Raw genomic sequence first — 67,046 nt, forward strand, 5'->3', positions numbered from 1 at the left:
CCAACAAAATACTTAAAATAGAAAGAAGAAGAAAGAAAACTTTGTTTACAGTAAGATAATAGAAAACAAGAAGAAACATAAAACTTCTGCAATGGTTTTCGTTATATTAAGAAACACAGAGATCTTTCTCTTTTATAACCCAAACATGTCTGTTCAACACGCCCTTTAATATAGTAAAGGCACCTTTTAAGAAAAGAGCCGTTTACACGATGTTAATTATGTGAAGATTCGCATCCCCAACAGTCACAATGTTTAGGAACGACGGCGTTATTCGTAAAATAACGGTGGCGTTATTTACCCAGTAACGACAGCATTCTAGTAAGCCGACTTACGTAGGTAAGGTGGCTTACCTAATAACGTTGGCATTCCGGTAAGCCGACTTACCCAGGTAAGGCGGCTTACCTAATAACGTCGGTGTTATTATTGAAGAACGGCGAAGGTAAAAGTAAGTTTGACAGACAAACACAAAATTTAGGGGAAGGGAAAAACTTCGGTTCACATGCGCGGCCGGCCGAGGTGCGCCAGGCCGGCGGCGCGTGTGTGTGGTATAACCAAAAGCGACCTTCTTGGTGGCTCATGCACATAGACCCCCTTCGCTCCTCTTCTCATTCACAAAGCTAGAGAACTGGAAAGCAATGTATGCACATGAACTTTTCCTTCACTTTCTAGTACGGGACTATTTGCTTTTGTGAAAGAAGTAGGAAAACTCACTGTCTACACCAAAGTGGTTGCTTTTTGTAAACAAAACAAAGTTTATAAAATACCAAAAAAGCCATTTTTGTATTAAAATACCAACAAGCCCCCACTTATTTTAATAGAAACCGTAAAGAATTAATGCTGGGCAATCAGCGAAGCAACATGCATAATAAAGGTGACTGTGTCTTGAACCTTTACTCAGTGTAAGTCTATTCTAACTGTCAAGAATTGAAGTGACTATGTCTTGAACTACAACCCCTGGGAATAGAAAGAAGTGCATCACATGCATGAAGCTAAAGCTTTCTATTGGTTCTTCCAAGCCTGCACATTACGGCCATGTGCCAATCCCAGCGTCCCACTTCCTTGCAAACATGTAGGTGAGTTTGTCAAGGATACTCTTGTAGCCTAGACATCCTACTCATATGAGTTATAGATCTCATTAAGAGTACAATATTCAACCTCACAAAGCTTCATAATATCATGCTTGGTCACACCATAGGGATGTACTTCGAGATAAACTCATATTTAGCATGATTGTCCACCAATTACACTATGACTCATTTTTCCTACTGAAAATCCAGTTCTTGGGATTTCCAGTCCCTAGATTGGGTATCCATCATAGGTAATTACTCATTAATGGGCTTAAGTCCCATCCCCTTCGATTAAAGCAGACTTTTTCCCTTGAGGCCTTAGTTAAGGGATCTGCCAAGTTATCTCCTGACCTTACAAAATCAACGGTGACTGCGCCATTGTATATCAACCTTCTCACAGTACTGTGCTTTCTTCGTATCTGTCGCGACTTGCTCTGTATTCTTCCCATGGTTGTTAATGCTGTCACAATGAATCAAAACTGCAGACACCGTCTATTCCAAACAGGTATGTTAGATAAAAATTTCTTTAACCAAGTAGCTTCTTCCCAAGCATATGATAATGCAATTAGTTCTAATCACATAGTAGATTGAACGATTATAGTTTGTTTCATAGATCTCCAAGATACCGCACCACCACCAATGGTAAATACATAGCCAGTGGTATTTTTGGAATCTTCTAACAAAGTATTCCAAATTGCATCGCTGAATCCTTCTAGAACAGTAGGAAATCTCTGAAAATGAATCCTATTAGTAAGTAATGGTACGTTTAAGATATCTCATAACATGTCATATAGCATTCTAATGTTCTATACTAGGACAACTAATATATTTACATAATAAACTAACAGCATATGCAATATCAAGTCTAGTGCAATCTGTAGTATATTTTAAACTACCAATGATACTACATACTCTTTTTTATTTACACTATTACCATCATTAGTATACAATCTAATACTTGGATCAAAAGGATTACAAACAGGTTTGCAGTCAAAATACTTATACTTTTTAAGTATTTTCTCAATATAATGAGATTGATAAAAAGATATGCCATTTTCAGACCTAGTTATTTTAATTCCCAAATTTACACTTGCTTCACCAAGATTTTTCATATCATAGTTTTGCATAAGCAAGTTTTTTGTTTCATTAACTACTTCTAAGTTAGAACAAAAGATCAAAAGATCATCATCATGTAAGCAAATAATAATACAACATGAATCAAAATACTTATAGTAAATGCATTTATCACTTTCATTAATCTTAAACCCATTTGATATAATAACGTTATCAAAATTTTCATGCCATTGTTTTGGTACTTGTATAAGACCATAAAAGGATTTCAACAATTTACACACTTTTTTTTCTTGACCAAAGGCAACAAAACCATCAGGTTGATCCATATAGATCTCCTCTTCTAAAATACCATTTAGAAAATGCAGTCTTTACATCCATTTGATAGATAACAAAGTTATGGATAAATGCAACTGCAATTAGAATTCTAATAGATGTGATTCTAGTAACTGGAAAATAAATGTCAAAGAAATCTATGTTCTTCTGTTTAAAGCCTTTGGCCACAAGCCTTACTTTAAACTTATCTATGGTTCCATCTGGTTTTAGTTTTCTTCTAAGAACCCACTTACAACCAATAAATTTACATCATGGAGGTAAGTCTACCAATTTTCATGTTTGGTTAGACATCGAAGATTCCATCTCATCATTAATGGTTTTTCTCCAGAAATCCGCATTAGAAGAGGAGAATGCTTCCTCAAAGGAAGATGGATCTCCCTCTAAGGTAAAGGTATAGAAATCAAGGGCCAAAATCTTTGCCTATTCTAGCCCTTTTACTTCGTCTTGGTTCAATCTTCTTGGGAATCTTCTTCTTCGCTAGACATTTTCATGTGAAGAGTCCGGGTGGTCAAGTCTTCGACTTGTCATTGAAGCGTTGTATGTTCGTCTCGTATCTCAATCTCAACCATTGGGACTATACGAGCGCTTGTTCTCTTTGGTGGCATGATCGATGATCGATCCCATCGCCAACCGCAAGAATGACGTAGCTCTGATACCAATCTAGCACAGCCCAAGAACCACAACCATAATTCAAGAAGAAAATCACAAAAGATGAGATGTATAACAAAGAAAATCTCAAGTATCCCCTTTGCAAACTGTGAGACCCACTTTTATTCAACCGTTCCAACTCAATAGTCTCTTTCCAAATCCCTTAGACTTCCTAAAGATAACCAAAAGCAAAAATAGCAATAGCGGAACATAAAACTATGAAAAAAATCTCTCACACATAGAGAAGACAACCTATTATAGAAACTAACCTATAAAGACTTAAAGCCAAATTCGTTTGCTCTATTTAGTTGCCATGTAAAGAGCAAGCTCAAAATGAAATAAATGCATGTCCTTCACGTGCACAGTGAAGACTAGCATTTAAAGCTTATGTTTCCAAAGAGGCAAAGAGCTTGTCCTAATCTTGGTAACACCACCATTCCTCCATGCCGTGTAACTTTCTCCCAAAGATTATACGGTTATTTTGAGGATAGGAAACTCGGCAACTATTACATGTTTATTCACGGAAACATGTGACTTCCGCACTTGCCTGTAACTTTTGGTAATACACATTCGAAATCCCGTGCAAGTTCCTGGATAACATCACATGCTTATCTTTAGGAGGTTTCCATTTGTGTTTAGGAAACCTTTTCCCTTTGTGATTATAATGTTATTTACAGTCCTACATATGCATTAGAAAAGATCTCTCCTACTCACCTTGAGTTGGAGATTTTTTAAAAGAATTTTCAGAAATTGTTCATATGAACATCATACTAAGCTCTAGATTTATAACGGATCGTAACCCGAACGTGCACACAAAATCCGATGGAGTGTCCTAGATCTGAATGAAGGTCACCAATATATGAAAATACCCTTTATATTTATGTTCATTTTAGTCATCCATGAGGGATATTTTGGTACTATTTATATACCTACTGTAATTAAAAATAACATTTATTTTCCCACTGCCTCTCTCTTTTCTTCCCTCCTTTGGGTTAACCATATGCCAGAATTGTGTCCGAGGTAAACATCACATGGTACACTCCAATGGATCGTCCTTTTAAAAATGGAAAGCTACGGATTTGCCTACGCATGGCCTCCCTGAGATAGCACCAACTTTCTGCTCATGGAGAGATGGCCCTGAACCGAGTGGATCCGAACGCCCAGCGTCCACTCCCAAGTGGAAGCTTCCTCACTGCGTGGCTCTGTCTCCCAGAAGAGCCATCACATCATATCCTCCCCTGGAGCCAGGGGCGGAGCCAGGACTTTGCTCTAGAGGGGGCAAAGTCGCAAAGAAGGTTGTTATAGCTTGTTGAGGCCCACCATTCTACACTTCATGTTTGATTGGTAGGGCCCACCATCTCCTCCCTAATCGATGCATAAGGTGGAGCCCACAATTTACACCTCAAATTTTGATGTAGTAGGGCCCACTATGCATTGCCCAAGAATATTGTGATTTAATAAATTCCAAGACCCCCCACCCCAAGAGGATTACTTTCTACTTTGAAAATCCTAATAATATTCGAGATTTTATATTTTGCATGCATGTAAAGTCACGCATTTTTCAAAAAATACTATGGGGCGCACTTCAACTATTGATCCAAACCGTTCATTTATTGGGCCACAACATAAATAGGTTGCATCACATAAGTCATCTCCATATGTAGGATGATCCTAACCATTCAATCTATAGAGGTTTCTATAGCGGGCAATCCCATTATAAATCAGAGGGTTAGGGTTAGGGGTGTAAATGGATATTCGGAAATTCGATTACCGTCCGCATCCGAATCCGTTTAAAGCGAATATTATCCGAATCCGTTTCAAGCGGATATTATCCGAATCCGTTTATGAGATATCCGGCTCTTAGCGGATGCGAATCTGGTAAATGATATATCCGATCCGTTTAACATCCGAATCCGAGAAGTAAATCCTTTTTATTTATTATTAATAATATCATTAATATTTATTTTTAGTAATGACACACTATCTTTTGTTTCTATAAGAAAATTGAATATTATTTTTAGAAAAATAAAAATAAAAACAAAAATAGCCCAAACCCATTCCATCAAAATAACCCAAACCCATTCCATCATATACAATAAAAAAAGGAAAAACAGGAAAAACCCAAAGACCACTACCAACACTATCATCCATCCCCATCGCCTCCCTCTCTCTCTCTCTGCCTTTGTTTTAAAAGGAAGAAGAGGATCTCATATATTTTAGGGTTTGAGAGTTAATTTTGTGAAGAGAATGTCGATGTCTAGTTTTAGGGTTTGAAAAATTCATTCGAGTAAGTAGGAGAAAAAAGATAAAGTGCTGCAATAAAATGTTCAAATTTACCGGATAAACGGATACGGATAATATCCGAATTCGAACAATATCCGACGGATACGAATTCGGTAATAGATATTAAATATCCGTCGAATCCGAATCCGAATCCGAATTCGGATAGTGTATACTGTAATCGAATTCGGATATAGCCATATCCGCTCCGAATTCGATCCGTTTACACCCCTAGTTAGGGTCCTCCTATGGAGATTATTTAAGGGGCTGCAGGCGTGCAACCTACTTATATCGTGCGCAACAAATGAACAGTTTGGATCATCTTATGAATTGGGCTCTACTTTTTAAAAAATATACTTGACTTTACGTGCATAGAACATATAAAATCTCATAATTAACTAGTAGAGAGTTTTCACATGGTGTGCGCCAGTATAGTCCAATATTTTTTAAAAAGTATTGTACGGACCATGCCATAGGATGATCCAAACCGTCCATTTGATTGGCCACAACATTGATAGGTTGTGCCCAAAAATTCATTTACATGGGAAGATCCTAGCCCTCTAATATACAGAGGTGTACATCATATTATGCTCCCACATAAATTGGTGGGATCATACTACGCAAATGAATTTTTGGGCACAACCTATTTTCGTCTTGGCCCATCAAATGGACGGTTTAGGTCATCCTATGGTGCAGCCCACAATACAATTTTTCTAACACGGACTTACACGTTACACCATGTAAAATCTTGTGACTCCCTTAATCAAATGAATGGTTTGGATTGTCTTGTGGTGTACTGTTTTTCAAATACGGGCCTACATCATATACAATCATGCAGATAAGGTGTGATTCCCCTCAGCAAATCAGTCGAAACAGGAGAGAGGGGCATTGATTGATAATGAGAGAGAGAGAGAGAGAGAGAGAGAGAGAGAGAGAGAGAGAGAGAGAGAGAGGGGGTTAATCTAGGTGGAAAAAAGGGCATTAATAGGTGACAAAATCTTATAATATATGGAAGACTCTGGATAGAGTTAATCTTGGTGGAAAAAGGCATTAATTTAGTTGGTAAAATCTTGTAAGATAGGGAAGATTTCGGATTTTCATAGAATAGGGCAACTTTATGAAAAAACCCTTTATCCTATTATCCTATACTTTGGAAATTTTCTGGATTTCAGGGAGGGCAACTGCCCCCCCCTGGACCCCCCTTGGCTCCGTCTCTGCCTGGAGCTGCTGCTACTAGTAGCCCCGCCTCCGCCTCCGCCGTATAAGATTTGATAGCCTGGCAGCCACCAAGATGTCACACTCGAGGGGACATGTAGCAATGAATCCGACGTATCTACCTCTGATTCGTACACGAATGGCCTGTTACTCATGTGCCTCTAGCGATATGCACAGTACCACTCCACTATAACATCGCGCCCAAGATATGGAACCTCAATATTAAGGGGGAACCCCCAGTCAAAAGAGGCAGATCTAAGACACGAATGGACCTTCGGAGGCTTTCCTCTCGCTCTCTCTATCTCCAGTAAACAACACTTCAGGTGCACGCAGTCACCCCTTGTGCACATTGATCCACCGCCCTTTTCCGTTTCAGCTCTCCTTTGCCTGATGCATCGGTCTGACTTGATTCCGAAGGGTTCCCTCGGAGTTCGCACTCCGGGTGGTCCTTAACCTTCTATCTGTGAGCGCAGGTCACAAGTTAGCGACCTCCCTTGCTATCGGAGCCAGACAGAAGGAGGATCCGGATGTCATTCCCACTTGAGTACAGATTTGAACAGCATCAAACTTCAAACACTACATACGATCTTTTTTTTAAATGAAAGACTATGTATGATTTACTCTATGCATTCAGAATTACTCATGACAGCCCTGTTTGTCTTGGATTTTGAGAATCGATTGTGAGTCCAAAACCAATTATTGGACTCACAATTGATTCTAAATATCCAAAACAGAGAGGGCCTATGGACATGTTCTTTAACCATTATCACTCTCTGACTTTCATAGCGGGTGAAATGGGCTGACAAAATCTCCCGAAGCACTTCGAAAAAATTAGTGATTTTCACTGTTTGAAAGTGGAGATTTCTTTTTATTATTATTATTATTTACATAGAAAGAAGCGCAAATACATCACTGAGAAAGATTAAAGAACATGACTTACACTTTGATTTTTGGAGTCCCTTTTATCTTAAGACATGAGACCCAGGTGACCAATTGTCTCATATCCACTCACGAAAACCAAAAATTGATCATTAACATTGATTTGGCAGCCTGATTGCTAACTAGGGTAGCATTTGGGTTCAGACTCAACCCGAACCAGACGGGTTCAACCAGATTTTGGCTCGGGTTGGGTTGGGTTAGGATTGGTAAAAGCTAACCCGATTTAATTTTGAGATGGGTTACCATTGAAGCCTTGGGCATCCCGCCATACCCGAACCTGACCTCCGTCCTCTAATTTTACCATGATTTTAAAAATCTCAAGGTTACATTTGTTTTTATATTTTCTTGTTAATGCCCTAGGCTAACCTGAACCCAACTCGAAGTGATTTGGGAAAAAACGGTTTAGACAGTCAGATCAGGGCTGTGGGATGACCACCCTCGACCCAAGGCTCGGGAGTTGGTTCGGGTTAGGGTTGAAATAATGCTATCTCAGGTTGGCCTCATCCCGACCCAACCCGGCCTGAGTGGCACCCATAATGATAGCACTTACTCTCTCCCATGCCCTTGGCTAAAACACTTGCCACCACACACACTACGGATTGCGAATCCTCTCAATTGCAGTGAATAGAGGTAGGCACTTTTTTTACTTTACTACTGCATTCTCCTACAAGGGTTGGTTTTGTAACTCACTTTTGTTGCTCTACCCGATAATATCCGTATGTACATGATCATTAATCGGAACAGGGCAAGAAATATGTTGCACTGGTGATTGGTTGCTGCTGAAATTTGTAAACAGTGTAGCCATCTTGGCTGCCTAATTCTGCAAACATAGTGTCAAACAAAACACTTCTAGATCACAGACAACAAGCATTGACTAGATTTTTTGGGCACACCCTATCTATGTTAGGACCTATCAAATGAATGCTTTGGATCATCCAAACAGCGTGGGCCCACTGTGTTTTTTTAAAGGGAGGAGTAGATAAGCTTATCTAGGGGAGAGACTAGAGACACTTTCCTCATATATATATATATATATATATATATATATATATATATATATATATATATATATATATACTAAGCATTACAACTGGAAGGGACCAGGAGTTCCCCCCCACAATACAAAGTACGAAAAAGCAATGACTCCAATGCCAAAAGAGAAATAAAAAAATCTTGACTTCTAAGAGCCTACTAAAACCTCCAGTGAGGTACTCAAACACCATCTAAAATTCCTAATATATCCCCCAAAAACCTTCATTATCCATATCCAACCAACCCTGAGTCAAACCAAAGACTCATTAACCATGGCACGACGAAGATTATCAGAGGGACAATTCCCTTTCCTCGAGCAGCGAAGGACCGAGGTCCTTCAGCATACTCAGATAATCCCACCACCGCCCAAAATCCATCAATTAAAACCAAGAGACAGAAATCTGAACAGACAATAAGAAATTGCAACATCCTCCTTCCACAACCCTCCCAACAGCCTCTGAACCCAGGAGCCAGAAACCACTATACCCCCTCCCCGAAGACCAGCCAATCAACCCCAAAAGGCCTGCACCAGAAACTATTTACAAACTGAAAAAAAAAAACCCTCATCTTTTCTTCAAAGCTTTGAGCTCCCTACTTTCTATGCCCAGTGTCTTCCCTTTTTCAGCCGCATCTTGTTTCTCTATGTCAAGGAGCATCTCCTTTGTCTTCTCCACATTATCTTCGAACCCAATGCCCAAAGACCTCTGCCCATTTTTTGACATCTCAACAAATTCCTCCGAGAATGTTTGCTTCTCCTCCTTTGACAACTCCACATCTTCCCACATCGAGACATGCTCAACCCTTTCCCAGCAACCTTTAATCTTTCCACTGAGATCTACATCCATTGAGTCTCTAGAAAAGCCGAACTCTGGAGTAGGCCCCTCACTGGCCTCATCCTTCCAGTCTTCTTCAATTTCTGACTCCTCATCCAGAGCCTTCTTCTCGTCCTCGAAGGCTTTTTTGAAGTGGGGAAGTTCATGAAGTGGAACACATATTTCCTCCAGAATTTTCTTGCCAGTTAAAGCTTCCAACTCATTTTCCCTCCCTTTGGCTTCTTCTTGGAATCTCTTCCACTGGAGTTCTAAATAAGAATGTGCTACCTCCCCTCTTGAGTCTGATTCCTATCGTTTACTCTTTTTACCCTGTCCATATCTTTTGAAAGACTTCTTCTCCTCCACACCCAATCCTTCCTCCCTAGCAGACTTCCTTTTACCTTTATAATCCAATCTCTTTCCTTCATAAGAAGAAGAGGAACCCCTAGCCATATTCAAGTTTTCTAGAAGGTCGAGAAGGATGTAGACGAGTTTCCTTTTTTCCGTTTCTTTTTCATGTCTACTAGTATGCCTTCTCTTCCTCTTTGCATACAAAAATGGACAGACCTCTTTGTCCCTCAATAAAGAAGGCTTCGAGTAATTACTATTCTCGAGCCCATAATCGTGATGCATGTTGGAGGCAATGTTAATACAAAACCCTTTCGTATACTTCTTTATGGGCTTGCAATTCTTCTAGAATGGGGACGCAAAACAAAAGATCTCTGACTCCCTTTTCGAAGCTCCTTATGATGATTATCTTTTACAAGAACAAGGAAATTGACAGCCTTATCTCGCATCGGGACTCGGTGTGCGTTGATGTCGATTTTTCTACCCAGTTTCACCTCCCCTCTTCTTTGGGTATCCATACTTGAGGTGCCAAGTGTAAGCACATTTAATTCAATGCTTAGCCATCTCAGATAGCATACCTTCTCTGGCTCCAGCCTGTCGTGGCCTTAGCATACCATCCAATGAGGTTTCAGTCCCATTAGACCCTATTTCAAACCATAAATTAGGGTCCAACGGTCCTATTTTCTCCACCTGAGAGAGAGGCTTTTTACCTTTTCTAGCCTCATCAACGGTGGCCTTCTCCTCCGACACCGGAGTACCAGAATTATGTATTACCCCTGCAACTAAAATGGGTTCAACCCCAGCTGAATCTTATCATTCTCATACTCATGTTCTCTATTAATAACTTCTCCAACAGGCATAACCCTAACATGAATTAAATAGCTTTTACTCTCCACCTTCAACTTAATAAATGGTACCAAACATTTCCAATCTAAAGTAAGAACCTTAGCAGACGCAAATGCCATGCAAAAATCATGATTCCCTGACAATTGAACTTGAAGAACCTGCCCAAAAATCTTACCTAAGGCTTCGACTGTAGATAGAGCACGCGTGGAGAGGAATGTCGTAGAATCTTAGGCAGATCGTCTTTGCTCCTGTGTGAAGAGCCGGGTTTCAGGTTTGTAGGGAAGCATAGCATCTCCACCTTGTCGAAGGGGGCAGCTTGCTTGCTTCTTCGATTCAAATCTGAATAGAATCTCCGTTGAATTGATAACATAGGGTTTGGGAAGTTGAGGGATTTCCCATGTTTTTCTAGCCCACTGCCAAACCTCCTTAAGCTACCATGAAGTTCCTTTCTTACATCCTACTAAACACTTTTTAAGGGCCTTCTTACACTCCTCTACCTCTTTTCCAGAACTGATGATTTCCGGATATCGCCCATTAAATCCCAATTCTGAACCGTCCTCCACACCCTTCCCTGGCAGTACATGTTTAACCTCTACTCCTTCTATTCCTTCCTCTCTAATCAGCAAGCATTTTCTCCAGCAGCTATGTCTACCAAAGTTATAGTATTCACAGTCTGTACAATTTCAATCTCCAACAAGGGATTGATTTGGGGTCGTGTTTGTTCTTAATCCCTCAAACCATCTTCCTAATACTCTTCTGCGACCAGATAGATTTCTCCGGTCAAGATCTGGCCTCTCCCACTCACTACCCGATCCATAGGCGTACGCGTGGGAGCTCGGCAAAGACCGAGGAGAGGTATTAATACTCTTCCCACTACTGAGAAGTATAAGACTTTCCTACAACAATCTCTTTAAATCTCCAACGATTGAAGAGCTTCAAAGAATGAATAACAAGCCGTTGTGATGTCAAGATACACATCTTTCAATCTCCCTATTTTGTACCCACTGCTACAAGTTCCTTTACCGATGGCACTACCCAGTATGAGCACCCCCAGGGAACTCTCCCGACAGTGACCGAAGAACTCCCGCACCCCTATGGACTCTCGAGTCAAGGCTGGACGCTAAACGCCATCTCTCGCGAGCTCATCCTACCATGATTCATTTCCCCTCCAAACCTGGTGCTTTCCATGTCGTTGGTTTGCATGGCTATGGTTTTAGTTGGTATAGTTGGTTTAAGTAATAGACAAGTTGAGCAAGGGTTGTCTTCCCAAGGCCTCCCATCCCAGCCATAGTTGTCAACCCATGACTCAACTCGTGACTCGATTTCTTAATTTTATGACTCCTGACTCATAAGAGTTTTTGACAAGAACAGAAATTTAGTTGAAAAAAATATAATTATATATCAAAAGATGAAGCATGTAAAAAATATAACCCAATAGCACATAGATAAAACACTAAGCCAAAAATATAAATAACTATATATGCTTGTAACTTGCATCCCCAAAAATAATTAAGTTCTAGTTGGAACTTAATCATGGGAGAAAACCCTTCCTTGCTTTAGATTTGTATCCGCCCATGATTTATGGTATGGTTGGAAGGAGATTTTTGGTGGTTCAGGCCAAGAACCCAAGATTGTCCAAGACTGGGAACTTCCCGCACATGATTTTTTGAAGCTAAACTTTGACGGGTCTAGTCTTGAGGGATGAATTTTGAGCTATGAAATGAGCTTTTGCAGGTCACATTGGAGTCGCAGACACTAATGAAGCTGTTAAAGTATAATAAATAAATAACGTCTTTCTCCAAAAGCTTAAGCTTTTGGAGAAGTTGGTAAGTTGACATGGTATCAGAGCCAAATGTCTCGAGTTCAAACCTCCCAGATAACAAAAATCCACATGCGATGGTCCCCAAAGTGGGACCACATGTGCCACGTAAAACGCCAAGTGGGCCACACGTGCAGGGGAGTGTTAAAGTATAAAAGATAAATAACGCCTTTCTCCAACAGCTTAAGCTTTCGGAGAAGTTGGTAAGTTAACATAAGCTAAAGTCTATACTATCTAATACCAAGGAATAAGATATCTTGAGAATGAAAATTTGAATAAGGTAGCGGTAGAAGAAGACTCGCTCAATGAATAAGGTGGCTTAGTGGCTCTCATTCCTTCCCTTGAGATTTGCCTCTTTCTTCAACGAGATCCAAGACAGGGTGGGAGATGCATCGATTTCTTTCCATCATGTTAGGCAGTCAGCTAATGGGGTGGCCGATAGTTTAGCGAGAAATGCTATCTCTAGGGAGAGAGTTGAGCTATTTGACTCCGTTCCTCCTTATCCCTTGCAGTGGGGCTTGTTCGAGTCTTTCTTTTTCTATCTCTTTATTTGTATATATCTCCTCAGTTTTTTTTCGCATTTAATGCAATTGCCTAACTTTCAAAATAATAATAATTAGGTTCTACATTCCAACTTCCAAGTTTTCAACCATAAAAACAAGAAAGCCCAGGCCCAGCGACTCGACTAGAGTCTTAGTTTTTTCGACTCGACTTGTAGTGACTCGTAAGAGTCACCAGACGACTCGTAAGAGTCTTAAACAAAGGTGAGTCACCCATGCAACTCGACTCGAAAGCCCAACGCGACTCGACTTGAGAGTTGACTCGTAAGAGTTTGACAACTATGATCCCAACTATAACAATAACAGAAACACCCTTGTCAGTGGATTCAAGTGGTACCAGATATTCTGTTAACCTTTTTTTATCATCATCTCTACGAAAAACATGTGAATCGATTAGAGAGCTAGTCTGACGTCGCAGTTGAATTTCAGAACGCCTCCCTCCATTTCCCTCTCCGAGATGGAGGGTGTGGCGTTCCTTTGCGATATCATCTGATCTATCCCTCATCTCCTTTACCTTATCTGCGATGTCTTGTTCAAATGAAACTAGATTTGAACCAAGGAAAGATAAGGCAAAGTTGTTTACCGGATTCCAGGACTTACTCTTTCGAGTATGAGTCTCACCTTCCACTTTCAGTCGTAGTCCTTCTGCTGCGAACTCGTCCAGTACATCATCGGCGTCCTAAGCCACATCTTTGAGCTTCAGCAGCCAATTTCTCACAGAATTAGATTTGACTTGCTGTTCCTCTGCATCTTGGAGAACGTCTTGAATTGTTACCAACATCCTCTGGAGCTTTTTGAGCTCATCATGAACATCTCTGGATGATCAGAAGACATCCAAGAGTGAGGACGTCAAGTTCATAGAATCATTTTAGCCATAGCTTCTATTGTTAAGCAGAGATGTTTGCAATTAATGGGTAGAAAAGGGAGGAGGTTATTGCAAGTAAATGAGGTGCCTCTAAGAATAAAAAAGTAAAGCTTTTATGCACCCTCAAGGGAAGGATCATGTGTCCGGGGTGATGAACACATTTATGTGTGAATGACAGTGGTAGGATGCATGTATATTTTATATTTTAAGCGGTGCTACTAAGGTATTTTTGTTGTTTTTGTTGTTTCAGGATTTTTATTGGAATTATGAAGGAAATTGAGCTTAACATATGAAAATAGTGAAGAAATGACCAATTGCCATGAGAATCTAAAGTTCCAAGATACCTTAGTTGGCCGAATAGGCATGATGCTTTAGTAGGATCAAATTGATAATGCCACACTCCCTTACTTTGCTTTGAAAGATGAAATTTCAAGGATGGATGATGAAAAACAAGAGAAGAGAAATGATCTTAATTCCAATGGTTGAGATTGAAATGATTAAGAGAGGAGAAGGGAATTATTTGTTGTTTATGTGCATTACAAAGGAAGGGTAGATTTGCCATTTGCGAAAGTATATGGCATGGTTGCAATTCATTCGAAAGATATGGACAATTTGGTCCTTTCATGCACATATTCCTCAACATGGAAACTTCCCATTATTTTTCTACCATTTAGAAAGTTGATTGACAAAATAATTAGAAGGTTTTAGACAAACCTTTGGAAAAAAAAAAAAAAAAAGGAAAGCAACCCATGTGTTTTTTAGAAGAGATATAGAAAGCCCATTCAAGCCTTAATCTTGTCCTTTCATTTGTTTCCTAAGATTAGCTTTTTATTCTCCACCTTACATCTTTTTCAATCCCTTAATTTAGCAACCTTTCTCACCCAAAATCTATATATCAATCTCTCTTGAACTCTCTCCCATCTTCTTGAATTTTGATTCTCATCTCGTCTCGTCGCGTCTTCAGCAGTTTTTTTTATTTTTTTCTAAAACTTCAACGAACCATAACTTCTTCATTTTAGCTCCGATTCGCGCGTGGTCGGATCCGTTGGACTCGTATCGATGAGAGGAATCCGATCAAGGTTTGAAGGAAGACAATGATTCAACCATTGAAGGAGAAAAAGAATAAGTTTTCTTATTTTGCTCTTTATTTTAAATTACAATTTGATGTATTTTTGCTTTCAATTTCAATTAAAGAAGAGTTCTTTTTGTTTTCTTTTTCCTTCTCAAGTTCTTAATGGCAATTCTCTTCTTTCTACTTTTTATTTTTGTTTCTTTGACTTTTTTCATGAGTAACTAAATTCTATATACTTAGGGTTTAGGTGAAACCATGGGAAAGGAGAAAGGTTTTTAATTAAATTTAATGGTATGGAATTAATGGTTTATAATTGTTGCATACCAATCATTCATGCCATTGGCTTTCCCCTTTCGTATGAGTAATTGTTATGAACATTATAAATATCTATATAGCCTTTAAAATTGGAGTGTGTCTTTGATAAATTACTCATGGGCAATGACATTCATTGATCTTATTTCCCATAGACTAATTATCAAATATACAATTCAATACACAAAAATTATTTTAATTAATCAATCTAATCCAAGCCCATGGTGGATTCTAACCCTAAGTAATCTTTTATATTGAATTAAGGTTTTTACACTATTCCAAATTACTTTTGTAATTTTTCAATTTACTTAAGCCCTTAGAATTTTGGTTTTCTAATTAAATTAGATAAGTAGTTAAAAGAGATCATTAGAACCTTGGTACACTTTGCCTAAATTAGGATTTTAAATAAAAAAGATCTTAGTTAAATTTGATTCTTAGATTGATTAGAATATACGCTTATATATAGTGTTGGCTCCGAGGTCAACTCCACGGAAATCCTGAGTCCATTCCAGGCAACATTATATCATAGCTAGTATTCTAATCGGTACAAGAATATGATTGACAACTAGATTTCTCTTCCCTGAGTTCGACCCGTATTTACACGATCCGTGCACTTGCGGTTATTTAATTTCTCAAACATGGGGCACAGAAATGTGCATAATCATGCACCCTCAAGCGATGGATGCAGGAGTGTGAGAAGCCACCACCATCACCATATATAAATAAAGATTTACATGCTCAAAAAAAGGTACGAAAATGAAAATTAAAAAAAAAAATGGTATTTCATATAACAGAACAAAAAGGCAAAGCTACAATGTAGGAATTTCATATGACACTTGAACAGAACATACAGAGAAGTAGCCGAGGCAATGTGAGTGTTCACTTGGGACCGCATTGTCAGGTTCAAAATCCGTGCACCCAAGCAATAGATGCAGGAGTGTGAGGAGCTTCACTTGAACTGAAAAAAAAAACAGTAGGGACAGCGATGTGCATGTGCACTCAGGACTGCAGTGCCAACGTTGCAACATTGCCGGGCTCATAACCGTGCACCCTCAACCGATAGATGCATGTGTGTGATGGGCTTCCGTGGTTGGACGCAAATTCGAGTCTGACCATATTCACAATGCCCGTGTCAGCTGATTCGACATTGAAGGTCTGTGCATTGCTCCTCTCAAGATCATACACAAACTCCACCAACTTGAGCATCTGCTGTGCTTGGCTAGATGGATCATCATCATTCCCTTGAAACCAAGCAGAGACCCGACAGTCTTTCGGTGCACTCGACCTATCATATGCAACATTCTGCATATACCAAACAAATATGTCAAAACACACACAGAAAATTGTACAACAAAGAATCAAAGATGTACATTTGATTAAAGATGTGTGAATTATTACATGAGGGCAATTGGATAAATAAACAAAATACAGTGAAAACAAGGCAAAAACTGATGATAAAGCCCAGCTCTGTACTCAGCTTACTGGCAATGCTGCAGCAAATAGCTTGTGATTACTAGGAATTAGTTTACAATTCCTGATATATAGCATGAAATGTAATCAACTTCCTATTCATAAAGACCAATTTAAATTTTATAGAGAGAAAAATTTCCAAACAGTACTTTTTATTCATTAAGGTTTTGTGGCATTGACGATGCAAACCTATTCATGGATTACTTTAGTTACATTTCTTAAAATAAAAGACCAATTACAAGATAAGTATATTGAACCCATAACTGTTTTTTTTTATTGGTAAGCTGGAATCGAACCTGAGACCCTCAAGGTTGAGAAACAAAGCCTCAACCGTTAAGCTACAGGCCCATCCCCAAGAAGAGAAAAGATATTTGGGTCGAGTTCTTAAACCCATAACTGTTTAAGGTGGAGGGAAGTTAACAAAAAAGATTCACAAACACAAGAGAGGTGATTCAAAGGAAGAGAGGTGATAATTTCATGTCCAGATGTTTTCTGAGTATTGGAGAATCAAGCAGACTAATTGTTTTAAACTGCTGGTAGTTAAAATTGCACCTTGGTCAGGAATAGATCACAGATCGAGATTTTGTAATTCCAACAATGTGTAATAATTAAGTTCGCTGATGATTACAAAAACGTGAGGTAGACATGTCCCTTAATGCACTGCAATTGGAGTTGAACCTTCACCTATCTGTTGTACTCCTCATCAAAGGTCAAGCTCAACGGGTAAAAGACATTTAACAAACCAAGGAACTTCTTACGCACTACATCCCTATTGAGTTCGACCTTTGACGGGGAGTACGAAAGATAGGTGAAGGTTCAAACCTTACCCCATATTAATATTAGATGTAAGGGATGTGGCATGGAAAAGATAATCATCAATTAAAAAATAATTGAATAAGAGAATTAAAGTCTAAAAGATCTACTATATGCCAATGAATAAATCCAATAATTGCTATAACAGGTGCCATCTAGACACACCAAGAAACCATCAAATGAGTAATCAAATGGATCATGCAAAATCTTCTGACAAAGTACAATACATCCAAACTCTTATAAACAGAATCATTCCCCAAGAAAATCTTTACCACACTATTATCTCCCAACTTCATCTGCTCATTGGCACTCTTCAAATCATATGATCGATGCATTTTGTAGTTTACTCCCTTGGGTTACACTAGAAAGTTTGAGGCAAATTCATAGATCATACGGTACATAACAGTTCTACCCAGGTATCTCATACAGTTTCTGTTTGAAGTTCTTTAAATATTGCTAATGTTTCTCATGCTTCCGAAGAACACTTTCACAAAATCAATTTCTATAAAACAGTGAGTTCGTAACTGGCAAGGTGCTTGGTAAGGTCACAGGTAAAAATATTGACACAGAAGACAGTCAAAGGAACCTATAACTGGCAGTGATCCAATGAATCTGTGGAATAAGCAACTTGCACTGATCCAAAAGATCACTTTTAATGAAAAGGATAGTTAATCAGGAGACAACACTTGAGCTTGTTCGTCTGAAATGAATAGATGCATGTGCAGTGAAATTCATCACTGCCCACAGCAAAGTCTATGGGAATTTGAAACCATCAAATAAAAGCTAGCGGTGCTACAATAATCTAAAACATAAGCAACTTCACGTCCATCCACAAGGATCTGTTTAGATGGAAGCGAAAGTCAATATCAACAAATCAATGGTCAACAGTGAATCTAGTTCCACTTAATTGAATAAATGCACATGCTCTAAGTGAGCAGCAGTCCAAGAACTCAATCCATCCACATATGTCCTGTTTGATTCACTTAGATGGTTAAGAGTACTTCCAATAGGATAATCATTTTCTATATCCTAATGTAGACTCCCTATATTTATTGAATGCTAGTTGCTTGAGCAACAATATTTGAAATTGTTATCTTCTACATTAGATGAAGAGAAGAGAAGAGAAGACAAGAGAGAAGAGAGAAAGGGAATGAGAGAGTTGTCCATTCTATCACACGAAAATCATATATATATATATATATATATATATATATATATATATATATATAATATAAAATGACAAGAATACCCCTAACTATTGTTTTCTGAAAAGTAAGAATACCCCAACTATATAAATACATCTAACACTCCCCCTCAAGCTGGAATGTATATATGATACATTCTCAGCTTGTTACAAGCATCCTTCAACTTAGCGGGTCCCAACAGTTTGGTAAACACATCTGCAAGCTGATTTACTGATCGAGTAAACAATGCATATTTCACCTCTCTGAATTCTCTGACGAATGAAGTGACAGTCCACTTCAATATGATTAGTTTGCTAATGGAAGACAGGATGTGTAGGGATGTGGATTGCCGCATTGTTATCACAATATAACTGTGCTGGAGATGAAGATGAAATAAGAATTTCTGATAGAAGTGAACGCAACTAGATCAGTTCTCCACTTTGTATGAGCCATGGCTCAGTATTCTGCTTCTGCACTTGATTTAAATACAACATCTTACTTCTCCATGACACCAAGTTACCTCCAACAAATGTGCAGTACCCTGTAGTTGACCTCCTGTTTGCTGGAGATCCTGCTCACTCTGGTAGGGTTAGAGTTGAGAGATAAGAGAAGAAAAAAAGTGAGGATAAGAGGGTTAGGGTTGTAGGGTGCGGTACCTCCAAGGAGGGAGGGAGAGGACAACTTCCACCTTGAGCTCTGATACCATGTTATCTTTTACATTAGATGAAGTGAAGAGATGAGAGATGAGAGAAAGGCAATGAGAGAGTTGTCCACTCTCCCACATGAAAATAATACATATATGTATGTATAGTACAAAATGACAAGTATACTCCTAACTATGTAAATACATCTAATAGAAATAAATTTTCCTAATCTATATTGGACAGAAAATAGGCCAAATAGTTGACAATCCCATCAGCTTTGATGCCTTGTAAATAGCACGTAGATGGTAACCCAAACTTCACACAGTTTCTGCAAAGTAGATGGAAGTTCAGTATGCCACTTCAAATTAGTCAAACCATCAAAGAACTCACCAACCCTAAAATCAATGAACTTGTTTCATTCAAGCTGTCACATATTGCTATCGAGTAACTTCTTGGGATAATGGCCGACTAAGAAGCATCTTTGTATTATTAGAATAAGACACCCCAAAGGGTCTGAAGAATGCCCACCTAGCCTCCCAATTGTGACCACAAACAATCCCCCTAATACAGTTAGGACTCAGATTCCCTAAGCTCGACCCATTGAAGTTGAGCTTAATGATTGCCAGAGAGAGAGAGAGAGAGCGCACCTAAGGGGCAGGGGCCACCCTAGCAATAATGCTCAAGTGAAGGACATGCATCCCAAGAGAAATGAAGGTCAAATTAAAAAACTACTACCCCATTCGTTACGGCCGCTCACCAGCAATGGAAGGCCAAGGAGAGAACCCCCAAGTCTCGATCAACTCCACAATATGGGCAAGGTAATATCCAAGGCAACTTGAACTGAATCCTGAGCACCAAATCCAACTCACAAAAGCATAATTAATCTAGGTAGCGATGAACCGTCTCCTCAACAGAAACACACATAACACACCTCCTAATAATCACTTGATTCCTCTCGATTCTAAAAAAAAAAAAACAGATAATCACTCTATTCATACTTATCAAGCGGCCAATAGTAAGAATCCTAGAGACAAGTAGTCCATTTGATTCCTTCGTTATGCGTGTGAATGCTTGTGTTTTTTCTTTAGCAAGACAGTGTATGAACACATTGCTTCCTCATGTTAAAAATGACTTTAATCTAACGTGTGAAAGACACAAAGGTGAGAATTTTTATATGGGAGGAGATTAAGTGATTTCGATGTATAATATAAAAAGATACCTTTTTTGTTGGTCGATCAAGTGAATAAAACAGAAATATCTCTGGCATTCCCCTCTAAGCCCATGTGTTCCTTGGAACAGAATCAGCTAGCCTACCAAGTCTAGATGGTGATCTGTGGTGAGCACCTTCGCAAAAATGTTTGCACTTGGATCTCAACCAGATACAACTGAAGACAAGAATTTCACCATTGTCAACTTCCTCACGAGCAAAATGAGTGTCGATCTCAATGTGTTTTGTCCTAGTGTGGAAAACTAGATTATGAGACTTATTGCACTTTGACTGTCACAAAAGGAGAGTGATAAAGAGTCCTCAAATGAAGCTCCTATAGGTGATCTTCTCAACCAGGTGAGTTCTACAGTGATGGATGCCATAGCGTTACACTTTGCCTATGCAGTGGATCTGGCTACCATTCATTGTTTTTTAATGCTAAAAGAGACTAAGCAATCGTTTATTAGAATGCAAAACCACATGATTGATCTCCTAACTGTATCGCATTCCCAACCAGCATCTGAGTGTCCTTGCACCATGACTTGACTAATGAATTCTACAGAATACCATAATTCTAATGAACCTCGAATACATATCATAATCCATTTAGCTTCCTACAGGTGTTCTTCTCGCGGATCATTAAGAAACAAACATAATTGATTGACTATATAAGTTATGTCAGGTCTAGTAAATGTGAGATCATAGAGAGCCCGTACCAGACTATGATAAGTATGAGGATCTCTAACTTTCTTGCCATCATTTCTTCAAAAAGGTAATTGTCAAGGATCTAAAAGGTTTACAATTCAATATGTGAAATCTATAAAGAGACCAATAATGTACTCATTGTGTGAGAATAACATTACTTCTTTGGTCCTTTTAAATTTTAATGTTAACTCCAAGGTAAATAGTGCAAGTCAAAGATCTTTCATATTAAAATCCCTTCATCTTCTAAATTTCAAGTCCATCACTACCTTGATAATAATATGCTGGGGGGCCATCCTTCACAAGAATCATGAAGAAATTTGCCAGGATATTGGGGCCCATTGTGTGTTAGAGTGTCTTTTTATTTTAGTTATAGGGTTTTGAATGAGTCTTTTACAAAGATTTAATTAATAAGGGTAGAAAAGTCTTTTCTCTATTAATTCATTAGGCTCAGCTGGGATTACAACAATTTTCTAAAATTTGGAAAGGAAAAAATTTTCTAGAATTTTCTAGTTTTCCATTGTTTGATTCCACATGAAAAAAATAAAATAGCAGATACATCACCTTTGCAACATGCTCTAAGGTAACAGCCTCCGGAATGATTGATGTCCTCAACTTGATCTCAACAAACCCATTGCTTCCTTTCAGTGGAAAACACTGGCCAGGCTCTCCAAAACTTGGCTGCAACATCTTTTGTGCAGCACCATGAACCCAATTTTGAATCTTAGCTTGACGAAACCAACTGACCCCCTCCACAAAATAAAATGGTTCTGAATGCTTAACCACCTGGGCACCACTAGAAGCCAGTGCATAGTCTACCCTTCCAAGTCCATCAGCTGAATGTCTCACAATCTCCTTCTCAACAATCTCCCTAGCAACAGCCGTAATTTCGTCCAAACTAAAACTTTCATCACTGCCTTCAACACCCTTACTCTTCTTCTTCAGCTCAGTAAAAAACATGTCAAAATCGTCCTTAGAAAGGAAAGCAGTATCCTTCAGTTCAACCAATAACTTTTCAAGATGGTCATTTCTAAATCCCAATTTCTTCAACTCAGTCTCAATGACCACACCTTTCTCCTCAACTTTCTTTGTTAATTCCCTTCTCAAACTCCCAGCCTCACTTTCAATCTTCCTATCAATAACTTCAACCTGAACTTGCATCATCTTTGTTGTCGTCTTCAAAAATGCTTCTACTTCAGAAAATCTTCCCTCAAAATCTAATGCCCTATCCTCAGAATTCCAAACCCATTTCGAGATCATCTTCCACAATCCTAACAGTACAAAAACAAGCACAAGATTCTTGGCTAAAACACTAATCACAATTTTCCACCTGGGCTTCTCAGGTTTGGCAATGCGCTTCCGGCGTAGAGGCGAGATGGTAATAACTTTCTTAGGTTGCAAAGAATCTTTTCCTCTATCCAGCGCCAGGGAAGGGCTGTTGGCATCAACTGGATTTGCAACAGACATGGCTCAACCCTAAATTTCAATCCAAATCTTGTCACAAATTACAGATAACGAAGGAAAGTTCAAAACCCTAAACAGTGGGGAGAAGGAAATAACCCTAGGAAATCAAGAACAAGAAGAAACAACCAGAACAGGAAGTTCAGATGGTTAGGACTTAGGATCGTCCGATCAATGCTACGGCCTCAAATATTAGTACGACGGTCCGAAATGAAAATGATATGTCCGCCACTTTTTATTATTTGGGACAGCTCCCTCTAGTGCAAAAGAGTAGTCATAAATAATTAAATACACTAGAGTGGCTATCGCAGGTAGAAAAACAAGGGCGCATATATCAATTTTCGGCCCCAAATGTTGCACATTCAATGGGGCCTTTATAAGATGTAGAGGGATTCAGATGACTACCTAATTTGGCGGCGGGAACATTATTAGAAAATGGGATTTGCTAGTGCCCATATCAGAAGGCATTTCGCGGATGGTCTATTGCATGTCAGAGCAGTCACCAAGGCTCACTTTTCAGCAGATTTTGTCTCATTCATGAGGTGGCTGCTTTGATATGCAACAGACTGTAGACAGCCCCATTTTGCTATGCCTTAACCGGCAACATTCCACATGAGCGAAGCCATCGAGTGTGATTTCAGACACTGAGTCATCAAGACGATGATCCAACTATACCGATCTTTAATCAAGTAAAACATAACATAGGTCTCTTCTCGGCCGCACTTTCAACGAGCGTCCGAGATCGAAGATCATTCAAGATCTTAGATTCAAAGGCCATGATCGTGTATGGTAAAGTCATTTAGAGTCCTCGAAGAGGTGTTACGACTTAAGGACATGTTCGAATAGTCGCCCGGTTCAATCAGATATGAAAAAAATCAATTGTAGATCTCCTTGAATCCCTAACGGAGCCAATTTGCAAGCTAAGCCTATCAATTGAATGGTTTGGATCGTCCTCACCAAATGAATTTGGGATACGACCTAATTGCGATACAGCCTAGCAATTAAATGAATCGGATCATTCTATAGAAGCTATTTAAGAGATCCGAGTCACCCATTTTATTGGTCACACATTACGTAGGCCCAATCATTATCTCGTCACAATCCGAATCATTTACACATAGGGAGATTCGAGACCTCCATTTGATGGGTTATCCTTGTCTCTCTCCTTTGTAAATTGCTAAAAGGAGAGGTAGTCTAGACATTTGAAAATAAAGAGGGTAGTCTTGCAATTTGTGAAAATGATGGGGCTTTTGTCATTTTTGGAAAAAAGTAAGAGAAAAAGGAGGGAAGAGGATCCAAACGATTCTCTCTCTCTCCATTCCCCAGACGAATTTCCTCTCTCTCCCCTCCACGATTTTGCAATCTCCCAACCCCCTAATTCCTCTCTCTCTCTCTCTCTCTCTCTCTCTCTCTCTCTCTCTCTCTCTCTCTCTCTCTCTCTCTCTCCATGCAAGATTTCCTCCTAGTTTAACAACAAGATCTCTTTCATTTCTACCTCTAACCATTCCAACCAATGAAATGGTTCCATCTTTCCTTTCCCTTATCATTTGATGCCAACAAAGTGTTTGTTCCTTATCTTCCCAACCGACCCTCCTCCTCCACGATTTTGCAATCCCCCACCCCGCTAAATCGTCTCCGTATCTATCTCTCTCTCTCTCTCTCTCTCTCTCTCTCTCTAAACTCTCTCACATCATGAGAATTGTGCATTCTTATCTCCTTACCAAGTGGATCCATCTACACCATTTAAAGATCACTCTTTGCTAGGAGGCTTCATCTTGTGGGTTATGTGGCAAACCCATCCAAGGTTAGCCAATCACCTTCTCCCACCCCACATTGATCCTATCCTTCCCTCCACCAAACCACTACAACCCTAGGATCCTAACCAATTCGATCTTGGCCCTACACCCCAGTCCCTTTTGCTCATGCCCGAAGTGCCCCCACTCTATCCTATAAATAGGACCCCTCCCAACCCATTTGAGGAGAAGGAATAGCTCGCACTCTCATTTCTATTCCCCACCAATCCCATGATCTTCCTAAAGATTAGTACTTTTGCCCCCCTCTCTACCCCCCTCAAGCCCAAAATTTTCAGTAGTCTTTCTCATTAGGTTAGTACTTTTCCTTCTCTCAACCCCCCTTAAGCCATACAAAAGACAGAAAAGCACCCTCATCCCTTAGCGCAAAGCCATCTTGGTCCCACTCTCGTTCCCCCTAGCCTTCTAAGTTTATAGCCTTTGGTGGACACTCGTAGCGACCATCATCTCAAAGCTTCTCTCTAGTGCGGTCAAGTAATCTCTCAACTCCCTATTAATCTTGGTGGACAAGTCTCTCTTCTTCATCGAGGGAGGTCTATTTAGTTTTTGATTCATATTGGATTAAGCCCTGATAGGTTAATCATGATTTCATTAAACCACATTAATATTACTCTTTTTCTAAAATCATGTAAGTTTTTGCTTCTTTGAGAATTCAGGCTTACTCATGATTATCTAATAGCTCTTGATGCTATATTGGTAGCTATTGACGCTTCCTCGGCTATCAAATGAATCTAGAAAGCATTCGATGCTCTGATGCATTTTTAGCCATCCATGAACCCAATAGCTGCGGATGCATTTTAGCCATTGGATGAATTAAGTAAATTTTGATGGCTTAATACATTTTTCCAAATAGCTACTGATGTTTTTTTTTTGCCGTTGGACAAATCAAATAGTTTTCAATACCTTAGTCCATTAATAATTCCAATAGCTTTTAGTGCATTTAAATCATTCTAGTGATTTTGGAATATTGGCTCCCGAAATGAATTCAATATCATGAGTACAGTAGTTTGCGACATACCAGTCCATGTTTATCATCCTTATGTTGAGGGATAAATAAGGTAGCCTTGACTTCTCATAAAAAAAAATGAATCAAAAGCAGTAGACCTAGGACCAACTAGCCTAAGCCACACCCTACCTACTCTAACCTCACCCCGACAGCACCCTAAATCTCAACCCGAGCCTTACCCAACTCACAGACTTACCCAAACCCAACCTTGGTACAAATCCCTAAATCCCAAAAATCCATAATGTCAGCCCACTAATGTTATCATACCACTCTATGTTGGCAATGGCACTATTATGATAGTCAGTTTTGATGAACATTTCACTCGGTATATCTAATGCTTCAAAATGATATTTGTCAAGCAAGGTATGTGGTGTCGTTATAAAAAATAAGGTAGTATAAGCATTAGTGGGTAATGTTAGCATTACCCCCACCCCAAACTCAACGGCACCCATAGATTCCACCTCCAGACCCAATCTCCATTAATTTATAAATATCTAGTACCCACACATCCGCGTCTATTCGGTTACACCATGTAGCCCATACCCTCATCTTCTTAGCATTAGGATCCACTCGGCTTTACAACTTAACCTCACCCTCGTCCAAGGCCCACTCGGTCTATCTACCTTAACCCATAACCCGACCCCTACACCTACCTCTTCCTGCACCTCGAACCCAAAACCCGCAACCTGACCCTGACCCGAACCCGTACCCTGGACCCAAGGCCTGTAACCCGACCCCTACCCCTACCTGCACCCCGAACCCAAAACCCAAACCCTATGGCCCCCTTGGCCTTGACCCTAACCCGCAACCCAAACCACACCCTAGTCCCAGCCGCACCCTAGTTACACATCCAACCTTCAACCCAAACCTAACCCAAGTTGCACTTGCACCCTCATCTCAACTCGAGCTCCTCCCTTACCCAAACCCAACCCAAGTTATACCTCTACTCTAAACCCAAAGGCCTACTCGGCCTAATCTTGTCCCTAATCCATTAAGGGCCCATTCGGTGTAAACCTTGAAAACAACTTTATCTCAACCCCGCAGCCACTTAGACTAACCATTTTCTCAAAACCTAAAGGTCCACTCAGCCTTGAAAGTGATTAGCCTAAAGACACATTCTAAGAGTTAAAATCAACAAGAGTTCACCTGAAGTTCACAGTGTCAACCCAGAATTCTTCCAGAATGATGCGGAGTACCCCAGAAAGCTCCTGAAATATACTAAAAAGTATCCTGGAGTGAACCATAGAACATCATAGTGTCCTGAGAGTGACCCAGTTTCATAACCAGAGTACCCCAGAGTCCATCTGCTTTAAACACTCATTAAGACCAATTCCAACCTTAGAAATTCTAATTCTTTGGGAAACTAAAGTGTTTGGGAATTCCTAATCCTTGGAAATTTCAAGTCTTTGGAAGACTAAAGTGTTAAGAATTCTAAATTCTTAAAAAACCTATTCTAGGAAAATCCCTTTCTAATAGAAAATCTTTCCCTTAGGCATCCAAAACCTTAGGAAAACCTAATCCCAATCCCATGACACCTTATCCTACAATATCCTATCTTAGAGTACCTAATCCTAGAACCCTGAATCTAGGATACCCAATCCTAGGATCCAAACCTAGGATACCCAATCCTAGAATACCTAGTCTCAGAATACCTTATCTTGACACCTAAATTCTAGGATACCTTATCTAAGGATTGTCAATCCCGTACCTCAAACCCAAGCCTTAGCTTAGGCTCTTAGGATTCCCTGCATTAGTTCTAGGGTCATATAGAACCTGCATTCTTGGCATGTAGAACCTAGCTTTCATAAGCTTCCAAACCTCCAATCAACGTTCAATTCTCAGGCATAGTCAGCTACATAGGACCATGCTAGGCATTAGGCATCTTAGCTAGGCATTTAGGACTGAAACTCCTAGCCCGCATGAGTATAAATTGTGAATGGCAAAAATAAATCAAATAAATCATCTAGGATTCACTTAACTTAGATTATTTAGGAGAATTGTCACATAGATCAAATCAAATTAAAAGAATTGAAAGAGGCATTTAGGAACCACATCGAGATTAGATCATCTATGATGCATGTCCCGTAGTTCGCACATCATGAGAGTTTAAATGAGCCTTTTAAAAAAGAGAGACAAGTGAGTTAACTTTTGAAATCGAAGACCGGATTACCGGCCGAGAATGGTGCATATGATGGTATCCATCATACCTTCCCTTCTCATAATTAGGTAATGGATCTAGACTCTAGGATCGTAGATCATTGCAGTGTTGCTTATGGGTCCTAGGTCCCTTACCTAGGTGACGACTCTGGTCATTCTCTTTTGCGTGTAATTCGGATTTCTTTAGTGATCCCAAGTTTACGAAAAAGATGATTTGTATCAATAATCAAAACACACGCGGCTCGCGTGAGTACCGAGAGACCAAGAGAGGCGGGTCGTGCCCCTCTCGTGAGATTGGGTCTCACACAGACCAACTGTGAAATGCCTTATGCGCTGGACGCTAGCAAATCCCTTAGAAAATAGGATCACAATGTGTTGGTTATGGGTTTAAGAACTATAATCACTGCTTGGGCTCCCTCTCATAGAACCAAAAACATATTTTCGAGCTACCTTGATAATTTAGTAACTATGCTTTTCGAACATGAAGAATTGGCCTGACGTGTTAGTGGATCCATATGGCTTTGGGGATTCTATGGATCTGACTATATTTTGGATGGGACTTGTATAAAAAAATTATCCAACAAGATTTTAGAATCACACCGTAGATTTTAGTAATCAAAACTCAATGTGAAAACGATCATACCTCCTATTATGATAATTATATGGTGATGTTTTGTGATTCACGCAGTTCGATCGTTGAAGTTACTCTTGATGAATATGGTTCATTGATTACCAAAAGGATCTTGCAATCTAACCGAGTCTTGATGCTCAGTTAAATTGTATCTTGATCTTGGCCTAGTAGATCACGGACCGCCTAGAGAAAACTGTACTCTCTCTCTCTCTCTCTCTCTCTCTCTCTCTCTATATATATATATATATATATATATATATATATATATATATATATATACTAGTTGTAGACCCGTGCGATGCACGGGGCGGCAAATGAAAAATTAAATGAAACTTTTTTATTTTGACATTTATTTAATTTTTGATGCATCCTTTTTTTTTCATTTCAGTCAAGGGGGAATTTGCAAGAAATTTGAAAACAAAAGGGAAGGAGAACGGGATTTAGAGGACATTAGTAGCAAAAATATTTTTTTTATTGAAAAAATATTTGAAACAATTAGAGGAAAACGGGATATTAGATTACTCTCAAATAATGGTAGAGCCGTAGCGTAACTTAAAGCCCACCACAAATGCGGATTATAAACCGTCCATTTTAAACGTCCACAAATCAAACAATTAGTATCCTCCTATGGAGAAGAATTTTTGGGCACACCCTTTTTACATCAGGGTCCAACAAATAAATTGTTTCGATCATCCAAAAAAATGTGGGTGGCAATGTATTTTGGGCCACACGTGCATGCACCGCGTCCACCATATAAGTTATCATAAAAACAATCACTTTTCCATATGATGCTCCCAACCCTCGGATCTATAGAGTTTTACAAAATATGCAATTACTCTAAAGATCAGAAGGCTAGGATCATCCTAGCGAAATAATTTTTGGGGGAATATTGTATGGCACATAAAACGGACAGTTTGGATCGTCCTATGGTGTAAGCCGTACTGTAATTTTTTTTTTAAAAAATTGTACTTCATGGGCTTACACCATATAAAACCTCCACGTCCCTAATCCAAGTGTGTTGCCCCACTGTTCACCTTTTTATCTTACTATATAAAAACTCCATTATTTAAATAAGAGGCCGTTTCCTTTACCTAACTCATGACGTGTGCAAAACATCATGAAAAAAAAAAAGTGGATCGTTAAGAGAGAAATTTGAGCAATAAAAAATCTTAGATTCTTTAGAAATCTTAACCGAGTTAATTGCCCATCAAATCAAAACATGTGGTGTAAATTAGTGGGCCCGACCACATTCATGGGCTTGGGTGGAGATAGTGGGGCTACCCCATCAAAACAACATGAGGTAGGTCTACTGTTATATTGTTTTATTTTATTCAGTATAGAGCGTGAGAGAGATGCCAGTTAATCTATTGAATAACGGTTCTGAAATCAATGAAAGATCCCAGTTAAAAGTTCAAGAGAATAACTCACAAAAACAAAAACAAAATCATATCTCAGATGGGATTAGAAAGGAAAATTATCTTGTATTTAAAAGGGCAAAGTTGTATGGCTTCTCTGCACTCTGTAGGAAGAAATCATACGTGAGAGATCCAAACCGAATCACAGCGCTACAAATAAAAAGGCAATAGCAAAAAAATTCAAAAAGATAACCGCAATACCCATTTTGAAAGAAACCCCAAAAGAATCTTTATTTTAAATCTTTGATCATGTTACCTATCCCGACATTCCTTTATGGTATACAAATACCCGTTTTAAACGAAACTATTGAGTATGAACCGTTGTTACCTTTGCTATGGAAGATGAAAGAAGAGAGAGAAATTTAATAAGCTAGATATCCTGGTTTTTCCAACAGCCATGTTGATCGGGATCACCACGAACAACGACGTGTTTCCAACCAGATTTCGGATGATGATGCAGGTGACAATGTTGGAAGAAATACACCTATTGGAGTGGCTCAGAGAGAGAGAGAGGAATAAGAGACTTTTGAGGAAAAAATGACTCTTCTGTAGGGGGGGGGGGGAGAGAGAGAGAGAGAGAGAGAGAGAGAGAGAGATGAATAAGGAGACTTTTCAGAATAAATGGACTCTTCTATATAGGGGAAACCTAAACATGGTTGCTTTTTCCACGGAAATGAAAATAGAAAATCGTGAAATCCAAGGAAAAGATAACGTTTGGGATAGACGTATAAAGACTTATGGAATTCCGACTTTTTACATTCTGCGTGGATGCTGTGAGTTACCAAAATTTTAGCTAGCAAATCTCTTTTCTTATTCCAATTTTAGTTATTAGAGTTTATAGATAGATATACACGTTTTTCCAATTTTAGAGAATATGAAAAGACTAACACGTTTTTCCAATTTTAGTTATTTATTTAATTATAAAGCGTTTTTAATTTTCTGGATGTTATAAAGTGATTTTAATTTTCTCGATGTTGAATGCGGTATGTAGAGGGGGTGACACGTGGCACCACCACAGCGTACCACATTCAGCTTTATATATATATATATATATATATATATATATATATATATAGAGAGAGAGAGAGAGAGAGAGAGAGAGAGAGAGAGAGAAAACTGTTGGTAAGCTTAAGCGCACCATTTTTTTGGTGCGCTTAAGTTGTTATAACGCCTCCCATTGGTGCACTTAAGCAGGACCCAGTGGGACCCAAACATTTAAATGAATGGGAGGCGTTATAACAACTTAAGCGCACCAATAGTTCTCTCATATATATATATATAGCTTAATGTCTTGATCCCATTAAGCAAACAGTCAAACACCCATATTTATAATTAGGGATTAGGGTTAGGTCTCCCCGTGCACCACTACTCTTTCTAATTATAAACCTTAAGAAGGATTGACCTTAATTGCATTAAAACCCTAGTTTAGAAATCACTAACACCCAATTAACTAACAGGACAATGTTTGCCACCCTATGTAGACATTTCTAGCATTCTCAGACTTGGTCCATATTGACACTCTTAGGTTTTGGAAAACACTCTTGGATTTTGGGCGCTTCGAAACAATTGTAATTCATGATCATAAATAATCCCTCAGTCCAATCCTTTAAGAGAATATCTTGGTCCGATCCTTTAAGGGAATACCTTAGGTTCATGTAAAATGTTTCAAGTGCATAAATAAAGCATTATGTTCCACGCATTACAATGACATTGATTCTTCTAACAAGCACTTTATGTGATGTGTTCCTTATAAATGGGCTAGTAAATACCTATTCTGGTCCAAATTTTTTTCCTCATGTACAAACTATCATTCACAATAACTTTATATCCGTACTTTAATGTAAGACAAGGATAAGAATCAAGAAACCCATAGTTCGAATAATAATAAATAAGTGGTGTCTTAGTATCAAGATCGAACAACAAATGAACTAAGTAGTCACATACTACACGATCTACAAAATGGAAGCCCTTTCTTCATAGGGTCTGTAATTATCATTTCAGTGCAGATGTCCTTACTCACCACTGAACTTCGAGGCCGCTCACTCCCACTACCATCACAATCCTTAAAAAATCATGCACTTTTTGCTATGGTTGCAAACTGATTGGGTCAAACTTTATGTTGTGTTTGGGTGATATTTGAGATAAAGCAAAGGTTTTTGTGTAAGAATTCTTCTCACTCTTTATATCTATAATAGATCACAGTTCTATTGTCCAGGAAATGCCAAGACTCTTCAGTCCTCATGTCGAAGACACCATACCACAAGGGTAAGCATAAGTCCCCTAACATGGATTCATCATTGGAATCATCATTGCGCCAAAAAAAGCTATTATCAGTATGAACCTGGAAAATGGGGTGTCTACAAATGCCCCTAATGTATATATTCCCATAGGGAAGAGAAAAATTAGCACTAGGTATGAAACAAATGGGCAATTTTATTGCAATGAAGAGAGGGTACATTCTGATCATCCCTGATATGGGGTTACATTTTTCTGAACACTCTTCTTCTGTATACTATGTACTGAGCTGCATTCTGACTTCTTTTGATCGAGGGAAGACCTGCTTTGTCTTCTCTTTCAACGTATGATTATCTTCGTTGGGGAATGGCCTTGCTAGAGAAGGATTGTTCGGAACTCCTTTGTAGGGTTAGAAACTGAGAGAAATCTTCACTCTTACTGAAACAAATGCTTTCAATTTATTTTGGGTAAGTCAAACCTTTAGTAGATGAGTTTGGATGTATTTATACACGGGCAATGTTCTCTGCCCCTGGTTTTTCAATCATGATGCAAATGCACCTTACTGTTTAGAGTTTTAATGCATTTTGTTTTAGATCAAAGAGTACCTCATCTGGTTTTTCCGAAGGCATGCCTTGCCAACCACTAAGCCGCCTTTTACAGGTTTTTGACTTAGCGGACCGTTTCTGCCCTAAGTTTTGCTAGAAACGCCCTTTTAGGTTTTCATTTCTAAGTGCGCAATGACCCTAAAGTTTGCCTATGTCGCCCTTTCAGGTTTTCGACCTAGCGGGTCTTCAAACCTTCTTGTTTTTCTTTGTTTCTCTTCTTTTGTCCTACACGTAGGACTTCATGGTAGGTTTTTTAGGACTTTGGGTTGTTTTACCAAATGTGACAAAACCTGGATTTACCAAGCTGTCTAAGTAGCCCAAAGAGGTTGTAATCAGGTCCGTGTAGTTCGAGGTTCTGTGGGGAAATGGGTTGAATAGGTTAAAGCGAAGGATTTTTGTTTGTTTTACAATGTGTGACCGAACCTGGGTTCGGCAGGCTGCCTACGTACTTCAAAGAGATTGGGATCAGGTCCGCGTAGTTCGAGGCCTTTTAAAAGTGTTTTCAAAAAGAGTTTTGGATTTTGTTTAGGTGAGTCACTTAGGCTCTGATCGGCCAATGATGGCCTCATATATTCAAGCGTAATACCTTTTGAGTTGATCAAGATTAGTAGGTTCTGATATTTTATCTCCATTTTGATCAAGAAGCCTGACGACTTTTCCGGACAGGATTTCGTCAATGATGTAGGAGACAGACCAGTTAGGTATAAATTTTCCCCTGGGATCGAAGGTTGGGGCTCGGCATTTACTAAGCAGCGTATCCCTCTCTCTGAGATCTCTTACTCGAACCTTTTTGTTAAAAGCTTTCTCTATTCTACATTGACAACCTTGTACACGATACGACATGTTTAGTCTTCTCTCATCCATCATGCACAACTCTTGATGACGGATACGGGCCCATTCAGATTCTGGTAGATTGCTTTCCATCATAATCCTAAGTGAAGGGATTTTCAGCTCAATTGGCAGTACAACTTCCATACCATACGCAAGTTAGTACGGAGTAGCTCCTGTAGAGGTCCGAACTGATGTTCTATATGCCCAAAGTGAAAATGGTAACTTGTTCGACCAATCTCGAAAAACCCTGGTCATTTTACGAAGGATCTTCTTGATGTTCTTGTTGGCTGCTTCACAACGCCATTAGTCTGCAGCCGATATGGCGACGACTTATGGTGTTCGATCTTGAATTCTTTGCATAATCAGGCTACCTCCTTCTTGAAGTGGGAAAAAAATATGATATTAGTTCATGTGGAACACCATATCTGCAAATGATGTTGGCCCTGATGAACTTCGCAACTGATGCTGAGAATATTGAGTTGTATAACTGAGCTTCAATCCACATGGTGAAGTAATCGATTGCAACAAATATTTACTCGTGTCCGCGAATCAAGAGGTATCACATTCGCCATGACTCATGCTGAGAAGGCGCTATATTTTTTAGAGAGCCTTGGCAGAGCTCTCCATCGTGTGGAGATCAAGAAGCCCTCGGGCAGCCTCGAGATCGCGGGTCCACAAGTTGACGTGTAAAAGTTAAATAAATACGTGCAAAATAGGTTTCCGTGACTTTTTCCGCCTAAAGTTTCCGAAATGGGCCTAAAGTTTCTGATAGTTGGCAACGGAAATGGATTAGCTTCTGCGAGTTTTAATCGACAACACCGAGAGACCTGTTTTTTTTTAATGCCATATCTCTCTCTTCTCTGCCCTAGCACTTCCCAACCCAAACTCGGGGACGCCTACCTCATCAGATTCCTCGTCGCTCACCAGTGCCTCCCAACGTCGGTAATAACTCTCTCCCTTGCTCTCTCTCTCTCTCTACATCTCTCTTTGACTTGTTCTTTTTCTTCCATTTTCTTATCTTTTTCAAATTTTGGGTTGTGGTGTTTGTTTTAAAAGCTTCTTATTCATATTTAGGTAGAGTTTTGGGTTTGGATTTTACAGATTTGGGGTTTTGGGTTTTGATTTTATAGGGTTTTGGGTTTTGATTTTACATATTCTGGGTTTTGGGTTTAAATTTAACATATTTATAGGGTTTTGAGGTTCTGATTCATATTGTTGAGAAAAATCCGCCGGGCAAATCCGATCCGTTCGAGCACAAATTAAATGGAAAAGTAAAATAAACACAAGCAAGCCACGAGATGAACACCAAGATTTTACGTGGTTCGTCAAAGCCTACTCCACGGGCGAGAAACACTATCTTCCACTATGAGCAAAACAAAATTAAAGGATTACAATGGATTAATCTCAAACCCGCAACCCTTTCCTTGCTCTCTCAAACCCAAGACCGTACAAGAGTAACCCAAGAGAAACCCACAAGAGAAAATCCCAAGAGACAACCCTAGAAGAAATCCCAAGAAGAGCCCAAGAAGAAACTCAAAGAATAAACCCTTTTCTTCTTCTCCTTCTCTATTTTCCTCCACTTCTCTTTCTCTCTCTTTTTCTCTCCCTCTTGAGGCAGCCGACACACCCCAACACTCTCTTGCCACACCCTAAGAGAGAAAAACTCGTTCTCTCAATACTAGGGTTTTCTAAAAAACCCAAAAGGCAATTTCTATTCTATGCATCTTGCCTTACCACCCAGTAACCCACGATGGGTGGGAAATAAGGCAACTTTCCCAACAATCTCCACCTTGGCTTATTTCCCAGCCATCTGAAGATTGTCCGTTGATGTCGTCACCGGTCCGCTTTCGCAGCAAACCACCATTGGCCTTCTGAAGTACGAGCTACACACCCTCGAATCATCCTAGTTCTGACTCGTTCCGATTCGATCAACACGACCAATGCACATGTGTAGCTGCCAATCCGTTGACTCACCTAGTCAACCTTGGAGAGGGATCTCGATCTATCCTCCCCAACGCAGGTACTGTCATCCTCTCACAATCGTCTGCAACCTGGAAACATGTCTCTGCACCAACTGCAAAAGAGACCCTACTCGTGCCTGCACTACCACTACGTTTACAACTAACCATCGAGATCTTGGGAACACTAGTTACTGTGTCCCCAACCAGACAATATAATCTGCCACACTTCTCTCCTTTCATCAGAACCATATAGCCGCTGTGGACCCCGATCCGAGAGAGACGGTGGGGACGGGCCCCACGCGCGAACAGTCTCATGATCATCCACGTGAATGGAGAGCTCTACCAAGGAACTCTCGAAAGAAGTGCCTCTCACAGCATGAGTGGCGATATAAAAGGTGAGATACCTCTCGATTCGGGGACTAGCCCAGATTCGAGGCGTACCTTAAACAAAGAAGAGTCGCCATCCAAGGAAGTGGGCCAAGGATCCCATACTATGCTCTGTTGCAACGGATAACCAGAGATTATAAAAAGAGGGTTCGTGCCTGGTTACGAATTCGGAAGGTCGAAAGAGCACCTCATCCGCCCAAGTGCAAACACCTGGTCTCTTATGCCATTTATTTAATAATTTTGAAGAGTTTTGGGCGAAAGTCATATGAAATGGGAACGAATATCTCCAAGAAGACGTCTATCTAATCATGCATGTCTCGGAGATGAATAATAAACACATACACAAAATAAATGAAAGATGTGTCACCTAAGCAAAACTAGGTTATAAGTGACATGCCTAATGGGTGTCTAAGTTCTGGTATGCAAACACATGCATGCTACAGTTAAAAGTATAGGATCTGTACATGAAAGTAAGAAAACACGGCAAAACACACAACACAATTCAATTCTATACATGACTGGACAAAATGAGTCATAACTCTAATGTGACCTGACTCGGACCAAGATGGCCATCCATCCCAGCTGCTCTACGTATCCCGGCCTCGGGAAGAATCGGAGTCAACATAGTTCGATGCCCTATTCCAAACTACTATGCCTAACCATCTAGAACTGCTATCCTAGACTCGATCCACTAGACTCAACTGATTTTTAAAGCTTTTTGTATGATTGCTTAAATTCAAGTGAGTTGTAATTTTCAGGACTCTCTATATGCCCTAACTAATGTAAGTTGATTAGCCTTAAGCTAATGCAGGTGGGTCCTACATCCTATGTGTAACTAGGCTGTGCAACCTAAGGAAAACCATGGGTTAACTATATGCTTCCTAGTCTAGCCATCGGTTCGACTAAATGTCTAACCGATCGACTTGAGGCCTCCTAACTCTAGGGACACTCACACGACAGGACACACCATATCAATACAAATCAGGACAGACTCCTAACTCTAAAACACCCCAAACAAACTAGGACGGACTCCTAACTCTATGGGAAGATCTTTTTGAAAAGGTTTTGAAGAAGTTTTGTATTTTTGAAGGTTCGAAATGTTTATTTTTAAAGGTTTGGCTGGACCTGGGACGTGGATCCCAAGCTGCACTACGTACCTCGTGGAAGAGGATCAAGCCAACGTAGTTCGGAACAGATTTCCTAACTACTCCTAATGACTCAAGATTTTTGAGATTTTTGGTTTTTCAGATGTTTTTGTTGTTTTTAAATGTTTTTGACTCAAGGGGGACAAATCCTATCATCATAAGGGGAGGACAGACTCCCGATATCCCGCAAAGGTTGGACAGCATCTTATGCTTTGCGGGGGAAAAAGACAAAAACACGACTCTGCAAGGGTTGGACAGCATCCTATACCTTGCAAGAGAGGATAGAAGAACATGATCTGATGAAAGGTTGGATAAAATCCTAACCCCTATGATGATAGAATTTGATTCCTGAACAAGAGGACTGACTCTCTAGACTAAGGACGGATTCCTAGGCTAGTGAACTATCAAACTAAGATAAAGCTCAACAAGTAATAAGGAAAAAGAAACCTTGTGCATATTTGGCAAAGGTAAAACAACCAGCAGGGCCGGACAGCTACCTAGCCCTAGGGTGCAACAAATGTGCAACCCAATACCCATAAGGGTAAGGGGTATGTTGCCAAGCCGAGTAGGATGTTCTCCCAAAACCAAATGATGCACAAAGAGGAGGTTTAGTAAAAGAATGAGAATGAGTAAGTCTATTAGACACATAGGTAGGATAGAGAAAAATGTTAACAAGGAAAAAGAGACCTTGTGCATATTTGGCAAAGGTAAAACACCCAGCCGGGCCGGACAGCTACCTAGCCCTAGGGTGCAACAAATGTGCAACCCAATACCCATAAGGGTCGGGGTATGATGCCAAGCCGAGTAAGGTGTTCTCCCAAAACCAAAAGACGCACAAAGAGGGGGTTTAGCAAGAGAATGAGATTGGGTGAGACTCCTAAACACAACGATGAACTCCAAGAGAGGTGCTGACGAGACATGGCATGTCTCCTAAGGATGGACTCACTAATGAGACAAAGCTTGTCTCTAAAGGATACAACTTTCTCTGTCTGAGACATAGCCTGTCTCCCTGAGAGGGCTCTAGAGAACTCTTTCATTGCCCTTGCAATGAATGGATTTCTAATTTCTAGGGGATACACACCATAAAGACTTGGACAAGTCTTTTAAGCAAAGAAGGGAATGCTACTTGGACTGAGCGAGTCCCCTAAGGATGGGCTTAGGCTAGCGCCTTCATCGCCCTTGCAACGAGAGGGAATTCTAATATCTAAAGAATTTTAACAGAAATCTATAAGACTGTGTTAGTCTATCAAAAAGAGAAGAAAATGCTACCAGATAATCGCAAATTTTATTCTAAAAATAAATCAAGTGCCAAGCAAAGAAGAATATACAATCTAATAGCAATCATAAAATGATAAATAACATTAATTAGTCCAGACCAGCCGCTGGATAGCCTAATAAAGTAAAAACAATATCAAACACTTGAAAACCAACCACAAACCCCAATACGGGGACTCCAATGAAATCAGATGATGCCAAAGTAATCATCTGATATCAAATACACATGATAATATTTCTAATCCCGCCTTGAGATCAGACAGTACTCATGTCGATGATTCGAATAGAGTAGTTATCTGATCTCCTTCTTCCTATTAACAATTCATTTAAATAATAAGGAATGAGTATAATAAGCTTTGAGATAATCTCACCTGAACAATCCATTTATTACCGTCTTCGAACCCTAACTCAAAGCTTAGTATAAAAGAAAAGTAATAAATTCTCAATATTTTACACAAATTTTTCTAATGATATTTCTAATCTATACAAAGTATAAATTAAAAGAGGCATTTATTTAATATATGTAAGCAGCGAAATATAACTAAATCTAAAAATATGATATTTGCTATTGTCAGGGTGAAATAAGGCTGTTAATATCAAAATGGAAATGGCTACCACTATTAAGGTGTGAGAGGGAAAATTCTAAGACTTATTAAGGCTGGATAAGCCTAAAATGAAAAGGGGAGCGCTATTCAGACTATGTAAGTCCTCTAATAATGGGCTTGGGCTATCGCCTTCATCGCCCTTGCAAAGATAAGGCTCCTAATGTACAAGGAATACAAACCTAAAAGACTGGGCAAGTCTTTTAAGTAAAGAGGAGAGTGCTACTTGGACTGATCAAGTCCCCTAATGAAATCAAGACATGATGATGAATACCCTTAAGGAGATATTTCTCAAAGAAGGGAATTTTAAGTGCAAGAGAATGCAAGGCAAGACAATTATTTGCAAATGATATGTTCAAATGAAAAGAAAAAGGTTTAGTTTGCCATAGAAAAAGAATCCAAAGAATTTGGAAAGCATGGAAATGCATTTGGAAATGATTTGAAGAATTTTGAGAGCTTAAATGTCTAGGAATGCTAAGTTCTTTTAGTTCAAGTGCAAGTCTCTATCATAGCTCCTTAACATTTTTTTAATTAACCATTTTCCAACATCTTTTACAGATTTCCAATATGTTTAATTAAGATTCAAATCATTAGTAGATCACTTGTTCGCATATCAGTATCAAGTTTAACAAGGCATTGTTAAAGCACAACCAAACCCCCAATTTTTACTAAAACGCATCAAAATGTAAAACAAGTTATGGAAATTTACTAATACATGATTTATAACTTGCTAGTATGCTTACATATCCAAAATAATCATTAGAAATGATTTAGAATCAAAACAAAAACAAAAAGCAAACCATATCATATTAATGACATAAGGTGTAGAAAATGTGATTTTCTGAGGAAAATTTGACCATCTAGACATCAAAACCATCAAAACTCACAATTATCAAAGTTGTAGATCTCATGATTAGTGACATTTTATCTTTTGACCACTTCGGCCAACTCCAGCCAGAAGTGGTTAGAAAATGATCATCTCTAGGTTATCGCCATTAAAAAGCACATTAGGTGTTTGGCTGAAAGTTTACACTCAATTTTGACACCCAAAATGTTGTTTCTGAAGAAATTGCACAATAAGAAAGTTTTAAGAAAATTTGTAAGGAACAACTTTCCTTTCTACGGCTCTGGCCAATTCTGACCATAAATGATCTGAAAACTGCCGACAATGTACTGTGTACAGCATGGCAATTTTTTCGAAACAGCTGAAATCTTACAAAGGGATTTTGACAATCAAAACAGCGGTTCTGGTAAAAATTTGCACAACAAGAAAAGTTTGAGAAATTTTATATGAAGCAACTTTCCTTTGTACGGCTTTGGCCAACTCTGACCAGAAATGATCCGAAAACAGCCGACAATGTACTGTACACAGGGTCGAACTCTAAAAAAAAATCCTAGCTGAAACAGAGCATACAACAAAAGGAGAAAATAAAACAGTTGGTTTAATTATCAAGGTGTGAGGGCTGTTCGTATACAAATGGGATAGGGGCTGTCCATATACAAATGGAGCATGGGGGCTGTGAGCTTTGGCTTAATAAAATATGGTCTGTTAGGGGAAACAAGATAGAAATGGTATCGAGAGAATAATTTAGGGCATTGTGAGGCCACAAGAAAAATGATCTAAATGAGGCCTGTTAGGGTGAAAATGAAGGTCAAGGTAAAGGTGTTGGTTGCAAATGCAGAGTCTAATGGTATTAACACAAAGAGGTAACCTCTAACACATTTCTCTAATATGGAGCTTATAAATTATGCATCATTTTTAACACCTATTCAGTGATCTACAACACAGCTCGAATCTTCAGCACAGCTTGAATAAAAAATATGCATAATAAACTCCAAACAAAATATAAAGAAAACAGAACAGACTTGTAGAATTTATCGTTACAAACATTAATCAAAACCGGTTGAAATGAAACCTAGTCTATAAACATCAAGGTAAACTAAAAGGAATAATTTCTTTGTTAAATTCAATGTGAAAATTTTTTATTCCTAAAAGACTAAAGAGTAGATGGAAAAGAGAGGAAAATACTATTAACCTAATTTAAAACCCTCAAAACCAAGAAGGTAAATCCAAATGAATAGGGATACATGAATTCACAGAATTTCTACAAGAACAATTTAAACATATAAAGGGACTTATAGTGAAGATAAAAAATAAAAATAAAAAATCCTATAATAATATAACAGAACTTACAAGATCAATAATGAGCTAAAATTTCTCTAAAAAAAAAAATCAAATCGAAGCATAGATCTTCTGTCGAAAGTACATATAAGATGATAAAATCATAGAGTCGATCGAAAGTTCAGATCTTCCAAAACTCAATTTAAAAGAATACGGTTCCTATCACAAATATATGCAAATCACGAAATTAATTAGGAACTTTGATCCTTCTAACCAAAGCCTAGATCTCTAACTAAAATCAACTAAATAAGATGATCAAAGGCATCAAAACCCCCTTAAACTTCAAATTTGTGCAACGAAAATACAAATCTAAGCCGAAAAAAAAATTGTAGATCTTAAATTCGGTTAACAAAATGTGGACTAGAAAGAATTTCTAAGATACACAAGTAAAAAAATAAATAAATTAACAATGATTTTTACACATATTAAAAAGAAGTAAACACACAAATATACTAACCTGAGAAGAAGGAGATTGTCTTGAGCTCGCCGAGGCTTGACCAGAGCTTGTCAGAAAAGAAGAGTTGCCGGAACTAAAACAATAAAATCTGTGTTTCTTCTTCTTCTTCTTCTTTTTTTTTTTTTTTTTTTTTGAATCTGAACTCTGAGCTTTAAATCTGCTGAAATTAGCAAATCTTATGAATCTTTTCTTCTTTAATAGAAGAGAATGAAGAAGACGAGCCACCCGCTGCTGTTATGAGGCTAACGATTTCAGATCTGAAATTCCTATGATCTAAATAAAGAAAATGAACCGAATCGCATCATAACAGAGCAGATCTAGTTTTTTTTTAAGAATGTTAGGGTTTGAAAAAGGAACGAAATGGTTGATCTGAAAAGAAATAAAGATCTGAGGGAAGAAAATGAAGAAAAAATGACAAGATCTGCAACAAAACGATCGGATCTAAAGTAGATCTAAGGTATGAGATGAACAGATCTAAGGTTTTTGTGAAAAACTAGGGTTTCTAAAGTGAATACACAGAGAAATCAGCAAATCTAAAGAAGAATAAAAGGAAGAACAATAAAAATCTCACGATCAAGATCTGGCCGGAACTAAACCGGAGATTGATCGGAGAGAAAGAAATGGGAATAAAGGTTTGGGATTTGGGGAAAGCTCTCGTTCTCTCTCTTCTCTAATTCTCGTTAATTTGGGAAAAATCCGATCCTTGAAAAATGAGCAAAATTTGCTATTTATAGGCAAACCGAAAAACTGATATCGGCACTCTAAGTTGATGAGCGCACACATGCGCGACCCCAGCTGGCTAATGCACTCTCCCCACGCTTGATAACTGCACTAACTCCACTTGTTTTTTTCGAATTTTCTTGGTGGATTTTTCTGAAATTTTGCCGAGACAATTCTGAGATCCTAAGGCTTCTGAAAATGTATTCAAGGGTATTTGTGGTCTTTGGATAACTTGAATTTTTCCTAAAATACAAAGTTTTTAGGGTAAAATGAAAAACCTAGTGGGCCACCCCCTATTTACACTACACACACCCTCTCAACCCGATTGCTGGGCAAACGAGTCCTGATCTCGATGAAATTCTGCAAGGGGTTAGAAGAGACCCTAATCCAGCCTAGGGCGAAGTTTGAGACCCTAATGCTGAGATTCGGATGGATTTGGCACGAGCCAGGAGGGTTTAGGGCTTAGTCAAAATGGGGTGTCTACAGATGCCCCTCTTTGGCAGAGCGTGCTTGTCGCGCGAACGTCAAAGCTGAACAGACAACACATTTTGACTGGCCCAAAATTGATTGGAGAGAAAGAAGAATGAAGGAGGTGATTTTGCAAATATTGGACTTTTGGAAGGATCTGATACCTCAGGGGTTGTGATATGGAATGGATTTTTCAGGGGTTTTAGATGGAAGAGATGCCTCATGGGTCTTCAATGGAATGGGTTTTCGGTTGCTTGCTTGATGTTTTCAAAGAGATTTTGGCTTTTTCTACGCTCGGGGCGAACACTATCAAGGACAAATTAGATTTTACGTTCAGGACGAAAACTCTCAAGAGAAACTGGGTTCTACGCTTGGAGCGAACTGTTTTTCAAAAAGAATTTTGGTTCTACGCTTCGAGCGAAAACCTGGTTTCAAAGAGACAAAATTGATTTTACACTTGGAGCAAATGCTTTTCAAAGAGACAAATTGATTCTACGCTTGCAGCGATAGCTTTCTGGAAAAATTTGGGTTCTACGCTTGGAGTGAACTGCTTTTCAAAGAGATGAATTGATTTTACGCTTGGAGCGAAAACTTTTCAAAGAAACAAATTGATTTTGATTTTACGCTTGGAGCGAAAGCTTTCAGGAAAAATTTGGGTTCTACGCTTGGAGCGAACTACTTTTCAAAGAGATGAATTGATTTTATGCTTGGAGCGAAAACTTTTCAAAGAAACAAATTGATTTTGATTTTACGCTTGGAGCGAATGCTTTTAGGAAAAATTTGGGTTCTTCACTCGGGGTGGATACTTTCAGGGAGAATTTGGTTTCTTCACTCGGGGTGGATACTCTCAGGGAGAAAATGGTTCTTCACTCAGGGTGGATGCTCTCAGGGAGAAAACTTCAATTGCGAGTAGAAATTCTGCCGGGGATAATGAGGTAAATTCTCAATGAAATGATGAGAAAGATTCTCAGCGGAATGGTGAGACAAACCCTTAAAGGAATTGTCGAGACAGACTCTCAAATGAATTTGATTGAGGAGCTGTATTCAAAGACTGTGTTCAAGCTCCTCTTATCTTCATTTGTTGAGAATAGTCATCTCAATCAATACTCATTTGATATCTTTTATGACCTGATTGCTCAGGGCATAAAAGATGCCCCTAGTATTATTATACTTCCATGACAAATTCATAAGAGAGCAAAACATAGGGAAAAAGGCTGAAATGCTTTCATTTCTTGAATATTTGAGGTTACAAAGCTTTCAGGTTTACAACAGACTGCATCCGCCTAACAACCGCCTTGCATTTCTGATGATCTCTCCTATTCATATGGGCTTGAAAGCCTGCCAGATGGACTTGAGAATTTTACCATCTTCTGAACTTTGCTCTGCTGTGTATTACCTTTGAGGAGACACAACCTTATCATTTTTTTTTTATCACCCCAGCTTTGGGAGGGACACTAACCACTCACGACTCTAGAGTTTAACCTTGACTCATCATAGAAAAGACTTGGACAAACAGCAAATGAGGACTTCGACGGGCACAATGACTTAAACTCTAAGAGAGACTGAATCTGCTTCTTAGTCTGATAAGTATTTCATTTTATTTTTTTAAAATGGTACAGTATACCACTCTTAGATTCTTTTGAAAACCGTATTTAAAGGTATTTCATTCCTTTTTCCGGTATTTCCATCATGGTTATCATTCCTTTGGATTACTTAGTCTTAACCCCCTTAGCCTTGAGAGTGTCAGAAGAATTTCTGTCGGTGCTTACTCAGACTTTGGAGTAGTGCCGCCGAAGAAATGAAAGTCTTGCTGGCTTTCAGAGGTTCTGTCCTTTATGAAGTCACTGCCATGACCAAATCGCCTATTCAGGTTTTCGATTTGGCGGACCGCATGCCTTAATTTTTGCCTAAGCCGCCCTTTCAGGTTTTCAGCTTAGCGGGCGAATGACCCTAACTTTTGCCTAGACTGCTGTAGACACCCCATTTTGACCGTGCCCTGCACCTCCTTGTTTTGTGCATAACTTTTTCAAATCAGTGTGTTTGGACCCCAAATTACACCCTAGGCTAGCTTAGGGTCCCACCGAGGTCCCTGTGAAATTTCGTTAAGATCCAAGCACATTTTCTTAGCAAACGAGTGAAGGCAGTGTCGTGGTACGAGTTCAGAGGGGGAGGGGGGTGAAATATGTCATTTCCCATCTGAAGGAGGGCACTCTTGGCAATTTTATGTTGCTTCCTTCACAAGCAATCTTTTATGGCCATTAGATCAAATCAAAGGGTTTAGATTAAGAGAGAGAAGAGAAGTTTCTTGCCCCCATTTCTTACTTGGCCCCCCCCTACTAGTATAAAAGTTATTGTAAATGCACTTGCAAATGGCTGTCTAGGGAAGAAATGGGGGGTAGAAAATATCACATTTTTCTTCTAAAAAGCCCATCGAGTTAGGGTTTTTAGGGAGGAGGGATTTTTTTTTCTTCACACAGCCGCAAGGGAGAAGAGAACGAGAGAGAGAGAGAGAGTTGCAGGGAGCTCCCTCTTCATTTTTGGGAGAATATATAGAGGGAGAGGAGAGGCCATCACCGACGATCATCTTTGGCCGGCAATCTTTTCTTCTTCTTCTTCCTCCCCACCTCCGACTTCATTCCTGCCGGAGCTCCGGCCATTTTTTTGACCTTCTCCTTTACTCCACCACCAACCGCCATCATCATCTCCCCCATCTGCGAAACCCATTTTATTTTTTTCCCCACCTCCATCTCCTCTGCCATTTTTCATCACCAAACCCACTTCAAAATCCCCATTCTCGATCAAAACAGAGCGAGAGAGGGATTGCAGAGAAAAGGGAGAAAAGGGAGCCGCGGCCATCGTCTCCTCCAACCGATCATTTTCCTCGGCCTCTCCCTTGCCGCCGATCATCTCCACCTATCACCGCCACCTTCAATCTTGTAAGCCCAAGGGTCTACTCTCCTATCTTGTTTTGATGATTCTAAACATAATTGATTGTGTTTTTTAATACTAATCAATTTGCTTCGAAGTGTTGTGTTTGAGATAGGATTGATCATTGAAGAAACCAACACACAACATGGTCATGCTTGGAGATATCCCATACAAGAGTCAAAGGAGCTAAGTGAAGCTCACCTCATCTCTCAAGCAAGCATACACAAGATGGAAGATCAATTGAAGACCAAGACTAAAGAGAAGTTGAAAGCTACATAGGTATCATTGTACATCCTTTCTCTTTAGATTTCCAAGTCAAGGCAAAGTGTTTTCAACTTGGTTTTCAAAGAACACTTAAGAACTTAAAATGCATTAGTGAATGGTTATGTGGTGGACCAACATGTTGGGACCCTCATAAACATTCCAAAATAACCATAGGAGTTGAGTTCCAAAAGCTAAAAATCAAATTTGCAATAAAAATCAAAAACTGCGGATTTTTAGGCTTCTCGGAACTCCGAGAATTTTTCTCGGAGCTCCGAGCTCGGAACTCCGAGAGTTCCCTCGGAACTCCGAGAAAAGGTCCAGTAGCATCTGGACATTTTCTCGGAACTCCGAGACAATTTCTCGGAACTCCGAGAAATGGTCCAGTAGAAATTTTATTTCTTCTGGCCGTTGTCTCGGAACTCCGAGAATGGTTCTCGGAACTCCGAGAACCTCGCGACAGACTAAAAAATAGCCGTTGGGATTCAAATTAATTGTTGGTTTTTGATATTTCCACCCCCAAACGGTCATATTCTTTGGTGTGGTTATATATACAACATGTAGAGAAGTTTTTCACTCTCTCTTGATCTTTGAAAAACATCCTTAAGCATCAAAAACATTTGCAATCCATTTTAGCTTGAGTTTTTGTTTTTCATCCCAAACTTGCCTTTCACTTGTGAATCTTTTGAGTTTGGATATAGTAGTGCTTTCACTTGCAAATCACCATCTTTGAAGAGCAATCAAGGGTCTACAAAGAGCATCAAGCTTTCAAGAAGAAGCCAAGCTATTCTCTTTCAAATCTTGTATAGGTGGCTAGGGCATTCCTTTTTTAATTCCCTAGAGAGCAACCGCTTAGAACTCGGCGGAGAAGGAGAGTCTTTGTAAAGGTGTAAGGGCATCCTTGTTTAATATCCCTTGGAATTGTAACCGCCTCGGAGCCGGGCATCGTGGAGGTCTCCAATAGTGGAATCCCTCAAGTGCGACCTTGAGTAGAGTGGAGTAGGCCGTTGGCCGAACCACTATATATCGGTGTGTCATTTCTCACTCTTGCATTTCCATTATTGTTTTGGTTTGGCATTTCACTTTGTTCTTTCAATTATATTTGCACTAACCAAATATTTAATTAAGTGAAGAAAAATTCCAATTAGGGTTTATAGATAATTTTCAAAAGGCCTAATATTGAGTTAAATTCAATTCACCCCCCCTCTTGAGTATTTCAATTGGTATCAGAGCCTCGTCTCTATTTTTTTTGAAAACCCTAACCGGTTTAGAGTAAAGATTCAAAAATGGCAAACTACCCTCAACATCATGAAGGTTATTCAAACACTAGGCCACCCTATTTTGATGGTACAAATTATGGTTTTTGGAAAACTAAAATGAAAATCTTTTTGACTCAAGACTATCAAATGTGGAGAGCAATTAATAATGAATATATCCTACCCACAAGAAATTTAAATGATTGGACCGAAGCCGAACAACAAGCTTCGAATTATAATGCCAAAGCCATGAATTCTCTCATTTGTGCTCTATCTCCCGGAGAATTCAATAGAGTATCAAATTTGAATTCGGCTAAGGAAATTTGGGACACTCTAGAAGTCACCCATGAAGGAACCAATCAAGTTAAAGAATCTAAAATGAACCATCTTTTTCGGCAATACGAACTTTTTCAAATGACACCCAATGAAACAATTGCCGACATGTACACTAGATTCACCAATCTTGTAAATGGATTAAGGGGACTTGAAAAACAATTTTCCAATAGAGATTTAGTAACTAAAATTCTTAGGTCCCTACCTTTGTCTTGGGAATCCAAAACCTCCGCAATCACCGAAGCCAAGGACATGAACACTTTGAACCTAGATGAACTTATAGGGTCCTTGATCACACATGAAATGATTTTCAAAACAAAAGCACCCGAAATCGAAACTAAAATCGAAAAAGGAAAAGGAATTGCTTTTGCTTGTAATGTAGGTGAAAGTGAAGATGCAAAGGAAGACATCGAGGATGAAGTAGCTCTCCTAACAAGAAGGATCAAATTCTTGCAAAGAAACATGGGAGGCATGAGAAATAGAAGGACCAATCCTCCATTCAAGAAGAAAGAAGAAGTTGGTGATGGATCTTCTCAACCCCGATGTTACGGTTGCAAGAAGCTTGGACACATTCGCCCGGATTGTCCACTCAACAATGAACCTACTTCAAACAACCGCTTCAAGAGAAGAGAAGGCAAGAAAGGAATGTCCGCCACATGGGATGAGGAGATTGAAAGCGAAGGCGAACAAAATGATGGGGAAGATTGCCTATTAGCAAGAAATGTGTGCTTCATGGCCTCAACAAACGACAACAATGAGGTAAACACTTTAAATGATGTCATTATCTTACAAGAAGTTTTAGATTCCTTACAAAGTGCAAATGATGAACTTGAAATTCAATTTGATAAAATTGCATCACTTGAAAATTCTCTTGCTAACATGACAAAAGAATTTGGTTGGTTAAAAAAGGATCATGAATTCTTAGATGATGAAAATGAAAAATGCAAAGTAGATATTCATGAGCTAAATGCTACCATTAAGACTTTGAATGAAAATCGACAAAATCTTTCTATTGAAAATAACAAACTAAAGCATGAAAACGGTAAACTATCTTTTGAATATGATGAACTCAAGAAACTCTTTGAAAAATTTGAAAATAGTTCATTAAAATTGGATAAACTTGTAAATCTTCAAAGAATGTCAAGTGACAAAAGTGGACTTGGACATAGATGGAATACCACAATATCTAACTATAAAAACAAACTTGAAAAGACTTCCTCTAGTAGTACCAAAATTTGCTTTTATTGTGGATTGTTAGGTCATTATAAAGTTGCTTGCTTACATGCTAAACAAGATAAGATCAAATTGAACTCTAAAGTGAAAACAAATGAACATAGCAAGATTAGGAAGATTTGGGTACCTAAGGGATCTCACTTGCCTATTCCTATGTAGGTATGCCTTAAAAGCCACAACAAGAGGAACACATGGTACCTTGATAGTGGATGCTCTAGACACATGACTGGAGACCTCACTCAATTCGCATCACTATCACTCAAGGATGGTGGAGAAGTTACCTTTGGAGATGACAAGAAAGGAAAAGTCAAAGGTGAAGGCACCATAGGTAACTCTACCTCTCCCATACATGATGTACTCTTTGTTGATGGCTTGTCCCATAATCTTATTAGCATTAGTCAATTATGTGATAATGGTTTTGAAGTTGTCTTCAATCCCGACAAATGCATTGTTAAAAATAAGATAAATGGAGAAGTAAAATTCATAGGGTCTAGAGACAATAACATTTATACAATTGGACTAGATGATCTTAGACTCCAAAAAGTGACTTGTCTAAATGCCATTAGTGAGGATTCTTGGCTATGGCATAGGAGGTTGGGTCATGCCGGAATGGATCTCATTTCGACCCTCTCCTCAAAAGAAAGTGTTAGAGGATTGCCTAAGTTCAAATTCATCAAGGATCACATTTGTAGAACTTGTCAATTAGGAAAACAATTGAAAAGCTCTTTTGCACCTAAAAATATGATTTCAACTTCCTACCCCTTGGAGCTACTTCATATGGATCTTTTTGGACCAATGAAGACTAGTAGCCTAGGTGGAAAGAGGTACGTGTTTGTAGTTGTTGATGACTACTCACGATTCACATGGGTCATATTTCTAGGACATAAAGATGAAACTTATGAAAACTTCCTAACATTGTGCAATCAAATTCAAAATGAAAAAGGTGTTGCCATCTCCCACATTAGAAGTGATCATGGAACGGAATTTGAAAATGTACACTTTGACACTTACTGTAATGAACATGGCATTAAACATAATTTTTCCGCACCTAGAACACCTCAACAAAATGGAGTAGTAGAAAGAAAGAATCGAACTCTCCAAGAAATGGCTAGAACAATGTTGCATGAAAATGATCTCCCTAGATATTTTTGGGCGGAAGCGGTTAGCACCGCTTGCTATATCATAAACAGGGTATACTTAAGGCCAATCTCTAAGAAAACACCTTATGAGCTTTGGAAAAACTTGAAACCAAATATAAGCTATTTTAGAGTGTTTGGATGTAAATGCTTCATTTTGAACATTAGAGATAATTTACATAAATTTGATAAGAAGTCAGATGATGGAATATTCTTAGGGTATTCTTCTCATAGCAAAGCATATAGAGTATTTAATAGAAGAACCCTAGTAGTAGAAGAATCCATGCATGCGACATTTGATGAAAGAGAGCCAACACCTCAAGAAATGCCACATGATGAGGATGAACCCGTTGAACATCTTTTTCCAAAATTGAGTGCTCCTCCTCATGCATCTACTAGTCATACACCACCTAGTGAGGAAGTAGAAAATGAAAATGATGCCTCATTACCTAGGGATAGGAGAACATTGGTTGATCATCCTGAATCCCAAATCTTAGGTGATGCCACATTGCCAGTAAGAACTAGATCATACTATCGTAGTGTGAGCAATAATTTGGCATTCCTATCCGAATTGGAACCAAAATCCATCAAGGAAGCAGAAAAGGATGAATATTGGTTGATGGCCATGCAAGAAGAGTTGAGTCAATTCGAAAGGAACAAGGTATGGAGGCTAGTACCTAGACCTAGTGATCATCCAGTCATTGGCACGAGATGGGTGTATAGAAATAAATTGGATGAAAATGAAATTATCACTAGGAATAAAGCTAGGCTTGTAGCCCAAGGGTACAATCAGGAGGAAGGGATAGATTATGATGAGACATTTGCTCCTGTTGCCCGTATGGAGGCTATTAGGATACTTTTGGCATATGCATCTCATAAAGGATTTAAACTATATCAAATGGATGTCAAAAGTGCCTTCCTAAATGGCTATATCCAAGAGGAAGTGTATGTTGAGCAACCTCCAGGTTTTGAAGACATCAAACATCCAAATCATGTCTTCAGGCTTGATAAAGCTTTATATGGATTAAAGCAAGCTCCTAGAGCTTGGTATGAGAGGCTTTGCACTTTCTTAGTTGAAAAGGGATTCGAGATGGGAAAGGTGGATAAAACCTTATTTATCAAAAGAGAAAATCATGATATCCTCCTTGTCCAAATCTATGTGGATGATACCATCTGTGGCTCAACTAATCAAAAATTGTGTGATGAATTTGCAACCTTAATGAAAAATGAATTTGAAATGAGCATGATGGGAGAGTTAACCTACTTCTTAGGACTCCAAATTAAACAATACAAAAATGGAATATTTTTAAATCAAGAAAAATATACAAAGGAGTTATTAAAGAAGTATGGCATGGATAGCAGTAAGACATCAAGAATTCCCATGAGTACTACTGCTAAGCTAGAAAAAGATGAATTTGGCAAATCTGTGGATCAGAAATTGTATATGGGTATGATAGGTAGTTTGCTCTATTTGACAGCCAGCAGACCAGACATTATGTTTACTGTCTGTCTCTGTGCTCGATTTCAATCGGATCCTAAAGAATCTCACCTATCGGCAGTTAAGAAGATCTTCAAGTACTTAAAAGGAACCCAAAGTCTAGGACTGTGGTATGAAAGATCATCGTCCTTCACTCTCATCGGATATTCAGATGCAGACTTTGCTGGATGTAGAGTAGATAGGAAAAGCACTAGTGAGACTTGCCAATTCTTGGGTAAATCACTTGTTTCATGGTTTAGCAAGAAGCAAAATTCAGTAGCTCTGTCCACAACAGAAGCAGAATATGTGGCAGCTGGAGCTTGCTGTGCTCAAGTCCTATGGATGAAAAGCACATTGATGGACTATGCAATCAAAATGGAAAATATTCTCATCCAATGTGACAATACTAGTGCTATAAGCTTAACAAAGAACCCCATACAACACTCAAGAACAAAACACATTGAGATTAGGCACCACTTCATCAGAGATCACTCACAAAAAGGGGATATTTGCTTAAAATATATCAACACTGAAGAACAATTAGCGGATATCTTTACAAAACCCCTTAGTGATGATAGAATTTGCTATATCCGAAGTGCCTTAAACATATGGAGTGCGGATCAAATCAAAGAAATTGCCAAATAAATACTTTGTGCCTTTAACCAGCTTATCTATATAGTATTTATATATATAATCTTTGTTTGGTAGTATCTGCATGAATGAAATGTCAAATTTTTAATCTTAAAAATCACTCAATTGATATTCTTAGCCTTCTTAGTTTTTCTAAGTTGGAGAGGTATCTTCACTTTAATTAAAATACCTAACATCTTGACATATGTCAACATCTCGATCATGAACAGGTATATGTGCATTACTTGGTTATATAATTTTATACCATAAGCATTGATTCAGGGGGAGTTATCCACTCCTATTTTTTTTTACACCCTTTCTGTCGATGACAAAAGGGGGAGAAGTTTGAAATTGATTATCTATTCAATTGACTATATGCACCACTTGCTTATAACTTGTATCATTTATATGTGTGCATATATTGAGGGGGAGTTCTAGTATTCACTTGCCTACTATGTCACTCCACACACACCTCATAATCAATTTTGTTTGTCATCATCAAAAAGGGGGAGATTGTAAGCCCAAGGGTCTACTCTCCTATCTTGTTTTGATGATTCTAAACATAATTGATTGTGTTTTTTAATACTAATCAATTTGCTTCGAAGTGTTGTGTTTGAGATAGGATTGATCATTGAAGAAACCAACACACAACATGGTCATGCTTGGAGATATCCCATACAAGAGTCAAAGGAGCTAAGTGAAGCTCACCTCATCTCTCAAGCAAGCATACACAAGATGGAAGATCAATTGAAGACCAAGACTAAAGAGAAGTTGAAAGCTACATAGGTATCATTGTACATCCTTTCTCTTTAGATTTCCAAGTCAAGGCAAAGTGTTTTCAACTTGGTTTTCAAAGAACACTTAAGAACTTAAAATGCATTAGTGAATGGTTATGTGGTGGACCAACATGTTGGGACCCTCATAAACATTCCAAAATAACCATAGGAGTTGAGTTCCAAAAGCTAAAAATCAAATTTGCAATAAAAATCAAAAACTGCGGATTTTTAGGCTTCTCGGAACTCCGAGAATTTTTCTCGGAGCTCCGAGCTCGGAACTCCGAGAGTTCCCTCGGAACTCCGAGAAAAGGTCCAGTAGCATCTGGACATTTTCTCGGAACTCCGAGACAATTTCTCGGAACTCCGAGAAATGGTCCAGTAGAAATTTTATTTCTTCTGGCCGTTGTCTCGGAACTCCGAGAATGGTTCTCGGAACTCCGAGAACCTCGCGACAGACTAAAAAATAGCCGTTGGGATTCAAATTAATTGTTGGTTTTTGATATTTCCACCCCCAAACGGTCATATTCTTTGGTGTGGTTATATATACAACATGTAGAGAAGTTTTTCACTCTCTCTTGATCTTTGAAAAACATCCTTAAGCATCAAAAACATTTGCAATCCATTTTAGCTTGAGTTTTTGTTTTTCATCCCAAACTTGCCTTTCACTTGTGAATCTTTTGAGTTTGGATATAGTAGTGCTTTCACTTGCAAATCACCATCTTTGAAGAGCAATCAAGGGTCTACAAAGAGCATCAAGCTTTCAAGAAGAAGCCAAGCTATTCTCTTTCAAATCTTGTATAGGTGGCTAGGGCATTCCTTTTTTAATTCCCTAGAGAGCAACCGCTTAGAACTCGGCGGAGAAGGAGAGTCTTTGTAAAGGTGTAAGGGCATCCTTGTTTAATATCCCTTGGAATTGTAACCGCCTCGGAGCCGGGCATCGTGGAGGTCTCCAATAGTGGAATCCCTCAAGTGCGACCTTGAGTAGAGTGGAGTAGGCCGTTGGCCGAACCACTATATATCGGTGTGTCATTTCTCACTCTTGCATTTCCATTATTGTTTTGGTTTGGCATTTCACTTTGTTCTTTCAATTATATTTGCACTAACCAAATATTTAATTAAGTGAAGAAAAATTCCAATTAGGGTTTATAGATAATTTTCAAAAGGCCTAATATTGAGTTAAATTCAATTCACCCCCCCTCTTGAGTATTTCAAATCTCAAGACCCACCTCCACCTCCATCATCTTCTAGACAGAAGAACCCTCTTCTTCAAATTTAAACCCATTTTAATCCCTAACCCCATCCACCACCATCTGCAACCCCCATTCCCATTTCCCTATAAGCCCTCTTCTCCGACTCCATCTCCTTTAACTCCGGCCGGCCGCACCATCAAACCCCCTCTCTCGGTACACCATTAAATCCGATCAAACCCTCATTTCCCCCAAACCCTAGCTTTCTCTCTCTCGTTCAACTCTCAGCTCAGTAATTTAAGGGGTACGAACATCTGCTACGAGGTAATCTCTCTGCAATTATTCTTCTTAGATTCAACTGGTTGCATGCAACTCTCGATTTGTTCCTTATTTTTTTAACAGTACTATTTAGGTTTTCTTGATCATTGGGTGGGATTTTTAGTTTCACTGGGTTATCAATTTTGAGTTTTTAACAGTACTATTTGGGTTTTCTTGATCATTGGTTGGGATTTTTAGTTTCATTGGGTTATCAATTTTGAGTTTTTAACAGTACTATTTGGTTTTTCTTGATCCTTGGTTGGGATTTTTAGTTTAGTTTCATTGGGTTATCAAATTTGATTGGCTTTCTTTTTTAGTTCGATCTTTTCAGGAGAATGTATTAATTCGAAATGGCTATTATTTTTCGCTGCAAAATTTTGTTTTAATGAGAAGTGATTTTTATATGGGGCTTGGGAAAATATTGTTTGGAAGCGTGTTTGATTTGTACTGGGCTGGTTTAAGAAGCGAAGTTGGAAGATTATAAGCAATGGGTTTGCTCAATTCTGTAATGTTGCTAACCGTGAATTAAGTTATTTGAGTTGTGGTTGCAATATGTCAGATTAGATTGATAAGTTACTTTTTGATGAGATCCATGTTTATTTTAAATGGTGAGGAGCTAACAAGATGAAATTGACCGTCTTATTTCAGATGTTTTAGGTTGTTGGTTTCCCAAATTCCCAATAAATCAATTTGAGATAAGGAAGCACGTTGTGTAATGTCTCTATTTTGAGTGTTGCAAATGCGGGTTGAATTTACACATTTCTTTGCCCCTATTATTTCCAGCCGGCCCGTTGTTTTTAATCAAAAAGTGTCTTTGGAAACATGTTGGTTTTATTAGGAAACCTGCTAGTATATGCTTGATACCATATTCAGATTCTGTGGTGCATGTTTGTCATCCAAAAGCAGGTTATGGTTTAGTCTTTTGCTCTAATTTTACTTCGATCTTGGATGTTTATGTGGACACATGGAAAATTTTATTTCAAAGGCAATGTCTGTTTGGGGCACAGTCTCTTCAAGTTCCTAGGGATACTCTTTGCATTTTAGGATTCCATTTGATTTTGGGCATATCATCCTCGGATTAGGGCTATGACGGAATGTTTCTTGAGCCAACCTCTTCCCTTCCTGCCTTAGAGTTTTCGCAGGTTAAGGGATTCTCTCCTCTTAGAATGTTTAGCCAGTTAGGACCCTTCCTTAGTGGCTGATTGTTTAGTAGTTCTTATTATAAGGTTTTTGTCTGGCTCTTTTGTTTAGTAGGCCTACCCAACCTTTTGGATTTCTTTTAACCTTTTTTTTAAAAAAAAAAGAAAAAAAGAACCCTTCTCTGGGCAATGATAAGGCTACTTGGAGCCCGTCTTTATGTTTTATGGCTCACCGCTTCACACTTGGATCTGCACAAGTTGATGTCCCATGTATGCACTGAAATTTTTAATAAATTGGAATTATCATAATCTTTTGATTTTTTTTTATATTCTTCTCTTGTACTAATCTTTGAGTTAGGTTTTGAAGATGATAATAAATGGACTGCTCAGGTGAGACTCTCTTGAGGTTCATAAACTTGTCTTTTATTTAAATAAATTGTTTTAGGAAAGAAGGAGATCAGATGACTACTCTATTCGATATTATCGACATGAGTACTGTCTGATCTCAAGGCGGGCTTAGAAATATTATCCTGTGTATTTGTGATATCAGATGATTACTTTAGCATCATCTGATTTCACCCCCATATTGGGGCAGTGGTACTTGTGGTTGGGCATAGAAGTGTTTAATGTTGTTTCTTGCTTTATTAGGCTATCCAGCGGCTGGTCTGGACTAATTAATGTTGTTTACCATTTTATGGTTGATATTCTTACAGATTGTGCACTCTTTAGTTGTAAATCATACTTTGCGGATATTTGTTTTGTTTTTATAATAATTGATTGAAAATTTGATATTATCTGGTAGCCTTTTCTTCTCTCCTTGATAGACTAACACAGTCTTATAGATTTCTGTTAATTTTCTTTAGATACTAGAATCCCCTCTCATTGCGAGGGCGATGAAGGCGCTAGCCCAAGCCCATCTTTAGGGGACTTGCTCAGTCCAAGTAGCATACCCCTCCTTTGTATATAGGAGACTTGCCCAGTCTTGCTAGCATTTTTCTCTATCCTACCTCTGTGTCTAAGAGACTTACCCAGTCTCATTCTCTTGCTAAACCTCCTCTTTGTGCGTCGTTTGGTTTTGGGAGAACACCTTACTCGGCTTGGCAGCATACCCCTACCCTTATGGGTATTGGGTTGCACATTTGTTGCACCCTGGGGCTAGGTAGCTGTCCGGCCCGGCTGGGTGTTTCACCTTTGTCAACTATGCACAGGGTCTTTTATTCCTTTTTACTTGTGAGCGTCTCCTTATTCGATAGTCCATTCGCATAGGAGTCAGCCCTGATTAGAGAGTCTTTGACTCATTCATCCTTTGTAGTGTTATTAGAGTCTCTGACTCATTTGTACTTCCTCCCTAGTGTTATTAGTTAGGAGTTTTTCCATTAGAGACTAACTCAGTCATATAGAGCCTTCCCTGCTTAGGATCTTAGATTGTTTTCTCTGTTCTTGGGGCACTATCTTTCTTGTTGTGGTTTGTCTCTTTGAGACGCCGGTTTCTTGTTGTGGTTCGTCTCTTTGAGACCTTTGTTGCTTGTTTGGGGTTTCCCCTTTTTGCTTTAAGGCTTTGCCTTAGTTTATGGTATTACTTGCGTGTCCCCTTTAAGATTGAAAACATTTAAAGGTTTAGAGCATTGAAAAAGCTTTAAAAATCCAAGAACATTAGAAATTTAAAACTCAAAAACATTTGAAAACTTTAAAAATATCAAAAACATTGAAAAAACATAAAAACCCTTTAAAAATCTAAAGTGTTGAGTGTTTCTTTTAGAAGCGTAGTTTGAGAGTTCGTTTCGAACTACGTTGGCTTGATCCTCTTTCACGAGGTACGTAGTGCAGCTCGGGATTTTTATCCCAAGTCCAGCCAAACTTTTTTTGTAAATAAACGTTTTAAACCTTCTTCAAAAACCTTTAAAATCTTGTTTTCAAAGGATCTTCCTCTAGAGTTAGGAGTTTCTCCTAGATAGAGAGTTTTAGAGTTAGGGTTTTTCTTTTGATAGGTTGTTTGATTGTTTGTGTGCTTGTTTGTGTTTGTTTTAGAGTTAGGGGTTTGTCCTAGCTAGGAGTGCCTCCGTCCGGTTAGTTGGCGATTCACATCGCCGACTGATGACTAGGTCTTGGATACGTTAGCAATCCTATTGTTTTCCTTAGGGCACACAGCCTAGTTACACATAGGTTGTAGGAACCACCTGCATTAGCCTAGGGGCTAACCTGCATTTAGTTAGGGCATATAGGGTGTCCTAAAATCTACAATCCACTGGAATTTAAGTAATCGTACAATAAGCTTTAAGAACTAGTCCGGTCTTTTAGATCGAGTCTAAGATAGAGGTCTAGGTGTCTTAGGCATCATAGTTTAGAATAGGTGCGAAGAACTACGTTGCCTTGATTCTCGTGGAGGCGGGGATACGTAGGCTTCTTTGGATGAACATCAGACCATCCGAGGACTCGGGCTAAATCATTTAGAGTCTTAGGATTTGTTGTGTTGTTATATTGTATATTTTGTTGTGTTTTCTTACTTTCTTGTGCAGACCTTATACCTGTAGTTGTAGCATGCATGTGTTCGTCCACCAGAACTTAGACGCCAGTTAGGTATGTCACTCATAACCTAGCAATCATTAGGCGACACATCTTTTATTTTATTTTATGGGTGTTTATTATCTTTATCCTCAGGAAATGCATGCTTAGGTAGACGACTCCTGAGGATTGTTCCCATTTCACATGATTTTTGCCCAAACTTCTTCAAAGTTAATGAAAAATGGCATAAGAGACCAAGTGTTCGCACTCGGGCGAATTGGGGGCGCTCTTCGGACCTTCTCCATTCGTCATCAGGCACGGATCTTTTGTATCTCTGGTTATCCATTGCAAACAGAGCATTTGTTTTGGTTCCATGGCGCATCCATGGATGGCGACTCTGAGTTATTTTTCAGATATGTCTTGGTCTCGAGCCCTGGCTCTGGATCAGGATGTATCTCTTTCTTTTTATATCGCCACTCATGCTATGCTGTGAGGGTGGCATCCGTTTCGAGAGTTCCTTGGCAGAGCTCTCCTTCACATTGTGGAGATCTTTGAGGATTGCAGGTGGGATCTCGCGTCCCTCGGCACTACGTCCTCAGGATCGGGGTCCATAGGCTGGCGACTCTGCTGGGGAATTCTTGAAACATTGCCTAACTCTATAAAAATGCCATTTTTACTAACTTTGGAGAAATTTGAGCTAAAATCATTTTAAATGGGAATTCTATCGTTAGAATCTAGGGGCACCAGATAGGTGCGTAATTAAAACAAGGGATTCACACACTGCACATCATGCATTTTCATATTTGTTATTTGTTTCGTTGTTTTTATTATTTTTTATTATTGGCTCCACGGGATAGATATAATGCGTGCCTCATGGGATATCACTATCCAGATGGTGCTGTTGTATCTATTACCAAGCTATGCGCCGGTGCTGCAGCCGTAAACACTAGGTGTACTTGTGTTTACAGCAGCCGATGAGCAATGAAGCATACTATGTATAACACTAGGTGTACTTGTGTTATACATTTTAAGTATGTTTCATACGCATAGTACCCATTAGATTGAGTCCGGAGCCCTACTCTGTTTTATATATTATGTATATACTTACTGACTTAGTGAAATCCAACTAGGAAGTACCCGTGTTTATATATGTATATTTTGCATTCATATGGGGTCGAACATGTGTTGCTCACACATGTGGAGCCTAGAGTTAGGAGCCTTGTCCCATTTGTAGACTAGGGTAGCTCACTTTATGTGGCTACAGCAGTCCTAGTACACTCACGAGTCTGTCATGAGTCAAGACTTTCTTGACTCCGTTAGATTAGATTAGGGCTGGTGCCCCTGGTTAGGATGTATATATATATATATATATGTATATATATGTGTATAGTGTATTATTCTTAGATTAGGGCTTATCCTTTCGAATAAGGTTTCTTTATCTATTTCAGTCGTACCATTCTTTCAGACCCGATCGATGACTCTTGCTCTTACTTGGTCATCATCCAGATCGCAGTCTACCCTGTCATCTTTATCATATGATTTTTCCTGTATCTCGGATTTATATCCGTTTTGTCGGCTGTCTGATCAGGGCCGACTTTCTACTGAGGTTTTCTGGTCTATTATCACCGATCAGAGTTTGTTCACTATTCTTTCTTGGATCAGGCTGATGATTATTGTTCACCACCTTTTATAGCCTGGGTTCATTTCTTGATTCTTCGTTATCCATTCTTCTTGCTAGCTGTTAGACCAGGGCCTGTCTATCAATGAAGTTTTCTGGTCTATCCATTAGCCACATTGTTTCATTCCCCAGCCTTCGGACCTGGTCAATAATTTTCCTCTATCGTTATTCTTACCATGGTCTGTCTTTTGTCTCTCTAGTGTACAGTTGTGTCGTTCCTTTGTACATGACTTATTTGCTGAGTCGATTTGTAGCTGCCTTCTTGTACCTACACCATTTGTTGAGCTGATTGTCTAGATTAGGACCCATTTCTAGTGGGGGATTCCTGGTTTAATCATTTGTATTCACATTCTTTCAGATTCACTTGACGGGTGGTCCGTACTTGTCACTCTCATGGCCACAGTTTACTTGCTGCCCATTTGATTGTATATCTATTCTGTTGCTGTGTCTTAGATCTGGTCGATGGCTTGTCTGATGTCTCTATATCTTTTGGTCCCAAATCCAACCCATGACCAAGCGTCGTCATTCATGGCCAGTCCTTCATGTAACTACATCTCCGTGGTGGCCATATTCTGCTTACTGATTGTGTGCTTATCTTGCCATCATTATTTGAGTGCAAGTATCCTTGCTGAGAGTCCTACATTACTGAGTTTCTATTCATTTACCCTTATGTTGAGTTGTGAAGATCACCCTGTATAGCCGTCATGCTGCCGAATTTTATATAAACACCTTGAGCGTGATCGCTATCTTTTCAGAGTTATCGATAAGCCATGAGTTTACTCTACCACGATCCTTTTAGGGCCGTCATGCTGCCGGATTTTACTCAACTCATTTCCAGTATGATTGTTATCCTTTGGGATTATTGATAAGTCATGTGCTTACCCTACCATGATCCTGCTTACAGTTCTGCTGTTAGTTTTATCCTAGGGAGAGATGTGTTTGTATTATCTCTTGTTTCAACTTGTGTATATCATTTTCATGAGATTGCCTCATACTAAAGTCAGTGTCTGTCAATTCCATGACATGAGTCTGACCTAATTCACCTTACCCGTTGACAGCATCAGTTTTCCCTCCCTGCTCAGACAAAATGGCCATATCTGAAGATTTCCTAAAGAAAATGCAAGAATCGGTAATGAACCTATCTAGGGAGTTCTCTAATGTGAAGGAGGATTGGAACCAGCTGAAAAACCTAGGTAATGAGAAGTCTTTGACCGTTGAGGACTCTGTAGTCCAAAATCCTCCTCCTCTGATCTCTGTTCCTGTCCAGGCCATTGTAGAACCAATCAGTGGTTCTAAAGACAAGGAGCATGTTGACGAGAAGAATCTGCCACTTCCCACTGCCGTAAGAAAAGAGGAAGAACTTGCAAAAGAAGTTGAGAAATTACCTCCTACGGTCTCTGTTCCTATACCAGCCGCAGTAGCGTGTCTTGATGATTTTAAAGGTAAGCAACATGTTGAAAAGGAGTGTCTTCTAACTCCTACTTCAGAAGAAAAGGCGAAAGAACTTGTTAAAGAGCTTAAGAAGTTAACCTTTGATCAACAGAATGTGAAGAACCCAAAGAGCGATAACAAACCTGTTGTTTATTCCAAGAAGATCGGCGGTATTGAGTCATCTCATCAGGCATCTCAAATTGTCATGCATAAGTCTGATGAAGTAGAAGAGAAATCAGTAAAGAAACCTAAGAAGATATTCACTCAATTGCCGAGACCTCCAGCAGTCATTCTCCGAAAACTTGTTAAGGATGGGCAGTTGAAACTTATGGCTCCAAAGCCACCACCTAAGGTTCTCCCAAGGTTCTACAACAAGGATGAATATTGTGAATATCACCAAGGCCCTGGTCACATCACTAATCGTTGTCGCTCTCTCATATTTGCAATCCAAGACCTCGTAGATAGAGATCGTCCCATTTGGCCCGGGTTTAATGCTACACAACATCCTTTGCCAAGACATGTTACAATTTCTTCAGCTGGTACTAAAGCTAACTCGATCGTTGAGCCTTTTGAGGATCCTATTATCACCGCTCATCCCACCTTTGAGTTAGGGAGTTCTTCAGTTACAAATTTGGGAATGTCAGAGTTTGAGATGTCAGGAGGTGGTTATGTGCCAGAAAGAATATCACCACTGCCAATTATTGAAGATCAGCTTAAGCCGGATCGACAAGATCTGCGCCAGGGTTGAACCCCAAGTCATTGACGTCATGGAAGAAGGTGTACTACTCATATATTTTCAGTGCTAGTTCGTCATTAAAAAAAAAAAAAAATGTCTTGTGTTGTTGTCTTTCATTGAATTTGTACCAACTTTCTTCTCTCAGAGTTGGTAAGTCTTACTATGTTAATGTCAAAAAAGAAAAAAAGAAAAAGTGTGTCATGTTTGTCAGTCGTGTTCATTCAGAGTCTGTCGTCTACATCATTTGTCAAGTTTAATGTAGAGCCCATCGAGGTGCGTCAAAAAAAAAAAAAAAAAAAAAAAGAGTTACTGATGTACTTAAGAGTCTTCAATTCAATAAAGTTGTTGGTTTCGAATCTTTGATGTTCTATGATTCACTCTTAGATCTAATGTTTAAATAACTAAAGACACCCTCTTGGATGAGATTGCAGACGAAATTCCCCCAAGATCTGAAAAGGTCAAACGAGAGGAAGAGCGTCTAGCATAACCACTTGAAGAAGAAATTGAAGCTGTCGATAGTGGTATCGAAATCCGAAACTTGAGAAAGATGGATTGGCAAAACTTTATCTCCCAAGGAGCGTGAAGAATTGATAAACCTATTTAGAAGGGTTCAGGGAAGTCTTGTTTGATCCTACAAGGATAAACCGGGTGAATGCTCGGGTGTGATGCAAGACAGGGCTCCACCATCTTTAGACATCAAGTTGAAAGTGAAAATTTTAGAAAGTGAAGCATCAGACATCCAGTAGAGCTGATAAGATATTGAGAGAAGACTTTCATAAATTGAAGTCGCAGATTTGAGCCCTAAAGAAAAGAAACATTTGGTCTACGTGTATTTGATGGGATTCTAAATCGCAACATCTCAAGCGTATGGACATTTCTAATGTATAAAGGCAAAAAAAAAAATAATAATAATAATAAAAAAATGTGTGAGAAAAATAAAAAGAGAAGTGAATGAGTCTCTAGGACAACTCCTTAGAGATATCAAGGACCCAGATGATGGAGTCAGTGAGAGAAATTGAATATAATTATTGTCTTCAACATTTGGAGACTCATGAGAGTTGGAAAATCTTAGACATGGATTCGAGATTTTCAAGACGAGAGATGGGCACCGCGGTTGAAGTCTCGCCAGGAAACCGCCAGACTCCTCAACAAAAAGATTCAATGCCTTTGAACCTTCTTCACTCAAAAGAGCTTGTACATCAAATATATCAGGAGGCCATCCTTGGGCGTTTGAACCTTTATAGCCAAGATCCCAACGTCGTAAAATCCATTTGTAAACCCTTTGGGCCAAAAGTCAAATCAAACCCTTTCTTTCTAGCCACAATATAAACCAGGGGCATTTTTTTTAAGAAGTTTGAACTACATTATGACCTGATCCCCACCTCTTCAGGGGTACGTAGGCGTCTGATTAATTCAGATTCGGTCAACCTTGGGGATAAAAGCTGAATGATTCCCCTTTCAAAATTTTGAAGCTTAAAGCTAAACCATCTTTTGTTTAACCCATGGTGAACTACGCGGATCTGATCCTCCATCGTTTGAACTTTAAATATCCCACCCTTTTGAACCTAAGCCCACCTAGAAAGTCCTTCTGGTGAAACAAGCAAAGGTTCAAGGCAAATGAAAGCAAAAACAGAAAAAAGAACGAGAGTCTGAAGACCCACTAGGTTGAAAACCCGAAAGGGCGGCCTAAATGAAATCATGTGCTTGCTAAGTCATTAACCAAAGAAGTTGGCTTATGCAAAGGCAAGGGTAGCGGTCTGCTGGATTGAAAATTGATGAGATACCGAAGGAGTTCTTCAGTTGTGCAGAATTTTCAAAGTTTGAGTTGTAACTTCTTTTGAAGAGAGAAATCAAGGAGATGGAGAAGCAACCACTACACAAGGCAGGATCCCAAAATTCGAGTAGTGTCGGCAAGACTTGCTTTGATACTTTTCTAAACTAGGGGCATTAAGACTGAGCAATCCGAAGGGGGTAATAACCATGACGAAAATCCCGATGACGGAAGGAAGTGCCTCTTGACATAGTTTTCGAGATTACTGTAGGAGTGGCTAGCCTTACCATAAAAAAAATAACATATTTTATCTAAAGGTGAATCAAAATGTAGTCGAGTCCCTTGAATAATCTATACCTTCTTTGATAGAGTCCTTGGGAGTCTATTCCTCATTCATATTTGTTTTCTTTCAAGGTTAAAAAGTTGTATGGCACTGGAAGGAAGGGGTGTATACCTTCCAAAATGAAAGATCCTGGTTTAGGTATCCTACTCGGACAGGCTGAATATGTCAAGTTTCATGCAGTTGGTGGTGGAAAGAGCGAACCTCCAATAGTGGTCAATGAAAGGAGAAGTCTTTGAGCTTAGCCATTATCCCATCTTTATTCCAAAGAAAGAACCCATGCAAATCCAAAATTTCTTTATCTATCTTTGTTCTACTCTCCTTGGGACTCTTGTCATGGGAGTACAATACACTAGGGGCATCTTTTATGACTTACGTCATAAAAGATATCAAGCATACAAAGGCAATCAGTGCCAGTATTTACAACAAGTTGAAGTAAGAGAGATGCGAGCACGTCTTGAGCCAAATCTCCGAGCTCTTCAAATGAGCCATCTTTCTTAAAAGAGTCAATTCCCAAAGAAAATCAATTTTCCCACCGGAGTTTAGAATTTGCTCCCGCAACCTTCAAACCTCAGCATAATGCTTTTCACTTGTTAAAGAAGGGTAAACACCTGAAAGCCCCGTCAAGTACTTAAGTCTGATCCTCAGCAAGGAACTCATACTCCCAATTTTCTTGGCAAGAGAAAGCTAATTCCAGAAAAATCTTAAAAAAAAAAAAAAATCCAAAAATCTAAAAAAATCCTAAAATCAATTCTCCATTCAATAAATTAGTCCTCTATATTCATTCAAGGCTCTTCGTGGTCTACCAGTCAGGTACACCATGAACCCTTGCTCCCTGAGTGGCTCTTCGTGATGTATCCTCTCAGATATATCATGGACCCACTATTCATAGTCATTCCATTCATATCTTTTACATGTCATTGATCCTTGCTTCCTTGGCTCTTCATGGCTTATTACCATGGACCCTTGATTCTTTCTTTCTTGGCTCTTCATGGCTTATTACCATGGACCCTTGACTCTTTCTTTCTTGGCTCTTCACGGCTTATCACCGTGGACCCTTGATCCTTACTTCCTTGGCTCTTCATGGCTTATTACCATGGACCCTTGATTCTTTCTTTCTTAGCTCTTCACGGCTTATCACCGTGGACCCTTGATCCTTGCTTCCTTGGCTCTTCACGGCTTATCACCGTGGACCCTTGATCCTTACTTCCTTGGCTCTTCATGGCTTATTACCATGGACCCTTGATTCTTTCTTTCTTGGCTCTTCACGGCTTATCACCGTGGACCCTTGATTCTTTCTTTCTTGGCTCTTCACGGCTTATCACCGTGGACCCTTGATCCTTGCTTCCTTGGCTCTTCACGGCTTATCACCGTGGACCCTTGATCCTTGCTTCCTTGGCTCTTCATGGCTTATTACCATGGACCCTTGATTCTTTCTTTCTTGGCTCTTCATGGCTTATTACCATGGACCCTTGACTCTTTCTTTCTTGGCTCTTCACGGCTTATCACCGTGGACCCTTGATCCTTACTTCCTTGGCTCTTCATGGCTTATTACCATGGACCCTTGATTCTTTCTTTCTTGGCTCTTCACGGCTTATCACCGTGGACCCTTGATCCTTGCTTCCTTGGCTCTTCACGGCTTATCACCGTGGACCCTTGATCCTTACTTCCTTGGCTCTTCATGGCTTATTACCATGGACCCTTGATTCTTTCTTTCTTGGCTCTTCGCGGCTTATCACCGTGGACCCTTGATCCTTGCTTCCTTGGCTCTTCACGGCTTATCACCGTGGACCCTTGATCCTTGCTTCCTTGGCTCTTCGCGGTTTATCACCGTGGACCCTTGATCCTTGCTTCCTTGGCTCTTCATGGCTTATTACCATGAACCCTTGACTCTTTCTTTCTTGGCTCTTCACGGCTTATCACCGTGGACCCTTGATCCTTGCTTCCTTGGCTCTTCATGGCTTATTACCATGGACCCTTGATTCTTTCTTTCTTGGCTCTTCATGGCTTATTACCATGGACCCTTGACTCTTTCTTTCTTGGCTCTTCACGGCTTATCACCGTGGACCCTTGATCCTTACTTCCTTGGCTCTTCATGGCTTATTACCATGGACCCTTGATTCTTTCAATGCTTGGCTCTTCATGGCTTATTACCATGAACCCTTGATTCTTACTTTCTCGGCTCTTCACGGTTTACGACCCTTGATCCTTGTTTTCTTGGCTCTTCATGGCTTATTACCATGGACCCTTGATTCCTTCTTTCTTGGCTCTTCACGGTTTATCACCGTGGACCCTCGTTCTTTGCATGGCTCTTCACGGTTTATCACCGTGGACCCTTGATTCTCGCTTTCAAGGCTCTTCGTGGCTTATCGCCATGGACCCTTAATCAAAATTTTCATTTAGCTGTTGTTCGTTCTTGTCTAGTTTGGTAAAAAGTTGGACCGCAACTCTATCTGGTTATTTTTGTTGTTCGTAATGAAAGCCTGAGTCATGTTTTACATGATTCGTTGTTCTGCAGTATACCGCTGCCCGCGTGTGGATTTAGGTAACCGCCGCCCACGTGTGGATTTAGGTATGCCTGCGTTTGTTTCTTTGGTATGTTACTATGTTATGTTTGGTGAGAGAAACTCTCACCAATATATTTTGATTGCTGAGTTATGTGTCCCGCGTTTTACCAAATTACTCATAAGTCATGTTGAATGTTGAAATTTCAAAACCAAAATCCATTTTACCCTTGTAAGTACCATTTTAAAATCAAAACCCAAAAATTTGCTTTTCCTTATTTTCGGGCCTGCCAAAATGTGTTGTCTTGTCAGCTTTGCCATTCGTGTGACAAGCACACTCTGCCAAAGAGGGGCATCTGTAGACACCCCATTTTGACCGTGCCCGGCACCTCCTTGTTTTGTGCATAACTTTTTCAAATCAGTGTGTTTGGACCCCAAATTACACCCTAGGCTAGCTTAGGGTCCCACCGAGGTCCCTGTGAAATTTCGTTAAGATCCAAGCACATTTTCTTAGCAAACGAGTGAAGGCAGTGTCGTGGTACGAGTTCAGAGGGGGAGGGGGGTGAAATATGTCATTTCCCATCTGAAGGAGGGCACTCTTGGCAATTTTATGTTGCTTCCTTCACAAGCAATCTTTTATGGCCATTAGATCAAATCAAAGGGTTTAGATTAAGAGAGAGAAGAGAAGTTTCTTGCCCCCATTTCTTACTTGGCCCCCCCTACTAGTATAAAAGTTATTGTAAATGCACTTGCAAATGGCTGTCTAGGGAAGAAATGGGGGGTAGAAAATATCACATTTTTCTTCTAAAAAGCCCATCG

The 67,046-nt window shown here is 39.3% G+C and overlaps 1 protein-coding gene across 1 annotated transcript; it reads right to left on the minus strand.

Moving 5' to 3' along the window:
• Positions 1-15,969: 15,969 nt before the first annotated feature.
• LOC143887442 (SUN domain-containing protein 1-like) lies at positions 15,970-22,968 on the minus strand. Its single transcript, XM_077391527.1, has 2 exons — positions 21,807-22,968; positions 15,970-16,524 (listed from the first exon to the last, which is right to left on the minus strand). Exons 1-2 carry the CDS (start codon positions 22,707-22,709, stop codon positions 16,222-16,224), a joined length of 1,206 nt encoding a protein of 401 aa, XP_077247642.1. The 5' UTR covers positions 22,710-22,968; the 3' UTR covers positions 15,970-16,221.
• Between the last annotated feature and the right edge of the window lie 44,078 nt (positions 22,969-67,046).

The sequence above is a fragment of the Tasmannia lanceolata genome, unplaced genomic scaffold, assembly GCF_043159265.1.
Source record: "Tasmannia lanceolata isolate RefF3 unplaced genomic scaffold, GAP_Taslan_0.1 ptg000012l, whole genome shotgun sequence".
Lineage (NCBI taxonomy): Eukaryota > Viridiplantae > Streptophyta > Magnoliopsida > Canellales > Winteraceae > Tasmannia > Tasmannia lanceolata.

Coding starts and splice junctions, on each gene's coding strand:
- LOC143887442 (XM_077391527.1), bottom strand. CDS start 22,709: ATGTCTGTTGCAAATCCAGTTGATGCCAACAGCCCTTCCCTGGCGCTG. Junction 16,525..21,806: donor CCTTAGAGCATGTTGCAAAG/GTGATGTATCTG, acceptor TGGTATATGCAG/AATGTTGCATATGATAGGTC.